Genomic DNA, 72,089 nt, shown 5'->3' with positions numbered 1-72,089 from the left:
ACAAGTCTTGCCTTATGTCTCTCAATGTTGCCTTGTGAGTCTTTCTTGGTTTTAAAGACCCATCTACATCCAATGGATTTTACACCATCAGGCAACTGAACGAGATCCCAGACTTTGTTGGATGCCATAGAATCCATCTCGTCTTTCATGGCATCATACCATAGGTTTGATTCTTTAGAACTCATGGCTTGTGAAAACGTTTCAGGATCATTTTCGGCTCCAATGTTGTAATCTGATTCTTGTAAATACACTTCATAATCACTAGAAACTGCTGGTCTTCTGATTCTAGTAGATCTTCTTAATGTTGTGTCAACATCTTGATGAGAAACTTGTTGTTCAACATTTACTTGTTGCTCCTCGTTAACAACTTGATCTATATTATCATTTTCACCAATTTGTGGAACATCAATTATTGGTTGTTCAATACGCTTTTGAACTGAAGGAGCGTGAATGACTACCAATCTTTCATTTGATTGAGAGGTTTGAGCTTCATAGTGATCTTTTCCAAGATCAACGTCTTGATTTAAATCACTCCCACTAATCAAGTCATTTTCAAGAAACTTTGCATTTCTTGATTCCACAATCCTAGTGTTATGGTTTGGACAATAGAATCTATACCCTTTGGACTTTTCAGCATATCCAATGAAATACCCACTAATAGTCCTTGGGTCTAGTTTCTTCTCTTGTGGATTATAAATTCTTACTTCAGACGGACATCCCCAAACGCGTACATGTCGCAAACTAGGTTTCCAACCTTTGAATAACTCAAAAGGTGTTTTTAAAACAGCCTTAGTTGGGACCCGATTTACTATATACACAGCCGTCTTAAGTGCTTCAGTCCACAAGAACTGAGGAAGTTTTGAATTACTTCTCATACTTCTCACCATATCCATCAAGGTTCGATTTCTTCTTTCTGCTACACCATTCTGATCTGGAGAGCCAGGCATGGTATATTGGGCAACAATCCCATGTTCTTGAAGAAATCTAGCAAACGGACCAGGTGCTTGTCCATTCTCCGTGTATCTACCGTAGTACTCTCCACCTCTATCTGATCTCACAATCTTAATTTTCTTTCCGCATTGCAATTCTACTTCAACCTTAAAAACTTTAAAGGCATCTAAGGCTTCATCCTTAGAACGAAGTAAATACAGATACATGTATCGTGAGTAATCATCTATAAAGGTGATAAAGTATTTCGGACTACTTGCATCCATATCCGGACAACAAATATCTGTATGAATAATTTCTAGTAAATTTGAACTCCTCTTAGCACCTCTTTTGGACTTGTTAGTTTGCTTACCCTTAATGCAATCCACGCAAGTCTCAAAATCAGTAAAATCCAAAGTACTAAGTACTCCTTCATTTACTAATCGCTTAATTCTCTCAATGGAGATATGTCCCAATCTTCGGTGCCATAAAACAGAAGAATCCTCATTCATAACACATCTTTTTAACCCAGCGGAAACATGCATAGAACTATAGGCAGCGTTGTTTTGCAATTTAATAAAGTAAAGACCATCGCATAATTCCCCAAAGCCAATAACCTTGGATTTATTCAATAAAGTAAAACCAGAATCCATAAAATTAAATGAAAAACCCAAAGGTGCAAGTTGTGAAATAGAAATCAAGTTCTTGCTAAAACTAGGAACATAAAAGGTCTTTTCTAAACATAAAACAAAACCACTGCTTAAAACTAAATTGCACGTCCCAATGGCTTCAACATGTGAACTCATCTTGCTTCCTGAATAGATGTGTTGCTCACTTCCCATCGGTTTCCTTAGGTTTTCCATACCCTGCAAGGTATTAGAAACATGGATTGTAGAACCAGAATCAATCCACCATGTGTTATGATTAAAACTAGTCAAATTAGATTCATAACAGACAAAAGCAAACAAGTTACCTTTCTTTTCAAGCCAATCCTTAAACTTTTGACATTCCTTCTTCATGTGTCCCTTCTTTTTACAAAAGAAACATCTGGACTCCTTCTTAATAACTGGCTGAGCAGGAATCTTTCCCTTCTTATTAACTTGGTTCTTCTTATTCTTAAATGAAGTGGTCAAGTTCACCTTCTCCCCTTCTTCCATCAATAGCCTTTCTTCTTCTTGAACACACATAGTCAATAATTCATTAATAGACCATTTGTCCTTATGTGTGTTGTAAGAGATTTTAAAGGGAGCGTAATGGTGAGGTAAAGTGCACAAAATATAGTGCACTAGGAAAGAATCAGACATGGTAACTTCCAAAGCTTTCAGTTGAGCCACAATGTCCCTTATGCGCATGATATGATCACGCACTCCTCTAATTCCAGTGAGCTTTAAGGATGAAAACTGCATTATAAGAGTACTGGCAAGAGATTTGTCAGATGTCGTAAACTGCTCATCAATAGCCTTCAGTAAATCCTTGACATTCTCATACTGATCAACCGAACCCCGGATTCCAGCGGAAATATTGGTTTTTATGAACGTTACGGAGAGACGATTTGACCTCTCCCATTTTTCATAAAGTTCAATGGCATCTGAATTGCTAGTCTCAGTAATACCCGGTGGTTCAGGTTTTCTAATAGCATAATCTATGTCCATCCAGCCTAAATGAAGAAGAACTCTCTCCTTCCAAATCTTATAATTATCTCCTTTCAATTCGGGAATACCACACTTGATATCAGAAATATTCACAGATTGAGAAACTGCAAATTCAAAATTTTCATGTTCATTATCAAAATTTGAGACTAAAATAAATATCATGTTTTACCAATGTAAAACATGTCTTTACCAATAAGTCTATTAACATAAAACTTGCCTGTGGGCTAAAGTCTTACTCAATTAGACTCATTTAACCTTATGATAAAACTATTAAATTATATCACATTCCTAATTCCTGTGGGAAATTTAAGAATTATAATAAATATTTTATCCTAATTAATTATACAAATGTAAGGAAAATCCTGTGGGTATATTTCATCACATTATATATAATTAATTACAATTAATGTTTCAATAACGTGATCTTTATAATATAATTTAATTAATTAAAGATGCTGTGGCTACTCTCTAATTATTAAAAATTATATCTATCACTAAACATTAAATTATCTTTAGGTCTTATATTTAATCTAAATATAAGAATTATATTATAAATATAATTAATATTCAAAATTTATTATACTAATATAAAATATTAGTAAATATTCCACGCGCACTTTAATCCTAATAAAGTGTATAACATGCCCATAAAAGTGCCTAACATATATACAAATATATTAAGCATGTAACAGTAACATGAAAAGCAGCGAAATTCACTTTCAATCTAAATGTTCAACGCGCATAATTAAATGCCTATCAAACGTGCATATATCTAGTAACCGTAAAAGACATCCAATAAAACGTAATAATATATATTAAAATATATGTATGGAAAGTAATCAGTGTGCAGAGTGAAAAGACAATTCTGGATTAAAATCTGAATTAAAACCAGAAGCAGGAGCGTAACTTTCACTTCCAAACCTCCAGTGCACGTACGTATCCAACAGGTAAAGAAGAAAAATAAAAAATTGAAATATAGGTTTATGAAAGATACCCAAAATGAAACGCAATGCCAAATGCCGTTTCAATCATCTTCAACCTTTCAGCATCAAAATTTTCACGAAAAATTTTACAGAAAATTTCACCAAAAATTTCTTCTTTCTCCAGTTTCAAAACAATTAATAAAATTGAAAACACAATACCCAAAGGAGTGAACCAAACAAGGCAGAGGATAAACAAGCTCTGATACCAAATGTAAAAATGTGTAACAGATTCATACTGAAGATTCAATAAATCTAAATATATCAAACAAGCACATTTAATCATATTCAGATTTACAAGAATAAAAGCGGAAGCAGAAAGACCAACCTCCAGCCATTGTTGTACGCTTGCCTAATTTCTGGTTTCTGAACCCAAGCTCAGTGACCTGATATGAAATTTTCTGAAAGAGTCTGTATTACTCCAAAAACCATCACAGAGTATATAACGTTAAAAGAGATTATTGTGGGAATAATGGCACACCCACACGTTTGAAAACGGTTTTAAAATGGACCACTTCCAGAATATTAACTGCTTTATAATATTAACTAAAAGAAATAAAATAAATGGGAAAGATATAATATTATATAATATAATATTAAAAATGTAACCTCTTTTCTGTATAAGGCTAACACCTTATACTTTACCACCAACTCTTACTCTATCCCAATCAAACCAATGACTTGAATATTCTTTCTACTTAAAGAATCTATTAATACTTTCTCACTTCAAGGTTGACACCACAACTTGAAATCGTAGCTCAATTCATCTCCTTAGTCTCATGTCCAACTCCTCTGTGCAACTCCCCACTTCAAGCTCTTGACGATCACTAAACACCTTTATCTAAACATCATAAAGATGACATGTTTTCTACTTAAATAACTCCCTAATGCATCAACCACCAAGTCATGAGTAAGATAGTTCTTCTCATGTACCTCCCATTAACGAAAAACATAACTTACCACCATTCCATTGCGCAACTTTGATCTAGATACATTCATACTCTTTTTTTTACTGAAAAAAGATAACCCTTTTGTGTCCACCATGACAAGGAAACGATCACCCTTGAGAAACCTCCTTCAAAACTTCTATAAACCAGCAAAACCTTTAGAACTCCCATTTCCAACGATATCTTTAGTGTTCCTTTTCCTCAACATTGTCTCAACTCATTATAACTATATGTCTTAATAGTTACTCCTCCTTGAGCCAAGACTTACACTTGAAAGGTTTGACATACAATCTTGTTCTCTTTCAAGATCCACCAAACTTATAGTTGTTCCAATTATTACTGAGTCTAAATGACTATTTCTCTAAAAGCTCATCCACATGCTTTTTTACTTCACACTCTCAGTAGGAACTATCTAATTAGGAACTATTGACACTGGTTCATCTTAAGACATCAATGCAAGAGTGAATCCCACGCTCCTAGGTGGTAATTTTAGTACCTGCTTCGAAACATGTATAGAAACTCTTCCACAACTAAGATCTTGTGTGTCTAATCTTTACTTGCCTTTGTCAAACTACTTTGAACCTCATGACACTTTGCCCCCACTATTTTGTTTGATCCACACTTGATGCACAACAATTTGACCTAAGGAATATCTCTTTGAGACCAAATCCACAAGAATGGAATTGGAAAACAACCAAACCACCTTTGAGATTGTGCCCCAAACTTGCAAAGAAAACCATTCATATAGAATTTGAATTTCAATCCTTTGATCACCATGAGACATGTCACACATTCGAGCAATCTTCACTCGACCACAATTGTAGCAAAACCACCAACTCAACTCTACCTCCCTCTTGTAGGAAACCATGACAATTTACAATACTAGTAACACTAAAAGATATATACAAAACAAAAAATCATTAGTCCAAGCACAACCTTTGTAACCCGTATTTTTGAATTAGATCATCTATGGTAATCACTTCAACTCCAACTATCGTAGGCATCCTTTAAGCTACTCAATTATTTTCTTCTCCTTTTCTCATTCATCGTTCTCTAATATCACTAGCATTGCCTTTCCTTATAAATCAAACTAAAAGAGGTGTTTTTTCTTCTGATATTTGAAATCATCCACCTCAACCTAAGATCGAACCTTCCTCTTGTGTAAAACATTTTTCTTTAAACATACCTTTTAATCTCAACTTAAATGCTACCACCTATTGAGAATATCCGACCATATTATTTTGATTGTTGAATTGAGCATAAAACCTCTATGATACTTCATTCTCAATAAAGATTGTGTATCCCTCACTTTAAAAACACCACCCTGCCTGACTTCTCCTCAAGCTCTAATTCATCTTAGTCTCCTTTTCCAAATTTGTTCACTTCAGGGTTCATAAACCCTTCTTAGCTTTAACCTCAAACCTTCCACCACTTTCCTTCTTTTGTTCTTAGACATTGCCGAGATGTAGAATCATGTTGACTTCTCAAACCTTGTGACACCAACACGCATTCATATCTCCCCTTATTTTGACATAGTATTACAAATAGATATGTTGCACTGGGTGCACAATTCACCCACTAGAGAACATTTAGGAGATTGTGCTACTTTGAAAAGGATCAAAGTTATGATTTATCGAAGAGAATTATGAAATGATATTAAGAATTTTGTCCACGAATGCGCTAAATTCCATCAATGTAAGTACGATCATTCGGGATCTCTAAGATTATTACAACCCTTACCCATTCCTAATTACATATGGGAGCATATTACTTGGATTTCATTGAAGGATTACCCAATTTAAGAGGAAACAAGTAATTTTTATGGTGGTAGATAGCTTAAGTAAATTTTCCAATTTCATGGATTTAATTCACCCGTATACAACTACAAATGTAGCTTAAACATACCTTGATAATTTTTTTAAACTCCATAGAAATCCACGTGCCATCACTAATTCATGAAGCCATCTTTATTAGCCAATTTTGGCAGGAATTTATGTCTTTACAGGGAGTGCGGATTTCTGTTTTCCTTTAGTTAACATCCTCAAACAGATGACCAAAATGAAATCGTAAATAGGTGTTTGGAAACATACCTAAGATGCATGTGCTCAGATTCCCCCCACATGTGGTCGAAGTGGTTATCACTGGCTGAGTTGTGGTACAACACCTCCTATCATACAACCATCAAAGCTATCCCTTTAAGATAGTGTATGGACAACCAACAGTTATGCACCTCTCATACCTTCCAAGAGCATCAAAATTGGAGTTGGTGATCGAAGTTTAGGAGAAAAGGAGGACATGTTAAGGTGAATAAGTTTAATATAAAACATGCCCAAGAAAGGATGAAACATTTGGTTGATCATAAAAGAAGTGATAGGCAGTATAAGAAAGGTGATTAGGTCGATGTGAAGTTGCATCCCTATAGGCATATATTTATAGCCTTTTAGAGCAATGCTAAGTAGCCTAAAATTCTTTGGTCCCTTTAAAGTTATGGAGTGTATTGGAGTTGTGTCTTATAAATTAAATCTCCATGTTACGAGAAAAACTCACAATGTATTCACATATTCCAACTTAAAAAGTGTTTGGGAAGTGCAACGATATAGATAAAACTTCCTTATTAGTCAAAAGATGTATTCTCAGCAAAAGATCTAGAAGCCATAAACAAGATGATAGTTTGTCAAAGAGGTTTATCGGTCAAAGAAGTGTTGGTCTGATGGAAGCATTGTTTACCGGAGTAGGCAACATACGGGTATTATTATTTCGAAGAAACAATTCTCATCCTTTAATCCTTAAGGACAAGGATTTAGTTATGAGGGAGGGATTGTTATAATTGTTTCATGTTTCAGGGGTTTTGGGTAGTTAATTAGTTTGTTATAAATGATAGATAGTCTACTTTATATTGTAATAAGCACAAGAGGTGTTGAAGGTATTACGTTAATGTATGTTGTATTTGTACATTGTCTTTCTATAAGTTAATATCTAGAATAAAAAATTGGTTGTGATCTTTGTTGTGAGCACACTATCTCTCGTGATAATATTGATCTTCAATCCAATGTTCCTTCATGATTCAATTGATACTTCAACTCTTGGCTAAATCAATCTTTGAATCAATAATTTCACATGCATTATGTCACACAGAAGAGATTTTTCAACTTTATTGGATAAGCATCACTAGTGTAAAAATTGGAACTTATAACGACTTATAATGAGATGTGTAGTTCACCTATCATAGTAAGTTTATCGATGAAATTTTCGTAATAAAAGTAATAGTTATTATGACCAATAAAAGGGGATTTGTCATAATAAGTTTATTGATAACATTTTCGTAATAAAAGTAACACTTATTAAGACTAGTAGAGGGATGCTTCTCCAAACAGTGTACTGCTTCTCCAAACAGCTGATACTCGAAGTATGCCAACCTAGTTTCTGATGAACAGTTTTTCGCTTAAAAAATCTTTTCCATATTTCTTATCTATAGATCAGCGTCGTCCGGACTTGTCCTCCCATTAAAAGTAGGTGGACGGTGTTGTAGAAAGTTTTCTAAGGTCCATTCCTAAATCCTATGAGGTTGAGCAGACGTGTCATTCTCAGATAGTTGCCTTAAGGCTTCCACATGTTCTCTTTGACTAGCTTCAGAATTCAGCCTAGCCGCTTCTAATTGTTGCATAGCCGTTTCGTGTTGTTGCACTAAAGCAGCGCCATGTTGTTGAAGAGCAGATGCGATAGCCTCCAAAGCCCTTGACAAGCTAGGCATATTAGAGGTTTCATCGTTGGCTTGTGTGCGTGTCATTTCTCTGTTCACACAGAGAATTATTGTCATTATGATTCATAATATGAGTTCGTAGGATAAATCCACAACTCTTAGGTCGTCATAAGGACGAGCCACTCTGATACCATTAATGTAACATCCCATAATCTCACACTTGATAATTCATAATTGATATATTGTAGCATTACATTTAAGGTAACATCCCATAATCTCACACTGATAATTCATAGTTGATATATATATATATATATATATATGTGTGTGTGTGTGTGTGTGTGTGTGTGTGTGTGTTTTAAACTCAGATTTCAACTACAAATTCATAAATATAACTCGAATTCTTCTACTTTATTCTTCTATCTCTCTCTTCATTGGCACTAAATCAGACGACATTCCTTCATCTGCTCCCGTATAACAAATTATACGATCATCGCACATACACAAACACAAACAAGTAGGGTGAGCTAACATGCAACAAATCATTTATAAAACATGCATAATTACTTTGATACACTCAACAAACATCATATAATAATTATGTCAGACACCCTCATACCATCATACAACAATCGCACCATAGATACTCATCCCATCATACCACAGTTCCTAATAGACACTCATCCCACAATACCCCATAAACATTCATCTCACAATACTCAATAGACACACATTCGGGTGATACGTTGATGAGCAGTCACGGGAGGTTATGCACTTGTGATGACTTCTACTTCTTCTTACAAATACACTTCCAAAATACTCCATACCATCCACAAGGTTAGTCCTCAACACTATGTCCAAAATCGACACATAGACCAGGACCTCCTGCCCCTCTCACTACATAATTCATCCTTCTCTACTTGAGACTGGATGATTATTAGAGTATCAGGATAACCTCCAACAATAGGACCCTCAACATCAACATATACACAAATACCATATCATTACAGGATCTCTCCACGAGACTTATACCATGCTCATATTCCTCAACTCATATTATACCATTACGAAATCTCCTCATAATACTCATATCATGTTCAGATGCATAAATTCAAATCCAATATAATAAATTACAATTATCACAGAAATCATACAAAATGAATATATCACAAAATAAATTAACAATACTAAAATATCACCATAAATGGTCACCGGAGAAGAATCAAATGTTTGACGAATCAAACTCACCATAAACGCCAGTACATATGACTAGTCACAACTTACTGGATTTGATCAGGGCTGCTCTATCTACCACAATAACCTGAATTCATCAAAAATTTTCATTCCAACAAGATATATTACACAATAATTGAATTGTATGTTACATTTACAAGGTCCACCAAAGAAATACTTTCTCTTTTAAATCCAACTTCCTAATCCTCTTCCACAAACTCAAATCTCATTTCATTTTCGCCAACAATAGTTTATTTCAGAAGACCTCTCAAAAGAGAAACCATCGTGGAAAGCCCATGTGGTTACGATCTCACATTCAACTCAAACATCCCTACCACTCTGTCAATCCGACACAATTGCACGTTTAATGTACTTTTATGAAAAATAACCCAAATAAATACATTGTGAAGACCCTGAAATTAATTACCATCATCGAATAAGGGTAATTAAAAACTACCTTGTACATGATATGTTTGAAATCAAATTTTATAATAATGTTACACAAATGATAAATTACTAGAAAAAACATCAAAGTGTAGATTCATTCATATTACGTTCATACACAACAGCATTAAATTATTCATCCAAATAAGAAATATATGTCACCAACCCTTGTCAAATAATACGATAACATGAAATGTTGGAGCTATATAGACAAAAACGGATCTATAAGATATAGATAAATATTATAATTTATCTATTTATTTTCATTTTTAATTATTTTAAGTTAGTTGTGTCTATTTTCTTTCAAAGATTTTCTATTCATTTCTATTTCGATTTTAAATATATTTTTAACTCGTAAAATTCTTTCTTCAAATTCTAATTCATTCCACTATAAGTTATTTTAACCATATAAATATACGTTTGTCAACATAGTTCCATTCAATTCTCTTAAATCTATCTCATTTGTCATTCTTATTTTACTACACATTTATTAGCATTTTTTTTATTATACAACAACTTTTCACTCAATTATTTTTTCCTTTATTTTTAAACTATAATTTTAATAACCTTTTGATTGAATTTACTTTTTCTAAGTTTAACTACAATGCATTAGTTATCGGTTCCCACTTTTTAAATATTCAACAAAATAGTAATTAACTTAAACTATTTAACCATATACTTATACATTTTCCAAATTATTATCTAAAAAATTACAAAAATAAAAAAATATTGCTAAATTACCTTATTTTACATTTCTTACACTAGTGCAGAAAGGACTTTAGACGTCAGTTATTTTGGGCTTTTAACGGTCTGATCTATGTCCGATATCTATATGGGTGACGTTAATGAGACGTCGGACCCTTTAGGTTAGACGTCTCTAAAGAAGTCGAACCTATATAGGTCAGATGTCTATATAGACGTCCAATCCATACAGGTTAGACGTCTCTAAGGTTGCTCCTGACTCATGGTGATTCGAGTTTACAACTTTATATTTTAGTTGAAGACAATGTATTGTACATTTTTTTTATTAAATGGTTTTAAAAACGTAGTGGAGGGAATTGGAGAGTACAAAACGCAAGAAATCGCCGCCAAAGAACGTCGCCCAAGGACACGAGAATAACTACACCAAAACCCAACGAAAACGCATTTTAATCGGCTCAAATGAAAGATAATGCATCAAAGAGTGATGTAATCGGAGTAAAATTAATTTAAAACGGTGCAAAAGTGAGAAAACGAACCTGAAAAGCATAATTCGTAGAGAAAAAGCGCGACGAAGATGATGAACAATGAGTGCGCGTAACGGTTGTCTCGCGTTCACGGTGTTTTAATGCTGAAATCTAGACGTCGGTTCCCCTAATTAACAGACGTCTAAAGTGCTTTAGAAGTCGGAGTGGCGGGATCAGACGTCCAAATGGAGTCAAAAATTGACTTTTTAAATTTCTGGGTTTAGGGTTTAGACGTCGGTTCCCCCAATTAACAGACGTCTAAAGTGTTTTAGAAGTCGGAGTGGCGGGATCGGACGTCTAAATGGAGTAAAAAATTGACTTTTTAAATTTCTGGGTTTAGGGTTTAAACCTCGTTTCCCCCAATTAACAGACGTCTAAAGTGCTTTAGAAGTCGGAGTGGCGGGATCGGACGTCTAAATGGAGTCAAAAATTAACTTTTTAAATTTCTGGGGTTAGGGTTTAGACGTCGGTTCCCCCAATTAACAGACATCTAAAGTGCTTTAGAAGTCGGAGTGGCGGAATCGAACGCCTAAATGGAGTCAAAAAGTGACTTTTTAAATTTATGGGTTTAGGGTTTAGACGTCGGTTTCCCCAGTAATAAACGTCTAAATAGAATAAAAATTATTTTTTATTAACTTTTTGGTTTAGTTTTGGCGTCTATTTGGGGGAGCTGACGTATGAGTATTTAGACGTCGGGCTCCTCCATGGTCGACGTCTAAATAGTTGTTTTATTTACGAAAAATACCATCGATCATTTTTTACGTTGGATATTGGAAGATCAGACGTCTAAAGGGTGACGTTAAAGGTCCTTTATGCACTAGTGTTAATTTATTTATTTTTCGACCTTCTACTTTTAATAATTCAACTATCTGAATACCAAATTCTATCCTATAAATCAAAATCGTACTAGTTGTGTAAATATAGTGCACACTATGCTATATAAGTAAAAAAAAAAAAGAATTTGTATTATGTTAAAAAATAAGTACAAAAAAGTTATTGAAAACAACTTATGTATGTCATCCAGTAACGATAGTTAATAATCATTTTGTGCATGATAAAAAATTCAATGCCTAGATTCATACGTGGTATGTCCTCACACTTGGTGTGACATTCAACTATTCATCGCAACAAAAAGATATAACAACCACCAACCCTTATAAAAAAGTATGGTGAGCTCAAATCTTAGACCTATATTGATGAAAAAGACTTTAAAAGATATAAACAAATATTATAATCTATCGCTGTAATTCCATTTTTAATTATGTCAAGTCCTTCTTTTTTCTCTTTCTAATAATTTCGTTTGAAATAATTTCACCTACAATCTATCATTATTTTATTTTATTTTTCTAACTTATTACACAATTTTTTATTAGATAAATTATTTTAACCAAATAAATATACATCTCTCAAATTTAATTTTACAAAAAACAACCATAATTAAATATATGATTATCATAATTTCTCTATTACCATAATTACCATATATATTCAAATTATCTTATTTATTATTTTATTTTTCGAATTTTTTACTCCTAACTTATTTAAAAATATTATATTAAATACAATTTTTAATTTAAAATTTACATAACACTATCAAAATTTTAAATTTATAATAAATTAACTTTAATAAATCAATATACAATTCATAAATTTTAATAAAGAAACCTTTTTTAATTATTTAATTTCTTTAAATTAAAAAGAAAAGAAAAAGAAAAAAAGCTGCATAGAATTCGTCTCCCACGGAGCCAGATTCTAGCAGCCAAATGCACACCACAAAATAAAATTCTTCATCAGAATTCGTTTCGCAACAAAAGGAATTCCCCAGATGAGTAGTAAGTGGTTTATTGTGGGAAATAGTCTCTTAAGGCTCAATTAGGTTAATAAATTTAACAATTGGTCCACAACAGGAAAAACAAATCCAATGTAGGACGTGATATAGAGACCCCACGCTCTCTTCTTCAATATAGCTATTTACTTCCATCTCGTTTTCCAAAATAATAACGCTCTGACTGATAAAGTTGGCAAGACTCTTCCAATTATATAAAACCTGCATAGTCACATGCAATGTAAACTTGAAACTACTCCTTGTTATCAGCAATTAAACTAAGTTTTGATATTTGTGTATTTTAAATTATGATAAGAAGGCTCATTACTTCTACTTATTCCGTGCCCCATCATTTTGACAATTCTAAATTATGAAAATGTTTCTGTGACGGGAAACAACATTATTCTATATTCAGTGCATCCTCATTTTGGCCCTTCGGATCGGTGCTAATGGGGATCCAATGATATTCTAAGTGGATAAATTTTAAAGTTACTGATAGAAAATGGATAGTTTATGAAAGAAAGAGAAAAGGGAATAAAGCGGGAAGAAGCGTTAGATAGTTATAACAATATTAGTATTTGGGCGGGAAATAAAGTTCCTATAAAAGAGCTATTGTATTATGATATTAGACATTTTTTGATTGTTTTAATGTAAAGACAGGATCACGTTTATCCTGTGGAGGGAAGAGTATTTGGGTATGTTGGAGGTTGTTGAAAGGGTAATTACTATACTGAATATAGAAATATACAGTTTATATTTTCTTTTCTGGTTGTTTAGTGTGAGTGAGTGCACATTAGATAGGTTTTCATTCCAGAAACCTATCAATTTCGTTCAACCTACCGGATCAGTGAGAGACAGGAGTGAGATGGAGAGAAAATTAAACGCACTAGAAAGAAGAATGGAGGGAAGGATGAATGTGTTGGAGGGTCGAATGGAGGCTTTGGAGACGACCGTGGATGGGTTGAAGGCGGAGACGTTGGGCTTACAGCAAGAACTTAGAGAATTAAAGCAAATGTTTGGAGAGAGAGGACGAAATGCAGAGAACCATCAAGAGGGAAGTCAAGATTCGGTGAACGGAAGCAGAGGAGGACGAAGAGAAGGCGATGACAAAGAAGATTCGAGTGGCGCGCAACCAAACTGGGTGAAGAGGATTGAGTTATCAACCTTTGAAGGAATCGATCCGCTATGGTGGATTTCTCGTGCGAAGAAATTTTTTTGAGATTCAGAAGGTGACGAAAAGGGAAAAACTTCGATTGGCGTACATTTGCATGGAAAGGAGCAAGAGTTATTGGTTCCGTTTTTGGAAAGAGAAAACTCAAGCGCCAACATGGGAAGGCTTGCGGGAAGCTCTAATAAGGAGGTTTGGAGGTCATGATAGAGGAACAGTGTTTGAGAGACTAACGGCGATAAAACTGAAGAGCATGGTCACTTAGGACATCCAGGAATTTTAAAATGTTAGTGGCACAAACGAAGGACGTGACGGAGGATCAGCTCCTTGGATATTTCTTCGTGGGTCTACAAGGGGAAGTTCGAAGTCAGATTCGTTCGCATAATCCTCGGGATTTATTAACAACGATGGAGATTGCACGAGACGTGGAGGAGGCGAGTCGAGGAGCGCAGACGGTGGAAGGAACCGGAATCAAGGGTAGCCAATTGTGGGGGTGTCTCAAGGTGGGACCAGCACCGTAGTGAGATCGGAACCGTTTAACTCGGGTCTGGGACGATCGAGAGTAGCAGAGAATACTACGATGGCACGAAGGGAAGTTCCTCAGGGAACGACAGTGTCCCAAGATGGAAGTAGCACCGTCAACGACGGTCATGGAAAAGGAATGAGGAATTTGCCTTACCCTGAGTACGTCAGGAGGAGGGAAAAGGGGTTGTGCTTCCGTTGTGGGGGCCCTTGTAGTCCTGAACATTGTTGCACAGAAAGAAGCTTGCGGGTGGTGATCATGGGGGAAGACGAAACCAACGGAGACGAAGATGAAGAAGTTGGGGGAGAGGCTGAGCAAAAATGCATTGAGTTGTCGTCGTTTTCCGCTGGCGGTCTTACTCAACAGAAAACCATGAAGCTACAAGGGTGGGTCCGAGTAAGAGGGTGCTCGTCCTCATTGACAGTGGCGCTAGCCACGATTTTATTGCAACAGGACTGATGAAGGAGTTGGGTTTACTAGTGGAAGATACCCCACCGTATAGAGTAAGTCTAGAAATGGGAGGAAAAAACAAACTACAGGATGTTGCAGGAAGGTTCCAGTAAATATAGGTGAAATGGAGGTGATGAAACAATTTTATTTATTTGAATTAGGAAGAGTAGACTTAATTTTGGGATGGAATGGTTGGCCATTGGGAGAAGTAACTATTAATTGAGGCGAATTAAAAATGGTTTATAAGCAGGGAGAGAAGGAGGTAATGATCAAAGGGGACCCCACTTTGGCACAAAAAATAGTGGAACCGAAAGGTTTAATGAAAATGAAAGCGGTGGAAGCGATGACTTTGGTATGGACTTCGGGAAAGGCAGAGATAAAATCTGAGATAGCAGAGACCAATCCAGACTTAACAGGGATCCAGACGGAAGAATTGCAGCGAGTCTTGCAAGATTTCAAAGAGGTTTTTAATGAGCCTAGGAGCCTTCCACCAGTTCGAAATGTAGTCCACCGAATCCTGCTCAAAGAAGGGACTGATCAAGTTAACGTCCGCCCTTATAGATTTCCTCATGTGATATAGGAGGAGATCGAAAATCGGGTAGTTGAGATGTTGAAAGCGGGGATCACGCGACCAAGCACTAGCCCTTATTCAAGTCCCGTGATTTTGGTCAAGGAAAAAGCAGTTGGCGCTTCTGTATTGATTACAGGGTGATGGAACCTTGCCAAGCTTGGAACTTGCAGGTTGCAACTCCAAACAGCAAGCCAGGAAAGTGCAGCGAAATGGAAGTAGATAAATGGTGTTTTGGTGTGTATTTAATGGAAGGAGTGTATGTAGAGACCTCTCAACTCAGAAGGCCTTCCTACTATAGAAGAAAGCTAGAGGAAAGGGTAGAGAAAGTGAAGAGAAGGAGTGACTCAAGAGCAATAGGGATGGAAAACAATTTCTACAGCATTTCACTAAGCTCAAAAGTGAGAAAATACAAAGGGGAGACCCTCTTACTTATAGGTGAAGAAGGGCCTCAATTCTGAGCTAAATACCCTCCAAAATTCAAAATAAAAGACGAGCTTGGAGGCCAAGTCACCTGGGTCACGGGAAGCATGCTGGGTCACATGGACAGTGCTGCCGAAACGTGCTTCAGGCTGCTTCGCTGGCGCTGGAGCGCACGTGAGCCAGAAAGTCCATTTGGTGCATCTAAGCTGGAGCCCTCCCTGTCTGAGGGCGCTGGAGCGACCCTGGCGCTGATCCCTTGAAGAATGTTTTTCCCAAATCTAATTGGTTGACCATGGCTCTTACTTTTATTGTATCCTACAAAACATTATTTACAAATATTAGTTTTTAGACAAGAGAAGAAGGATTTTCATAAGTAACCTTCCATAGAAGTAAAGTGTTAGGTGATCCTTCTTCTTCTTGAATCTTCCTTGTCATGGCTCTAGTAAGAGGTCAAATGTGATTCCTTGATGGTCTTCCATCACAGGGCCTTGAACCGTGCCACCATTTCAGACAAATTCCCGATACCGGTCATAGAGGAATTATTGGATGAATTGAGCGGGGTGAAATACTTCTCCAAAGTGGATTTGAAGGCTAGGTATCACTAGATTCGGATGGGGAAAGAGGATATCTAGAAAACGGCCTTTAAGGCACATCAATGACATTATGAGTTCCTTGTTATGCCTTTCGGCCTCATCAATGCACCAGCTACATTCCAAAGTATGATGAATGATCTACTGAGAACATGCTTAAGGTGGTTTGTGCTTGTATTTTTTGATGATATCCTGATATACAGTCAGGAGTGGGAGGAGCATTTAAAACATCTTGGGCAAGTATTGAATACGCCAAGACAACACCAATGGGTGGCAAATTGAAGGAAGTGTGAATTTGGGAGGAAGAAGATCAGATACATAGGCATTTAATTTCAGAAAAAAGGGTGGAGATGGATAAAGAGAAAGTGGGGGCAGTGGAGGAATGACCAGAGCCCAGGACCCTTAAAGCTTTAAGGGGGGTTTTGGGTCTCACAAGCTATTACAGGAGGTTTGTGAGGGATTATGGGAAGATTGTCAAACCCTTGACAACACTGTTGAAGAAGGGGCAGTTTACCTGGTTTGCACAGGCTACAGAAGCTATGGCAAGATTGAAGGATGCCATTACTACTACATCGGTTTTAGTGTTACCAGATTTCAAGCAGTAGTTTCACATTGAGTGTGATGCATCAGGGGGTGGAGTGGGTGTTGTTCTAACTCAAAATAACAAGCTTATTGCTTTCTTTAACAAGGCATTGTCAGAGGGATCCCTAAATAAACCCATTTATGTAAAGGAGCTCATGGCTTTGGTGATGGCCATCCAGTACTGGAGACCCTACTTGTTGGGTCAAAATTTTGTGGTGCATACAAACCAGAGGAGCCTTTGGTATTTGCTTGAACAGCGGATAACTACCCAAAATCAACAAAATTGGTTGACAAAACTGTTGGGGTATGATTTTGACATAGTTTATAGATCTTGGGTGACTAATAGGGTGGCTGATGCATTGTTAAGGAGAGGAGAATACAAAGAGCGGGAAGAGGAGGTTGAATTAAGAATTATAGCCAGACCATATTGTAGGATTTTCAGGAGGTGTTAAGGGAGGTTGAGGAGGATGAAGTGCTCAAGAAGATAATAAAGGAAGTAAGAGCATATTCTAATTTATATCCTTCTTTTACAATGGAGAACGACCGACTACACTACAAAGGAAGGTTGGTTTTATCTGCAAGCTCGGCATGGATTCCTAAACTCCTAGTTGAGTTCCATACTACAAATACTGGAGGACACTCGGGGGTATATAAGACTTATCGTAGGGTGGCCCAATCATTGTATTGGATAAGGATGAAAAAGGATGTCACTAATTTCGTAGCCAGCTGCTTGGTATGCCAGCAGCACAAATACCTGACATCTTCTCCTCAAGAATTGTTACAGCCTTTGCCAATACCACAAGCTATTTGGGAAGAAGTCAGCATGGACTTCATAGTTAAACTACCAAAATCACAAGGTCATGATGCGATTCTGGTAGTGGTAGATCGTCTAAGCAAGTATGGTCATTTTGCTCCCTTAAAGCATCCCTACACTGTTAAAACCATAGCAGAGATTTTTGTTAAAGAAGTAGTCAGATTACACGGGGTGCCAGTATCGGTGGTCAATGATAGAGACCCTTTATTTTTTAGCTTATTCTGGAAAGAATTGTTCAAATTGCATGGCACACAACTACAAATGAGTACTGCATACCACACAGAGTCTGATGGACAAATTAAGGTTTTGAACAAAATATTGAAAGGGTATTTGAGGTGTTTCTGTTCAGAACAACCCAAGAGTTGGAATACAGTTCTTCCTTGGGCTGAATATTGGTACAATACTAGCTTTCAAGGTGCAGCTAAATATAGCCCATTTGAAACCATTTATGGACGAACCCCTCCTGCTCTTACTTGTTTCATTCTTGGGAAACTGTCGTCAAGGCTATGGCTTAGGAGCTTCAAACACGGGATGAAGCACTCAAACAACTCAATTTCACTTGCAAAAGACCACATGAATTGATGGCTAAGTATGCTAACAAGAAGAGGAAACCATCAGAAGTTAAGGTCAATGACTGGGTGTACCTAAATATTAGGCATCATAGACAAGCTTCCATGACAACTTGGCTGCATCCCAAGTTATCAGCAAGATACTTTGGGCCTTTTAAAGTAATACAACAGATTGGAAAAGTTGCTTTTAAACTGTTGTTACCCGAGACAAAAAGAATTCATCCTGTCTTCCATGTGTCACAATTGAAGCTAGCAGTGGGCACAAGACAAGTTGAGAAGGATCTATTAGAGGAACTACAAGTTGATGGCCCAATGTTCTGGCCACTCAAGATCCTTGACAAGAGGAAGAAACAACATGATGAGGAGGTCATACCGTAGATATTGGTTGAATGGCAGGAAGGGGAAAGGGAAGGAGCAACAAGGGAGGATGTGCTAACTATCTAGGAACAATTCCCAGACTTCAACCTTGAGGACAAATGATACGTTGTCGTTGAAGCTATCAAATTAATACTACTTTTCAAGGCAACTTTAGTATTGCCAAGTTAGTATTCCAGAAAGTAGATAGTGTTAAAGTAACCCTGATTCGTCATCCAACGAATACGGAATTGCTTTTCATTATTTGAATCTTATGAATGCTATGCAATGCTCAAGAATGAAAGTGAGAAACTATGCTAATGGATTTAATGTTTGAAGAATGATTGAAGAAAAAAGAGGAAACTTAGAAACAATTATGATGAAATAAGCTAATTCCACTACTTTTCAAAGATATATTCATCATCGGTTATCCACAGATAATTGTTCAATTGATTATTGTTCAAGTTTCAAATTTATTAAAGTACATTCTTAATTAATTTGAGGGCGATCATGCAGTTAACCAAAGTAGATTCTCAATCAAATGCAAGACCTTTCTAGATTATTCACAATGAATTCAACCAAAGTAAATTCTCAATCAAATTCTAGTGTGTTTAATCTTGTTTATTCCTAAATCTCCTAGTCAAATTAAAAGATAATTAATCAAAGTAAATTCTCAATTAATTTTAGTTGAAATTATTACCACCAACCAAAGTACATTCTCAATTGATAGCAAAAACCTGTTTAATCATATGAAAGTTCCTAAATTTAATCAAAGTAGATTCTCAATCAAACCTATAAACCCTTGAACTCATATGATTAATATGCATGTAGATTCAAACACCTTATGATGCAAAAATCATTACTTTTAATGATTGAGAGATGAAAGACATAGAAAGAGAGCAACTCAAATCAATAATCAAAAGAAACAATTGCACTAATTCAACTTAATCTCAGAATCCATAATAAAATTATAGTGGAATAGCACTAGAAGTTTAGCCCTCCATGAATGGAGTAAAAGACATGATGAAATAAAATGAGAGCAGTAGGCAATAAATGCTTCCAAGTGGAGGAGCCTAAGAATCAATGAGTTGTGTCTCCCTTAGTTCTCTTTATATAGGCTTGATTAGGCTTAGACTCTGAATCTTCTGTTGATAAGATCTTTTATCTTATATTTAATATCTTTCAAATATTCAACATATTTAATCAGTTTTTGAGAATATTTTATAATATCTTTTTTAGAATAAAAAAGATTTGGAAAATATTATCTTATATTTTTATTGGTATAGATGAATAAGGTAATTATTTAACAATATCAAATAAAATATCTTAAGATATAGTTTCTCCAAATTATCTATTAAAATAACCTTGCCCAAAATTACATTTCAACCCGTTTTATTTTATTCAAAACTGCACAGAAGTCCAGAAATTTCCTCTAATTGCACTTAGCCTTTTTTTTCTTTTTAGAATTGCAATTCAAACTTTAATTTCAGCTGTATCAATAAACATTAGACTATCCAAAATAATTTATGCAACTAAAATCACATTTTAAGTCTCTTTAATTCCCAAACCTGATAAACTCAATCGTCATAAATTCACTTTAAATCAATCATTTAAGCACAAGAATCTCATAAAAAAATTGAATTTTAAAACATAAATATGCACTCATCACACCCACCACACTTATCCTTTTGCACTCCTAGGCAAAATTGACTAATTTCAAGACTTTGTTCTGGGTCATTTTATTCCATATTTGCATTTGGATCAAAAGAATGAACAGAACCGGACATAGATCAATCATCTAGAGATCACTTTGTCATGGACATGCAAATGAAATGACTCTATCCTTCACACATGAGTTGACCTTTTTGAATTCCCAAAAAAATCAAATATGAAAGATAACAATCAAGTCAAAATGTATCTATTTATCTCCAACTCTCTCAAGTGTCTTTAGCTTGTGTTTACGCTCAAAATACCCATGTAAGTAGACACCCTTGATAATTAGCAAAATTCTAACATTCACATACTTCAGAAAACATGCAATTATTGATCATGAGGGTTTTTTAAAGGTTATATTGAGGCCAAGACAAAGGTAGGAAATTTTTTTTGGGAATTGCTGAGTTTTTGAAATTGATATAGAAAGAGTAATGACACTTGATTTCAAAAACAACTTTATTATTTTTTTTCCTTTCTCTCTTTTTCTTTTCTTTTTCCCTTTGTTTTCAAAACTCTAACTTTTCATCTTCCTTTTTACTTATTCACCACTTACTTCTAACACAATCCATTACTCCTTCTTTCATACGATTTTTCTTCTTTTCTCATTTGACAATGACTGAAAACAAGGAAACTAGCTTTAAGGCTCAAAGGGTTTTCCAATAGATTAATGTTAGGACAAGTTTATTTGGCCAAGTAGCTAAAACAAGAAATGCCTCAATCATATCACATCATGCATATTCACCTCGGTTGCACAACACAGAATTAAGCTAAATATTAAAGTATCAACAAAACATGGGCAAATCACTGCAGAAATATAGGTATGGCACATGGTGGTCCATCCTTAACATTAAGCCCAAAACTCACATGGTTCAAATTTCTTTCATAAAAGATTTAATCAAGAAATTCTCGAGTCAACTCAATCAACAAATCATAGAAGCAATCCACTCATATCAACATAACTCATTCTTTTCTCTTGAATTCAATATCATCCCAGTTATTGATTCAAACTCTCAAATCCATTGCAAATATTTATTTAAAAAAAATAGGGAACAAAGTTAATTGTTTCCCTACACCCCTACACTTAAACTATGCATTGTTATGAATTGGTGCCTTATATATAGAATGCAAAGAAAAGTATGAGGGTACTTACCTCCTTCATGGTGGAAGGAATGCTAGGACGACTTCATCGGAAAAGTCATCCTACATCGGAATGTTATTTTTTCCCTTTTCAATCCTACTAAGATGGTCAACTACTAAATTATGTGTCCCACTTCTTTCCTGAATAGGATTCAACTTGTCTTTCTCGTTCTTGACCATTGTGATTCCATATTTCTTGGGAACCACATGTACAGGGCTCATCCAAGTGTTGTTAGAATTGGGTATATAATACCTGTTTATAGCAACTTGGTGTCCTCTTTCTTTACAACCTCCATTAGTTGAGGATTCAGTCTTCTTTAAGGTTGTTTCACTGGTTTATTATCCTCCTCCAAAAGTATTCTATGCATGAAAAATAAGGGTTAATACAAGGAATATCTGCTAAAGTCTAGCCTATTGCTTTCTTGTGATCTCTGATAACCTGTAATAGTTGTTTTTCCTGCTCATCAGTAAGCAATGCAAATATAATAACAGGGAGTTTCTCAAGATAAGCATATTTCAAATGAGATGGTAAGGGTTTCAACTCCAAAATGGGTGGTTGTACCACAGATGGCAACATTTTACTGCCTAAGGTAATATCAGGCACCTCAACATCACACTTGAATGCCACAAAGGTATCATCTATTGACACCACGTCCTCAATATCACCTACTTTACATATTTCTTCGTCGTCTAAAGTTGGGCACGACATATTTGAAAAAGAATAATCCAAAGTTGGAGAAAAAGTGCTTACAACACCACTTAATAAGTCAATACAAAAAAAAGAATGATTTTTAATCGGGTGCTTCCCAACTTCCAACACGTTGAAGTGCACTTTCACATCTCCTATCTCCATTGTCAATGATCTTGCATGCATATCTATCTTGGTTCGTGTTGTCATCATGAAGGGTCTTCCTAAAATAATAGTTGTTGGACTGATTCCTTCATCATCCTTCATATCCAAGATATAAAAATCTACAGGAAAAATTGAATTGTCTACTCGGACAAGCACGTCCTCAAGCACACCTACAGGGACGTCCTCAAGCACACCTACAAGGTTAATTGTGCTACAGTTGGCCAATTGAATGACTACACCAGTAGTTTTAAGAGGTCCCAAAGATAGAGAAGTAAAAACTGATAAAGGCATGACATTTATGGAAGCCCCTAAATCTAGCATGGCATTGTCAAACTTTGAATTTCCAATAACACAAGGAACAGAAAACACACCTGGATCCTTTCATTTTCATGGTATTTCAATATGCTTCTTAATAAAGCTGGACACATTTCTTCCCAAATTCACAACCTCATCATCCATAAAACGCCTTCTATTTGTGCAAAGTTATTTTAAAAACTTGGCGTATTTAGGGATTTTCTTAACAACATCTAGCAAGGGAATGTTGATCTCCACCTTTTTGAAAGTATTTAAGATCTCTTTGTCTATTTCCTCCATTTTTTTATTTCTCGACTTCAACCGATTTGGATATGGAGGAGGTGGAGAATAAGATGAAGAACAATTTTTAGAAGAAGAGTTAGAGGATACTAACCTGGATTCATCAGTTGTAGTCTAAGGTGATGGTTCACTTGGTCCTCCATTGTCATCAATATGTGTGTCTTCTTTTTCCTTATCTTCATCCTTTTAGGCTCCCTTAGAGCCTTGTACTTGCTTCCCCGTTCTTAAAGTAATAACACTTACATTTCGCGGGTTGATCACTGTTTGTGCAAGCAATTTATTTGATTCCTTGGCCTCTAACTTATCCACCCTCTAAGTCAACTCTACAATTGATTTCTTGATTTATGAATTTTGCTCAAGTATTGTCTTCATGAAATCTTGCAATGACATTTCAGGTTGAGGTTGTAGCCTTTGTTGAGGTGGAACATAAGGTTGCATGTTCTGCTGATACCTATTGGAGGAGGAATTATGATAACTCTGGTATGACCTATTTCCTCCAAACATGTTTGCAGCAAAAACTTGAGATGGGTTTTCCATAGTAGCTTCCACCAAGCTAGGACATTCATCAGTGTAGTGATCAGTTGAAACTAGATTTCTTAGCAATTTGTGGAATTGAGGTTTTAAACAAGCTTGAAATCTCATCGAGTTTGCTCTCTAACTTATTTAATCTTTCATCTATCTTCTTTCCATCAACTGCATCATTTTCAATTTCATGCACTCCCTTCAACAAAGTCACTGAATTTTCTCTTGTTTCATACTTTTGATTGTCTATTGCATTCCGTTCTATTATATCTATACCATCCTCTGGTGACCTGTCTAAGAAAGATCCTCCGCTTGCAGCATCTGCCCATGACCTATCTATTGGACTTAATCCTTCATAAAAGCTTAAAATGAAATCTTGCATTTGGAGTTGAAGGCATGAAGCACATAGTTTCTTGAATCTTTCCCAATATTCACTAAGATTCTCCCTATCTCTCTGTCTTGTATCTTGGATTTCTCTACGGATGGCTGATACTTTTCAAGAAAGAGTCTTTCTATAGTTTCCCAATTTGTAATCCGTGCAGAGAGATAATACCACCAATCTTGAGATTCTCCTTGAAGAGTAAAAGGAAAAGCTCTCATTTTAAGGCTCTCTATTGTGATCTTGGGAGATCTAAAATTTTCACACAACATGTGGAATTGTCTCAAGTGGTTGTGTGGATTCTCCCTTGATAACCCATTGAACTTTGGTAAGGCATTTAACTGGTCAGGTCTCAACTCTAACTCATCATTATGGTATTCAATGTTACTTCGGATAACTATATTGTGGGAGATGGCTAGCTTTCTGATAGTTCTTTGTGCCATTCTGTTCGGGTTAGGATCAAGTAAGGGGTTAAATGGTATATTTGTGATTGGAGATAATGAAGGTGGTATGGATTTAGATGTAGAAAGTGTTCCCTCAGTAGAACACCTAAATGTCAAACTTCTCGGTAGCTTACGCAAATTCCTTTCAACTTTCGGGATAATTTGATAAAATTCTCCCGGGTTAGCTTTGGTCATGCACTACGCAATTTGCTTGAAGTTTTTTCTCTATTCTTGACTTCTTCTTTTTTTCTTTTGTTCTTGCTTTAGAGAAAGATTTCAAATAAGAGATAAGAGATACTTTGTTTGGGTCCACTCCCAGGAAAGAGAGGTGCGTCACAATGGACAACTTAAGTACCAAGTCTTTCATAGCCAGAATATATTCAAACTAGCCTCAAATACTTCTCAAAATAAATTCTTAATTAAAACAAGAACAAAGATTTTGCTAAAAATAATAACTAAAGGCTATAAAACAACTCAAACTAAATTAAATATATTTGCGTTAAAAAAACAAATAAAGATAAACATAAAAATTAAAATAAGAATCAAAATATTCAAAATACTAACTGTAGTCCCCGACAACGGCGCCAAATTTGATATGTTGTCCTTGAAGCTTTCAAATTAATAATACTTTTCAAGGCAACTTCAGTATTGCCAAGTTAGTAGTCAAGAAAGTAGATAGGGTTAAAGTAATCTTGAGTCGTCTCCCAACGAATACGGAATTGCTTTTCAATATTTGAATCTTATGAATGTTATGCAATGCTCAAGAATGAAAGTGAGAAATTATACTAATGGAATTAATGTTTGAAGAATGATTGAAGAACAAAGAGGAAACTTAGAAACAATTATGATGAAATAAGCTAATTCCACTGCTTTTCCAAGATAGATTCAGCATCGGTTATCCACAGATAATTGTTCAATTGATTATTGTTCAAGTTTCAAATTAATTAAAATACACTCTTAATTAATTTGAGGGCGATCATGCAGTTAACCTAAGTAGATTCTCAATCAAGTGCAAGACCTTTCTAGATTATTCACAATGAATTCAACCAAAGTACATTCTCAATCAAATTCTATTATGTTTAATCATGTCTATTCTTAAATCTCCTAATCAAATTAAAGCTAATTAATCAAAGTAAATTCTCAATTAATTATAGTTGAAATTATTACCACCAATCAAAGTACATTCTCAATTGATAGCAAAAACTCGTTTAATCATATGAAAGTTCCTAAATTTAATCAAAGTAGATTCTCAATCAAACCTATAAACCCTTGAACTCATATGATTAATATGCATGTAGATTCAAACACCTTATGATGCAAAAATCATTACTTTTAATATGATTGAGAGATGAAAGACATAAAAGGAGAGCAACTCAAATCAATAATCAAAAGAAACAATTGCATTAATTCAACTTAATCTCAAAATCCATAATGAAATTATAGTGGAATAGCACTAGAAGCTTAGCCCTCCATGAATGGAGTAAAAGACATGATGAAATAAAATGAGAGGAGTGGTGGATGAATGCTTCCAAGTGGAGGAGCCTGAATGAATGAGTTGTGTCTCCCCGATTCTCTTTATATAGGCTTGATTGGGCTTGGACTCTGAATCTTCTATTGATAAGATCTTTTATCTTATATCTAATATCTTTCAAATATTCAACATATTTAATCAGTTTTGGAGAATATTTGATAATATTTTTTCTAGATTCAAAAAGATTTGGCAAATACTATCTTTTGATTTTTATTGATATAGTTAAATAAGGTAATTATTTAACAGTAAGATAATTATTTAACAATATCAAATAAAATATTTTAAGATATAGTTTCTCCAAATTATCTTTTAAAATAAATTTGCTCAAAATTACATTTTAATCATTTTTATTTTATTCAAAATTGCACAGAAGTCCAGAAATTTCTTCTAATTGCACTTTAGTCTTTTCTTTCTTTTCAGAATTGCAATTCAAACTTTAATTTCAGCTGCATCAACAAGCATTAGACTATCCAAAATAATTTATGCAACTAAAATCACATTGTAAGTCTCTTTAATTCCCAAACCCGATAAACTCAATCATTTAAGCACAAGAATCTCATCAAAAATTTGAATTTTAAAACATAAATGTGGACATAAATATGCACTCATCAACCAGGTTGCACATCAGGCGATGGATAATGATAGGAAATGGATAATTTATGAAGAAAGAGAAAAGGGAATAAAGGGAGAGGAGCATTATGTAGTTATAACCGTATTAGTATTTGGGCGGGAAATAAAGCTCCTACAAAGAGCTATTGTATTATGATATTGGACACTTTTTTATTGTTTTACCGTAAAGACACGATCACGTTTATCCTGTGGAGGGGAGAATATTTGGCTCTTTTGGAGAGTTTATACTTTATTTTCTGGTTGTTTAGTGTGAGTGAATACACATTAGATAGGTTTCCAATCCAGAAACCTATTAGTTACAGTCAAAGTTTAAAACTTATTTAGCATAAATATGAAAATTACAAGGCAGTAACTGAAATTGCCAGGATTGTAACACATAAGACAGTATAACAAGACATACAGACACACTGATACAATCGCACAAGTAACATGCCCTGCCTTCCGAAGGTAGAATGAATGCTAAACAACGGTAGAAAAGAAGAGGAAATTTACTTCCTATAGTGTTGTCACGAGGAATATACAAGACAAAGAATAACACATTGGGTTCTGGTTTCAGAAACAGCTCTTTATTCGTTTTTTGTTTTAGAAAAACAAGTGTGTCAAATTTCCGACCACTGTCGTCATGACAATCTAGAAAGTAATCGAAGAGCATTGAAAATTGGTCTCTCTTTCTGTTTTAAGTTACTTTAGAAAAATAAAAAATTGTTTGGAGAAGTTATCCATTAGTTTTAATATGTATTACAGTAAGAGATTACAACACGAGCTACAATGTGGCCCCAAAATCCTTCTGCTACTTTAAAGATGACAGTGCAGATGCAACATTTCGAGAAATTCGGTCGTGTATAGGCTCCTGCAGGAAGAAAAGTGTATTAGTGTCGATTGCATTAAATAATATAGTTTAAAAAATACATATTTATGAATTACCTCGGCCAATGGCATCTCAAACTTTGAGTTTGTTATAGTCTCGTACAAGAAAATGTATCTGTCAGCAGAATAGTATGATGATCATTTAAATGAATGAAACATAAATAATGTATCGAAATCAAACACAAGTTGATTTACAGCAATACACACACACATATGTATGAATAGGATATACATGTCATGAAAATGGGACACTGAAAACTGATGATCACTGTATTCATTTTAATGCATACTAGCAAGGAACAGTTAGAAAATTTCTTAAAGAATGTAATGTTTTCCTTTTAGAATGAAAAAAAACCTTTCATATAACTGAAATAAATAACATAAAAGCATCAGCTTAAAGCAAGTATCCATAGGAGCAACTACTAGAGTTTTTGGCATGGAAGAGCTTTGGCAGCTTTTAAATGAAGGAAATGAAGAACTTTTTTCCGTTGTGGTTTTATTCATTTCTTCATTATTGAGCGTCCCTTATCCACCAAATTGAATTTCTTTAATTTAAGGGAAAAAAAAAAAGAAAAGAAGAGGACAATACAAGTACAATTCTTCCATTTAAATTTGTACATTATAAATCTGACACTAGAATTTCTGTCACCGTCTTACAAAGAAAAATCAGAGCATAACTGCTTCAGGTTCATTTCTAGAAGTAAGCTCAATGCAAAGTATATCAAGTGTAAAAGGAATTAGCGCCAGAAGACATACCGCCAGGATAACTCACAAACAAGATCTTCGGGAGCATCGGGAAGGACCTAAATAAAATTCACCAGTGTGGTGTGATGCAATCTTTACAACTTACAAGTTAAACCATTAGCACTATAAAATGTAAATACCTCATCTTCATACGGGTTGCAGTGACTTTTAAACCACAGCCTCAAGAACTCCTAAAAATCAGATTGTTAAATATTAGGGAATTGCTGACTATCAATATTTCATAAAAAAAAGCAAAAGGTAATACATCCACTTAGCACATGTTTGGTTCAGCTTATTTTTATTTGAGTGAGCTTGAAATTAAGCAAATATTTTCCTAAGAATAATCTAAACCAAACATGCATTAAATCTATATACTCTAGAAAGAAAAACAACTCACTTCATGAGGAAAAACTAAAGTTTGATACACATAAAATACCTTGTCAATATTTTCAGGCTCAAGACCATTTTGAAAGCGCTCCAGGTAAGAACTGGCAATCCAATATCTACTTGAATCAGGAGTATGGACCTGGGATTTGGAAAAAGAATTTTATCACATTTGTATACTTAATATATGAGTGCATGTACGAGTTCAATAAGCATTATCCATCCGGATATCGTTGTACCTCATCGATCAACATAATTGAGCCATCATTTGCCTTCCCAAACTCATACTTAGTATCTACCAATATGAGGCCATGCTCTGAAGCCACTTGCTGCAAAGTCAATAATCAAATGGAAAAGTGATACGAAGCAAAGGGAAAAATAATTTAACAGCGGTAAAAATATAGATTGTGCACACAGGATCAAGCAACCAATCAATGGATCAATCACCAATATTCCTAGGGGGAGAACACTGGGCCCTTTTGATGAATAGATCTTATAATCAAAATTAGGTCACTAGTCAGTGATGATTTACACATAAATCTCCATCAATTACTGTGGAAAAATGAAATTTGTATGGAAGAGATGAGATTGGAGAAATGCAAGTAAGTTGTTTGAGTGGGCTACAGTTCTTGAAGTTGCAACAAACTGATCACTAAAGCGGCATTTCTTAGATATTTTGCTGATGAAAATGACTGAATTGATATTAGCATTGATGGATTTGTGATCACGACTTCAGTGATTGAGTAATGTATTTACAAGTGGTTTGACATCATGATAACATAAAGTTTGGAGCAAGTTGCTCTTACTTATGCAAATTTTGAATTGATAACTTGCCTTCAGCAAAGATCCTACATAAGATGATGAATACAAGTTGAGTAATGTCTTTTTAATAAACGTTTACAGAGACACATTTCCCTTCTTATACAAAGTTTGAGGACCTAGCCATCTATTTTATAATTAAGGAATGATGATCTGTTCCTAACTTCAATTTCTTCTCTACTATGCATGGCAAAGACAAAAATGAGAGAACTTCAGACCAAGCTAATTATTCAACATACTGCTGACTAGTGTATACAATGTATTCTATAATTTCAAGAATGGTGCATCCCATGCCCTGTGTGCTTCCTAAAGATCTAAAAAGGCTTAAGAAAGCACTAGGATAATGGGACTCTCCTTTTACCTTTTTACTTCTAAAACGCAAAAATAAAAATAAAAAAAAACATTTCAAAATTAAGGTTCTCTCATGTAAAATATATAACATTAATACAGTATGGATCAGAATTATAGAAAGCAAGGTTGCTATTAATAGAAAAGAGTATAATGATTCTGGCCACGGACTTTTGAGAGGGCTGGACTCTTCCTTTACAATGCACAGAATGTCTCTGCCTCTCAACCTTTTTCTTTATTTATGGGCAACATGCCATCTTTTCTAATTACTTCAGCTCCCAACTCCCTTACTAACTAACTATTCCACTAAATATGGGTTAACTGAAAGAACCAAATATATGAAAAACAATATAGAAATAAATGTCTACAGAATAAGCAAAGACATCTTGGTATTTGAACCACCTAATATCATAATCAAAGGTGTAACTAACTTGAAAGAAAGAGATGAGTATATGTACATCATTAAGTATCATGGAACTCTCTTCCAGAGAAGAACAATTTTTATGATAGGATATTGGGTGATAGGATAGAAGGCAAGGGAGCCAAACGATAGGAGGCAGGAGAGCCGAACGGTAGGAGGCAAAGGGAAGCAAGCCAAACGGTAGAAGACGGTGAAGAGCTGGAGCGGTAGGAGACAGGGGAAAGCAAGCCGAACGGAAGGCAGTGAAGAGCTGGAGCCAATCGATTGAAGAGTGACTATCCTAACTGGGACAACAGTTAGGTTGAGCTGGGAAATAATTATAGTAAATAAGGTCATATCCTAGGAAAATATTCAGTATAAGTTAATTATAGTAAATAGAGCTATATCCTAGGAAATATCCAGTATAAGTTAACTATAGTAAATGGAATTATATCCTAGGGAAATATTCAATATAAATTAATTATAGTAAATAGAATTATATTCTAGGGAAATATTTAATATAAGTTAATTATAGTAAATAGAATTATATTCTAGGGAAATATTTAATATAAGTTAATTATAGTAAATAGAATTATATTCTAGGGAAATATTTAATATAAATAAAGCTAGATGATATTGTTTAGGGCATGCTTTTGATTATTGAGTTTATTGATAGGCGGCTATGCTCCTGTGAGGGAGGTTATACTCCCAAGTGACTGAAGGAGGTTATGCTCCCAATTATTGTTTGCTTTTGTTTATTCAGATATTACCATCAATAAAAGAGATTCATTCGTCCATTATCATTCATTCATTGTTCTATTTCGTGTTGTGAGTGTGTGAGAGGTTGTTCTGGTTAGGTTTCGTACTCAGGTACGTAACATTTTACATTACACACTGATTCCTAAAAGTATGCCCTAACTATAGAACAAACATCGTAAAAAATTTAAACCATAATACTTTTGTCTTTTTTCTCCCTTTTTCAGTTTCAAAATGAGTTGCTGACACATCATCTATCCAATGTAACCCAAATAAAATATAATGTTAGTTATATCTATTACCACATTATTTAGAGTTATTCCTTCTGTTGTGCAAAAGAAAAAATACGTCATAGTTTACAAGTGTGATTTTAGAGGCTACAGTGAAAAGGCACTTCATTGTGTCCTGTATTTCCCAAATTCAAAAATGACTTAGCAACGTAGGTTATTTACCTGTCCATATTCAAACAAGGATAATGCTTTTTCACTCACTTCTTCATAATCAGATTGAGTCATCAGTCCCCTTTCTATAATCTGCAAGGGAAATGCATCATAAAAGAAAGTAAAAATTTGAGATAAAAGCACTGTTATCAAAGATAATCATTTTGGTGGAACTCCGTCATCACACCTTAGTAACTCCAAGAACAAGAATATTCTATTAATAATCATGAGGATACCCTAGGCTTTTATTCATGCTTCCTTTTACCAACGTACCAAGTTAGTCCACTACTCCACCTTTAACAAGAAAATCTACAATCATAATTTTGCTCATTTCGTCACTGATCTTGGATGATATTTTCACAGAAATAATAACATAAAAGCTGCAATGTAAAGCAAACTGAAAAGAAACACCATTGATGATTTAACACAAGCATCCTCTTTTATAAGGGGAGTAGGAACTAATTGATAATGCAAGTCAATATTATAACATGATCATCATTCGCTGTAACTTCAACCATACTGAAGAAGCTGGTTGCAAGAAATAAAACTAGGCATCATACCTCCTCTGGAGTGACAGGAACATCATGATCTGCAGCTTTGGTTGTTGGAGTGAGTATATTTTCAGACAACTTCTGATTTTTTACCATTCCTGTCGTGTGTTAATGTCCTATTAAATATACGGACAAACATATTTTAAGAATGAGACACAAATGAGATATCCCACCATCTGGGAGGACATTTCCACAATAGTTCCGAGCACCCTTATTGTAGACTGTCCATAGAGATGTATCAGTACTTCCAGTTACAAATCCTCTTGCTACAAGCCAGTAACATGTGTCAACAGATGGTTGTTAGAATCCAAACCTTCCATTTTTAAAAGATTTAAATAGTTTACAACACATCACAAACACAATAAAATTAAATTTCAAAGGCACAAGACAATATGTGGATCTTCAGAAAAAACCCAAAATAAATTTAGATACTCATGAACCGGGAACAGCAATCATTGTATCCCAATTACTCAAGTAAACTTTATGGATTCTCTTCCAAATTTCAAAATAATTAAACAAAATGCTGCCAAGGATATATCCACAGTATCTATTATTTTCCCAAGTTACCTTTTATAGCAAAAGAACTCCTCTGCTACATCCTACATTAAAAAATATCTCCCTAGCAGAAAAAACATCTGTTTAAGTTACTCCAGTGTAAAATGCCAATTAATCAACAATCAGTACCTATCAAAGCATTTAATAAGATGTGAAGTAATAATTAACCTGAAAAGCCCAACCATCTTTGTTATTTTCACCACTTCTCAGAATAGTCTTTGCATTTCCAATAAGAAATTCTACTATGTGAGAATTCAGTATTTAAGTTCAGACATATCATAAGATAGCTCTGATCCCCCACTTGCTCCAATAAAAACCTCTCTCATTTACTCTTACATAAGAAATCACATTATATGGTATGACAAAATAAAATGGAAAAAGAAAAACTTCAATTACATCATAACACTCTTTCATGTTATAGAGTCACAAGCTAAAGGTGATTAACGAAATCGTTCAATAAGCCAACAAAAATTGTTTGGATTAGCAAGTTACTCACCAACAAACTCAACAGGGAAAACTGAGCATTTCTTAGCTATTGTAACATTTTTATCCGGAGCCGATACAACTGCATTAGGAACTATCTGCTTAGTTCTTTCGAACCACCACAAACTTGTCTCATTCAAAACCTGCAATTGGGAGGGAAAATGATAAGGTTATTAAATGCTAAGTGTTCAGTAACCACCACTCCACCAACTAAATTCCAGACATCCTCTTATTCATCTACAACTTCTACATCAAAACAATTAGTTTAAGGATCCAGATCATCTCCTTTCCCTTAAGTCCACAAAGTGTTATGTTAAGAGCAAAAACAAAAAAGAAACACAAATACAAATACCCTGCTCAGATAATGGTTATTCCCCTCAAAATGAAAACTGTGCTTTCTTCTACATTACCTGCTAAAAATCATGGATACAACACAATATGACACTGGACATGAATACTTTATACAGTTAGTTATATGTGACACATACATGGCAGCAATATGGCAAACTTAAAAATTCAAAACATGGCATGCCTATAACACAACACACGATACACATTTCTAAAATTGAGAGAGAGAAATACAGTTTGTCTGATTCCCTTTTCATCCAAAATCTATAAGTTTTAAGAAAACTATTTCAGAAACAGGTGTTCTAGAAATTAACAAACAGAATTAGGTAAATGTTTTCTCATCCCCTTATATTGTTTTCTTCAAAAAAGATAAAATTTTAGAAAACAGCAATATGTTCAAAAGAACAAACAATTTAAAATGAGCTTATGGTGCTGACAAGTTTGCGAAAAAGTAAACTCAAAAGGTCTAATGTTTTCAAATTTACCACGAGTGATTGCAGACATAATAAAATTCAATAGCGTTTATCTAATCATTGCAGTATCCTAATACCTACCAGAAAGAATTCTTCACTATTCAAAACCCGAATTAACCACACACCTGGCCTTTGAAAGGAATGGAAGCAAGAATCCTATCAAACGCACTCTGCCGATCAGTGGTCACCAAAACGAGGTAATCCCCGGCGTCGTAAATATCTCGAACCTTCAAACACATATCAAACGATTTCTCAATCCAAACCACACATAACAGAGAATAAATAAATAACGGTTTCAAAGATGGCACACTTTGCCGCGGGTTTTGGACAGGAGACCAGGAACGGTGTTGTGAAGATTAGTTTCGGAGAGGCAGTTAGAGATTGCGCTCCTTCTGATAACATCAACGACGTCGTTTCTGTGCGGACTGTTCACGAGAGAGTCTCCCAGAGACGAGTGTTGCTGGCCTTCACTCGGCATCACTGAGGCGCGGATTGCTCGAAATCCGTGCGGTTTGAAAGAGATTTTGGTTACGCGTCCACGCGCCGCCGCGGAAGTGCGATTGATGGGTGGTAGAATCTCGGGGCCGAAGGTTTTGGGAGGGTTTAACGCAACCGTAAAATCGCCCATTGTTTACTGAAACTGAAGCTGCTTCTCTTACTGTGTTGACTACCGTTGCGTTGCGTTGCGTTGCGTTGCGTTTTGCGAAGGGCCAAAAAACAACTTGAGACTTCTGATGGAATTGAACGGTGAAATAAATATGCAATATAGTAATATAATATATCTAAAGGCAACTAAAATGGACGGCAAAAATTATGACAGAAATTAAAAATTAAAACATGCAAATCAAAGTAACATGAGAATAATAGAACAATATTAAAAAACAATAAAAGGATATGTCATATACGTGTTTTCTTTTCCTAGGAAACAAGGCAAAATAAAATATTGAGTCATAATATTAGTATGGGTGATTCGGTAAATAGAAAGTTTGTATTGGGATTGATGTAATAAGATAATTTTTTTTATATTTTTAAAAATTAGTTTATAAATATATTTGTTTCAAAATAGTGTGATATGTAAATAATTTTAAAATATAAATTAAACTAAACATAAATTTTAAATTAAATTGAAAAATTATCATTAATCCTATTAAATAAAAGGCTATATATTAAAATAATAATATATTAAAATAAATTTCTTTATATAAAATATTTAATTTATTTAATTTATATTATTAATTATTTGAATATTTTTATTTTAATTATTCATTTATTATAACATAATATATTAATAAATAAGTATTAAAATAATTAAAATTATATTATAATTAACATATAAACAAAATATAATTAAGTAAAGGAATATTTTATAATCAATTATCCCACTTTGTAAATTTTCGTATAACATCAAAGAAAGTTTAGCAGTAATTTTTTTTTTCATGTTTTTGCAGGTTTTCATTTTCCAACTTTCTACATGTTACATACGTTTGAATAGTATTTCAATAAGGAATGGTTTTGTTTCATCTTTATAATGAAAATTTTTAGTCTCTTACCTTCATTTAATTATATATGTTTTTGCAATATAAAAAAATGGTTGTCAGCAATACGTAATTACAATAACAATATGTTGCATAAAGGACAAGATGAAATCATTTACATTAGATTCAAATTATGCATAGAAAAGTAATTAGTTTTCTTAATTAGAAAAGCCATATTCTATTAATACAAGTGTTGTTTAAATATTATTTTTATCTTACTATTTTCTTGTTTTTTGAAATTAATTGCATGTCTATTCTTTAAAAAGTTTTTTCAAGCACAAATATTTTTTTCGGGTCTAAGTCACAGTAGGTTTACAAACAAGGATGCGTTTACGAAAGATTAATGTTGTTTTTTCTCAACCTAAACTTAGAGTTTGCATTGAAATGACAAATTAGCTCTACAAGGAGAAGTTTACACAAGTTTTCACAAAAGATAATATTACAGTGTCAAAACTTTGCACAAAAGCTTTGGAAAATAAACAACTTTTACTAGATAGTTTAAAAGTGTGATAGGGGCTAATCAAATTAACACTTTAATAAAACATTTTCATAAAGAGATTAAACTGATTAACACTTTAATAAAACATTTTCATAAAGAGATTAAACTGATTAACACTTTAATAAAACATTTTCATAAAGAGTTTAAACTGGAATAAAACAATCTATGCATATAATAAAAATGCAGACAAAAGTTTAGTTATACTCATTTACTTCGTTACATTTAGTTCTTCAACTATGGAATGTTTTCACCATAATATATTTGCCACAAATATTTTTGTTATTACTTTTTATTTACATGATTAAACTAAGTCACTTTTGGATAAAAATATCAAAATTATTATAAAAAAACTTTTGACGTATGTTATTTTTGAAATTTAATGTCAGAAGAAATTTTGACTTTTTAGTCGAAGATATCAAATTGGTGTTGATATTAAAAATAGACGTCCAAACATGTGAGTCATAAGGAAGTTCAACATCCCTTAACAATGGATATCACAATAAATTGATATCCAATTTGTGTCACTTCTAACAAAAAATGAACAACATTTGACGTCTGTTCGTGCACTAACAGACATCAAATGTTGTCTTCTTTTAGAATAATTTTTTATATTTATAATTTACCCAAACCTGAGAAATAGAAAACACTTTAGAACAGTTAAAAAATTTTCCTACAGATTATATTTCAAAACTAAAATTGTTAAAAAAAATGTAACTAATAACACTAAATCTACCAAAACTAAAACTATTAAAACAAAACTAAAATAAAATAATAAAAAACTTGTTCTAGATAGTTTTCAAGCAAAATACAATTGCTATTGTGGGTCCTAACTCCATTGTTCCAATAGATACATTGTTCACTCCTGTCTTATCTTCTTCATTGTGTCATCTGTTATAGGTAATGGATTCTTGGAGCGCTGCAAAAATAACACAACATCATTATGTGTGCATACTAATGTTTAAAGTTTGATGTGATTTGTAATATATGAAAGGTATATATTATTACATCAATCCAATCATCTCTAATTCTTGCTCCAATGATGGTTTTTATCCAAGACATGACATAATAGTCATATGCATATGCATTTGGCTACTTGTTATACTAAATATGACAAAGAAAATAATCACATATCAAGGTCATAAATTGACATGTGAAAATTAATAACTTTAAGATAAATGAGTTCCAACCTTTGGATATAGTATTTGAATTTGTTGTGTTTTAGGCTTACCACAATTCTAAATTAAATTTGAAACATTTGAAACATAGATTAGTATTAATATAACTAAGTAGGTTATATGAAAAACTGTAACGCATACGTTTGTAACATCGATTTCAACTCAAGTTTCATCTTCCTGAGCAGGAAACAAAACCATACAATTGTTCATTATCTTAGTTGTCAATGGGTCCTACTATGAATTACAAATAGGTCGTCGATTAATTAAGTAAACCTTCACAAAATATTACATTCAGTAGCACATACCCATCAATGTATGACGCAAGATACATCTCTCTTTTTGACTTAGACATCCATGTTTGCAAATAAGTTTGTTTGTGCTCAAGTGTGTTTCCAAGAGGTTAAATGGTTTGAGGTTCAATAAATCCACACATGGAAGTTCAACCTTGGTCACAATGACTATGTCCATATACCTATAATTAACAAGAAAGTAAAAAAATATATTTAAAAGTAACAATTCCTAGATTTAAATATGAAAGACAATGAAAAATATTACATGCATCATAGTTGTATGATTGAAATATTCAACATTATGTCTCTCCCAATTACTTCTAGTGCACATTGAGAGTAATGTACAACAGCACATGACACTAGAGGCCAAATATTCTTAACTCTGACTCTAGCTCTATCAATTCTCTATTCATCCTATTTAATTTCGTCATGAGCTTTCCTAGAGGATCATCATCTACTTCTACCATGTCATCATCTTCATAGATAATAGGTTGACACGTGGCCTACCTCTAAGGACGAAAGAACTGGAATAAATATTTTCAAAGGTATATATCATTTATTTATAAAATGTTACATAAAAATACTAAGAATAACAATATAGTACCTTTGGTGGGCCAAAGTATGACATAATCAATGTTTTAAGCCAAACAATAAATGTGCCTAAGGCCTCCCTCACGAATTGGATTTCTGAAGTTGGCACAAGCACTTGAGCATGGAGATCTCGAATGATGGAGAACCATCTAGAGATCATATAGAAGCTCTAACTAGAGCCATGCCAAGGAGAATTCAAGAGGAAAAAGGATTACAAAGCACATTTCTTTTATGGAAGATTAATTACTAATCCTTCCTTCTCTTCTTTAAATATTTGTATATTCTTGTTTCTCTTCTTTTCAGGGGAAAATAACATCATAGACTCAAAGTGGGTCTTTAAAACTAAATACAAGGCTGATGGATCAATTTAGAGAAGAAAAGAAAGATCAGTTACCAAATATTTTCAACAAACTACAAGTTTGGACTATGATGAGACCTTCAGTCTAGTGATCAAATCCAACACTATAAGAATTTTTCTATCCATTGCAATACATTTAAATTGGGAAGTTAAGCAACTAAACATAAATAATGCATTCTTGAATGGTAGTCTTAAAGAAATTGTGTTTATACATCAACTTAAAGGGTATATAGATTCAACTAAGCTTGATCACATGCAAGTTAAATAAGGAAATCTACAGTCTAAAGCAAGCTCCAAGGGCTTCGTATGGCAGGTTGAAGGACACTATTAAAATGGGGTTTTCAAAGCACCAAAAGTGATTCATCATTGTTTGTCCTTAATGGAACTGACCATATCATACTTCTTCTCATATATGTTGATGACATAATAGTAATAGGGAACAACAACAAGTCCTTGGATACTTTCATTACTCAACTAAACATTGTTTTCTCTCTTAAAGATTTAAGTCCTCTACACTACTTATTGGAAATTTAAGTTTGTTTAACCAAACCTCTCACACATACAAGATTCAACATTTTGAGAGACAAACTTGAGATGACTATGTCACCATTAGTTTGAGAAAAGGAGTTAAAAAAGTTAGATTAGACTTTTCCTTAAATTATCACATGTTTTATGCCATGTCTTAGTGTTTGTCTTATGCCATGTCTTATATTTGTATATTGTAATAATTGTTAGTTTAATTATATGTATATAAGCATAATATGTAATAACAATCCTAAATAAATTACTACTACAATTTTTTTTTTACTTTGCTCCAAATTTGTAAATGGTTTACAGAATTTCTAACTATGTTTTTTCTTCATTAGAGTGCGCTCAGTTAGCCTACATTGGGTCAAGCATTTTCGCAAAATTTACCCAATATAACAAATTGACGTCGAATTACAATTCTAAACGACGTCTAATAATTACATTTATTTACAGAAATGTCATCGGTCATTTTTAACGTTGGTTATTCAATGGTTGGACGTTGAACGTGTGACGTTATACACTATTTTTGCACTAGTGTAACATATTCCTAAGCGTTTAGAAATTTTAATTATAGAAAATGTGCATGACCTTTCATCTTTGCTAAACTGAATGGTTATTTATATATGCCTAGACAATTATGAGTATGAATATGAATGAATGAGATCATTATAATGTTTGCATGATAAACTTGAGAAGGAATGAGTTTCAATTGATGTTGGAAACATTGAATATGAGTGTGTTTGATTGATGAACAACTGAATGATTAAATAATTACATGTGAGAGTTATAGATTTTGTGTTTTCATGTGATGGATATATCTATATGATGAGTATGTGTACTGATTGAGTTCTGAATTATTGATAAGTTGGATGATTTAGGTTGATGCAGATGATTTTTGTATGTTATGGATGTATTGTTGTATCTATAAGCCACAATTGTTTATGGGTTTCCCTAGTAAGGCTCTCGGCTTAAATAGAGTGACTCTAGGAGAAAGCAAAGTAACGATATGATATGGGAAATGAAAGACATAACAACGAAATTAAATTGATGGCAACTATATGGTAACGTATATGAAATTTGATGATGTATGTTGAAATGAATGATTTTAAGTTGTGTGGGTGAATTTGTTTTGGTATTTTCTCTTTTGTTTTTTGGTTAACTCATCCTTGCTTTTTTGTGTTTGTACGATGATCGTATAACTCGTGTTGTTATATGAAAGCAAATGATATTTAAGAGGAATCTAGACATGCGTAGAGATGAGAAATATTCTGGGAAAAATATTTGGGAATTTTCTTAAGGATTACTCGATTTTCAATATTTATAATGTAATAAAAATAGTTTTTATCGAAGAAATTGAAATTTCAAAGTTTGAAAAAGTAAATGAATGTTCTACGAATAAATAAGGACACCTAAATCGAGGTGTTACAAAGGCCATTGTTGTGAATTTTGGTAAGAAGGTTGTGAAACAAGCAAGAACTCAAGTTTGTGTTGAGAAAAAAAAATGAAAAAGAACAGGTGTTATCTCATCTCTTTGTAATAAAATCTTAAAGTGGGGATAAAGATTTATTGCATAATTTCTTTCTATTTAACGAATCTTTCTAAAGGTTCATCACATTTATTAGAAACAAAAGGGAGAGAGAAGATAATGTTCACAGTAGAAAGTGTTGAATCTCTTGTTGAGAGTGACCAAACCATTTGGGTGAGAAACTACTATGTGAATTTCACTCCAAGATTATAGTATAGTTTTGTAACATGTCTCACTAGCTTCCTGCATATCATTTCTTCATAAAAAATAAGCATTTCAGGAAAAGTAAGTAAAATAAATATATGACAAAAGTATCAAATAATGGTGAATTACTCGATAATCCCTTGTGATAATAGAATAATAACCATTTTGTAACGTGATGTTATCAAAGGATTGTGCTGATGAGGACAAAGCACCAATGGCCAGGTGGGGAAATTTTAGCCTAAACCATGAGGCAAACATTACATAAAACAAACTTATTTCCACATCAATAAATCATTTATAAAATCATTTTTATTATTATCTAATTAGATTCTGTTATGTACATTAAGTTTACTGATTTTTATGATGATAACATCTTAAGCGTTATATCAGTACTAATATAACATATAATTCATACAATACTCGAACTAGACCAAATCAGGCTAACACATTTTGCATAATGAGATTGAATTATAAATTATACAATACATATAAAATCAGAATACAAAAATAATTGATATTATCGACAGCTAAAATTTGTCAGTAATACATAAAATTCATTCGTAAATTAAAGTTACTGACAACTTACCGACAATCAAATATCTGTCGATAAAAGTGTTGTTGGTAAATTTTACTAACAAATTTTTTTTAACCATCGGTAATTACTGACGAAAATCTGTAGGTAATATTTTATTTATCGACGGATTTTTTTATCTGTTACCCATCTATAAAAAGAGAATAATTTTGTCCCCTATATTTTTACTTATCGACGAATCTTGTCGTTGGTAAAATTCGTCAGTAATGCATATTTCATTTATCGACAAATTTTTTCGTTGATAACTCATGAGTAAAAAGAGCGGGAATTTTACCACGTATTTTGTTACTTATCAATGAAAAATCTGTCGATAAATGAAATATACATTATGACAAAAAATATGTCGGTAAATCCATCGGTAAAACGTTTTTCTCTCTGTTTACGAGACAGGGTTATTTATTCTCTCTCACACGTCTTCTTCATTATGCGCAAGGTAGCAACTTCCTTCTTCTCCTATAAATTAATAACCAACAGAAATATGCAATGCACTTCATCCCGAAATGCGATGCACCACTACGAGCACCGTCCCCGGTAACCCATTGCAATGCGTCATTGTTTCGCCAGTCATTGTGACACTTCGCACTCATGCGCTGCTAGATTTGAACCTGCATCCAGCATCACATGTTGCTTCGAAGGAGAAGACTTTGCAATCCCCATCACTACAAGGACGCCCACGAACTTAACATGTCTTCCTTGTGAACCACCCATAACAAAGGGAAGAAGGAGTGACACCTTCCCTCTTCGCATTGAGAGCCAGAAAAGACAAGAGAATGAGAGAAGAGGAGGGTCTCGTACTAAATCGAACCTTCAATTGAGAAGAGGAAGACTGCCCCTTGCATGAGTAGGACTCAAAATGTTGGGGTTTTTGGTTCGAGAAAAAAGAACAAGCATCTCCACCTTGATAAAAAAAAAGAAAGAAAAAGAATGAGAACGGGGAAGAAGATGAATCAAGTCATGTTATTTACAGACAAATTTTTCGTCAGCAATTAATGATGGATTATTAATGGATTTTTTCGTCGATAATTACATGATCGACGAGTTTATCCGTCAGTAAAATTCATCAATAAATAAAATATGTATTATTAACAAAAAAATTTTTATTAAAAATTTTGTTGGTCAAGAAAAATTTCAAATCCCTCAATAAATTCTAATAGTAATTCAATTTCACCAACAAATATATTTTTACGATAAAATTTTATCGATAATTTGAAGAATTTTTGTAGTAATCAATTAATTTCAAAACTTTGATAATTAATTTCAAAACTTTGATAATAACCGCTTGCATTGTTTTTTTTCATAAGTTATTTTTTAGAAAGAAAATGATTATCTGACAATAGAAAAGAAAAATGAAGTCAGCTTTACAACTATTACAAGTAAATTATTATTAAAATAATGTAACTGGTGGTTACAAAAATGCATCTAAAATGTAAGACACTAGCTATACTATACCCCGTGAAACACACATAACTAAAATAACGCGTTTATTTGGTGAGATAATTAACTAAAAAGTAAGATATGGTGATTCTAATGCCTCCCACCTCTCCTCTTTAACATCGACATCAGAAATAGCATGCAAACTCTTTATGACATGTGGTTTATTTTGAATTTTATTACATGTGATGGCATCTAACTTATTATAACAGTTTTTTAGACTAATCATAATATGTTTTTTTAAATATAATTTTAATTTTGCTGCTATATTAACCTATTACAATAAGTTTTTCAAAATATGTCATAATATACAAAAGTGTCACTTATTATGGTTCGTGGATTTCATCTATTATAATAATAAAAAAAAATTTCATTAATTGATATTATAAACTTAACTTCTTAATAAATTTTTTTTATAAAAACTAAAATCCAAAACAAGTTATTAAGAGACTAAAAAAATAAACAAATTTTAGAGATAAAAAATATAGTTATATCTTAATAGTTATCTTTACGTATATATTGATTGGTAACTTAACTTATTTGCAGTTATTTACATTAACTAATCACTAACTGATACTAAGGGTTATAAATTAAATTATGACTTATCGTTTTATTCTGGCAGCAAATAGTAAATGTTCATCTTTAATTTCATTTTTGGTTTTTATATTAGAGAGAAAGTTAATTTATTAGCATTAAAAACTAGTATTTTATTTTACGATATGATAATTAGGAAACGGGGCATTAAATTATCTCCATTATGAGATTAATATCTGATTAAGGACTTATTGTTACTTTTAAGGTCTTTGTCGCTTCCTAATGCAGTGAATCAATGCCTTATCAATTAAGTCACACTTATTAAGTTTTCTTATAGACTTTGAATAATCTAATAAAATATTTTATGTATTAACTTTTTTCTGTTTAAAGTGGAAGAAAAACCATATTGATATCTCCACTTTTAATTATTCCATGTAAATAGAAATGCATCAATAATTAAGGTGCGAGTTCTAAGGTAAACAAAATATTAAATCGCAACTCCAATAAAAGAAAAAAAAAAGTACTCAATGGACACAAATAGAGTTTGACTGTGTGAAAAATAAAGTGCATTATCTCTATCTCTAAATAGAAATTAACACACTAACTCAAAGAAAAAAAATAAATTATTAGAAGAATGTTAAAGAAAAAAAAAATTTCTTATTTTCTAAACACTTAAATGGAAGAGATCAGTTTTGGTATTCCTTCAAAATATAAGAAAAAGCTTCCCTATGTAAGAAAGTTGGGAGGCTTATTGTTTCCGTAGATATTTTCGCGTATATCTTAACCGAATCGTAATAAAAACTGAAAAATGCCACATATAAAGATCTTTAAAATATTATTATTTTTCGAATACAATCAGATCAATGTGATAATTGAAGTAATCGTACTCATAATAAAAACAAGATTTTATGCGGAACAAACATTATTTATAAACTAGTACAACTTTTTCTACATTCCAACAAACTTTTATTCATTTTTAAATACTAATTAAAAACTAAATCTAAAAAAATCAATTTGGATTTGAACCATTAAGAAAACGTAACTATAACTTTAATGTAGACGAGGAAACGACTTTTGCCGTTAAGGATGTCATGTGTTAGGAATCAGAATAGGCAAATTCCGACGAACCCAAATTGCATGTCATAGCGACCAATACAACTTCTCATTTCTTAAAACGGGTCTATTGAAGTTGACTGGGCTTGATTTGGGTCATTAAATCAGCAGCAGAGGGCCCAGTTGAACAAGCAGATGGGGCCCATCTGTTAAACCACGTGTCGTCAATCTTTTTCGGTTGGTCTATCAACAAATAAAATAAACTAAAGGGAAACGCCACGTCACGTAACCTCAATCTTGTCCGCATATCCAAGCCCTCACTTGGGCCAACAAAACAATCAACGATCAAAACGAGGCCCTCCTATATTCTTATCGTGGTATGTTTCACGCCAGAATATCCTAGTCTATATATAACCCATCTAAGCAAAATGATAGATCGAGAGTGTCATAGTGAGAAGACTCTTTGACTCGATAACAAACAAGCACCGTCGTGGTTCTCTTTTCTCGCGTGCCGTACGGTAATCCTAACCGAACTCACTCACTGCTTCGCTTCTTCACTCATTTACCCCAATCTCTGATCCCTTAATTTTAGGGTTTCACCCTCGATTTCTGGTTCTCTCACTGCAACTCATCTGATAATCTTTATTTTTCTTCAGATACCAGTGTTTTTTTGACGAGAGACAGGATCGTGTACTATCCGCTAATGCGATCACCGAATGAAATGAAAAAGAAACGAAAAGAAAGCGAGGCCAGTGAGCGGTCGAACTGGCCGGAGGTTTCGAGGTCGCATTACTCGCTGGAGCGTGGTTCGAGGTTTAACAAACGGTGCAGGGAAGACGGCGTGGCCACGGTTCCCACTCGCGGCGCGTCGTCACTTTTGACTGCGGCCCGGGGATTGAAGCGGAAGATAGGGTGCATTGACGATGCCACGCGGATGGGGAGGAGCGTGAGGATCGAGGACGATTACGTGATCGGAGGGAGCACGATCGGGCAGGGGAAGTTTGGGTCGGTGACGATTTGCCGCGCACGTGCGGGGGGCGTGGAGTACGCGTGCAAGACTCTCAGGAAGGGGGAGGAGACGGTGCACCGCGAGGTGGAGATAATGCAGCACGTGTCGGGGCACCCTGGGGTCGTAACTCTTAAAGCGGTGTATGAGGATGCGGAGTGTTGGCACCTTGTGATGGAGCTGTGCTCCGGGGGAAGGTTGGTTGATAAGATGAGGGAGGGGCCGTGTTCGGAACACGTTGCCGCTTGGATACTGAAGGAGGTAATGATGGTGGTTAAGTATTGTCATGATATGGGCGTGGTCCATAGGGATATTAAGCCTGAGAATGTTCTCATTACTGGAACTGGGATGATAAAGCTCGCTGATTTTGGCCTCGCCATCCGAATTTGTGAGGGTAAGTTGATACTTGATATAGATGTTTGGGTGATCGGTTTGGTCATATTAGGTTCATCAAGGCCTTAGGATGGGGCTTTAGTCAATAGGTTGTGATTATGGGTTTGTGATAGTTGACATCGCAGGATAAATGTCGCCGCAACCGTAATTGCGGCTAACGATTGCGAATTTATCGTGATCTTGAAATTATGGGAAATTGCGCAGAGTTGAGGCTGAGACTCTGGTTTTGGTTGCAGATTGGAGTTTTGTGACAAATGTGGTTGTTGCAGATTGCAATTTCTTTCAATTCTTAACTTTTTTGGAAATTGCTAGCATCGACCGCGGCAATTATTGTTGCATTCTTAGTTAGGGGTTTCGTGGTGATTCTTGACATTGTAGTAATTGAATCTTGTGGTCACCTATAATTGAGATGAGGATTGTCTTCTTTATTTACATATTTTGATCATTTCACTATTTCATGTGAGATCTCTGTTTCAAGATTTTTACAAAGTCCTTTGCAACGGCAATCGCAGTAGCATGAGCTGAAATTTTCATCTATTTTCTGCTATATAGGATTGTGATAAAAACCGTAGCTGTGACTGTGACCAAAATTTAAAGTCTTGTGTTTAATTGACTGTCCTTGTTGAAGTAAATTGAAAATAATTAATGTTGTCTTAAACTTGTTTGATAGTGGAAAATTCTACCCTGGTTAGTCTGTTAGTAAAATTTCTAGGCGGGTATGCAAGTATTTTTGACTATGTGATGAAAGTGTGAAGAAATTCTAACTACATTTTTACTGAAACAGTTGCTGATGGTGTTCATTTGACTGGTATTGTTGTTAGTTACAAGAGTAATTGAATTTTGGAATGGATCCTCTCATGTTAAAAAGATGATATTCTTAAGTGTGATGATGTCACCATTGACTGTATAAAATTTTCACTTTATGTTTTAATATTTTATTTACAAAATTTATACATCGCTGGAGAGAAATCATCCCCACAAAGTGTTGCTTCTGTTGCGACACTAAAATCAAATGCAAGAAGTTGTAGAGTCAAACACTAATGATAAATCACATATTTAGTTTGACATTTGGAGTCTCAAATCCACGGACGTGAAAAATTTAAGTTATTTATAGTAATTTTAGTTTGGGTGGGGAAATATAACATGAATTGTAATTTATACAGCGTTTATTGGATTTGTGTTCAAACACACAACGTCATTGATACCTTGCCTAATTGTTTGAAAATTTGTATTGCAGGTCAGAATTTGAAAGGTGTGGCTGGGAGCCCTGCATATGTTGCACCAGAAGTGTTGTTGGGTAGATATTCTGAGAAGGTGGATATATGGAGTTCTGGGGTGCTCCTGCATGCTTTGTTGGTTGGTTTTCTTCCATTTAAAGGCGACTCACAGGATGCAGTTTTTGAGGAAATAAAAAATTTCAAACTAGATTTCCAAACAGGGGTGTGGGAATCGATATCTAAACCTGCTCGAGATCTTGTTGGGAGAATGTTGACTAGGGATGTTTCAGCAAGGATAACAGCCGATGAAGTACTGAGTAAGTTTATGATAGATATATTATTGAGAGCTTGCCTGCTTTATCTTTTTCCCACGACTATGAACATACCAAAGATTTTAGTCAATTTGATCTTTTGTTGTTGTTAATTTAGTCTTGTAATAATTAACATAGATAGTATTTCCTGGTTTTATTGAAACTATGTTTGGCTCTCTGGTAGATTCTTATTAATGAGAGTGGTTTACCTTGTTTTGACAAACTGAGCTGATCCCTTGACATATACATTTTGTAAATGCTTGAGTGGGTCAGTTTTTTTTCTTGTTGGGGATAACAGTGAAAACCTACTACTAGTTTTACATGATTCTGTCGTTTTTATTACATACTTCCCTTGTATGTGGATAAAGTCTCTTTTCCCCAATTGCTTTTACTTTTAATAACAAAAAATTAAAGCTATACTTTTATGGACTCTGATGTATTGGTTCAGTCTTTCGCACTCGTTGTGTGCATGTTAAATTAACACTCGGTGGTTCATTTCCAGGTCATCCATGGATATTGTTCTATACGGCGCAAACATTGAACACGCTGCCCGTTAAATCAAAATTGAAACCCCAAAATGCTGCTACTTGCCACAAGTTTGTTACTGCACCTGAATCTGGGTTTGGAGGAAACAGGATGGATGATTGTTCCCTAAATGGTTCAAGCTCGTTTTCATCCTCTGAAAGTGGCAATTCAGAATATGATGATGACTGTGAGTGGATTGATGCCCTTACCACTGCGGTTTCACATGTGACGATATCCGAAGCTAAGAGGACCAAGCTGTGGGGTCCCACTGGTCCATTTGATTCACAAGGTTCATCTAACTTGAAGACTAACCTCTGTAAAGCATTCTGACCTACTGACAGAATGACACCGACCGCATACACCACAATATCGACTGCTTTAGCTGCGGTTTATAATAAACTTAGCCCAACAAATTCTACAGTTGGCAAAAGTGGATTTCATGCTAACATCCCATATAAGGTTGACCGCTGGGTACCAGTATCTGCCTTATTTTTTAGTGAAAAATCTAGTTACATTAATCTTCTTTTGTTCCTTTGTCCATATAACCTACTTTTGTAACCCCAGTTGTACAGAACTAGTACATATAATGTTAATGTGTGGCTGCATGATTTTACTCTTGCAAGAGAAGGGGTTTTAATCGGATGCAATATGTTATTAATTCTTACTTAGTGAAAACTTCAAAATTGTTTTCTTCAGGAAGATTTAAATCAGAACCTATTATTGAACTGTTTGTATTCCAATAAATTTTACTTAGTACTTTAAATTTTAAGGTGTAGCCTTCATTTTAAAGAATTAAAATTCTAACAGGATAGAATTTCATTGAAGTAATTTAGTGAATACCCTCAAAAAAAAAAAGAATCTGTGGCATGACTTGATAAAGGGACCATTAAAAGTGGTAACATATTCGGACAGTTAGGACCTTGTGCGGAGGTGGAGTTATTACTCCATATTTGGCTGGTTTCTATTTTTCTCTCCATTTCGTTTGACGGGATGCATTAAAGAGGCCCCATAAGCAATACTGAGAAAGATGGAAAGGACTAGGGGAAAACAGGAAAAGCAGTGATATCTTGTTCTCCTCGATGTCAAAAGAAAAAGACAAATTTAACTCAAAGACAATAATTTAGGATTGTGTTTTCTTGACTTAAATAAGTTTCATGTTTTTTATGATTATTTTTATTGAGTATTTAATATACTTTAATTGTTTACTTAATAAATTAAATATATTGATTTAAGCAACTTATGTAAGAATTTAGAAAATAGAACTGAACTGTTGAGTATCTGGAGTGATGCTAATACTCAGAGATGAGGAATAATGCTAATACACAATTCTCTTACAAAAACCTGCAATTGTGCTTACCTTTAAACACAAGAATCTTCCAAGTTAAAACGTTCATTTTTCATAAAGGAAATTCTTACAAAACATTATAGAATATATTCTAAATAACATGTCAAAAGCCATTATTGTTTATTCATATTTATCAAGTTAAGCGTTTAAATTTTTAAAAGAAAATTTTAGTGCTCGATAATGTGCTATATCGAAAGGGTTGCGAAAAGATTTTATTAACACTATTTAACCTCTCCTTCTAGAGTTTTTCAGGTACTTCACCCTACACATAACGATATCATCAATTGAGAACAAAGTGACTTGGGTAATGTACACGACAACATGCTCATCTGAATTGGTGCTACCATCATTTTGATACAAAGTAAGAACCTTCCACTCTTTAGGGAGTGAAATATCCATGATGTTGTCAACAAAGGGGTATCAACGACTTCCTCTTATTGCTAAAAAAATGTTTGTTGTTCCTCCAATTTTGGGGATAGTAGTGTAACCATTTCCCCCTTCAGCTTCATTGACAATGTGAAGACGAAATGCAATCTTTTGCACTGAATCCATGTTATCGAGGATTTCCTTGTCCTTCACCTTGCTGGTTTCCTCTTCAATCTCTACCCTCCTCCTTCACAAAATATATGTTGGCCTACAGTGGGCGCCTATTATTCTTACAGAGCCAAATATACTTTGCAAAGACTTCAACTCCAAGCACTACTAGCTCTAACTTCACACTTTGAGACCGGGATGCCTAGGTACTCATCCTCCTCAAGTCAAATTGGGGTTATGCATACACAAGACACTCCAATGTTCAATTCAACCAAATGTGTTATATAGTAGGAAATGTGGTAATTAATGTACCTCTATAATATGTTATTTATAATATTATTTATGGACTTTTATATGGATGGGCCTAGACTACGTGATCTAATTACATGTAAATCTCGCTTTGACTCTTTCTTCTTAACTTAATAATGATTTATTAATGTTAAAAGTATGGTTGGTATGTCAAATACGTTTGGACCGACTACGTACCAACTCAAGTGACCAAGATATATTTAGATAAATATAATAAATCTCCAATGATTATGCTGTTTTAAAGTAAGATTTAATTCCCAAATATCTTACACGAGATTTAAAAGAGTATATATTTTTAGACTTCATAAGAATTTAAATATAATCATTTTTCAGTTAACATTGCGTGTGCCAATTGTTTCACATATTAACATCTTTCTCTTCTCATAATATAAAAATCATTTGTACCTTCTCACCTTTTACTCTTGTCGTTCTTCTTCCTCCTTCAAATGGTAGGTTTTCAAATGAAAGGCATCAACATCTTTTCCTCGGTTCCATAATGTAATCAAGTACAGTAGCTTGGTTTTAAGTGAAAAAACACGTTAATAAGAACTAGAAGTATTCATTTAACTCACTTCCTTGAGTAAGGATTCGCGAATATTTATTTTCTTGATTTAACTTATTTAATCAAAATATATGAAAGATGGTAGGTTAGAAGAAAAAATTGGTATAGAAGCAAAACGTAGTTTTTTTGAGAGAAACAGTCCAAATGATTTTATTTGAGAAGTATCACAAGACCATAAATACTAATATTTGTTTATAAAAGTAATAAAATAAAAACAAATATAATAAAATTAGATAGAAAAACAACTTGAAAGAATGGAAAAGTTAATTGATGATATATGTTCAAGGTAAACATTCTTTTAAATAGTAATATATTCGGCATCTTGTTACAAGAAATTGATTGAATAGATTCCTACAAAATAGATATTAAAATTGCTGGATATAAAATTTTAATCAACAATTTTATAATTATAAAGATTAAAATTAATTAATGAAGTAAGAGTAACAACAATTTACCGTCTCATTCCATAAAAACTGGTTCTACTGTCGCTTCTCACGGATTTTAATTTCATTAACAAACCAGTAATTTGGGACTTTGGAACTATGATTCCATCAAACATAAATCATGGTTGCAACCTCCATAGGTTCTTAATTTATCACAGCATTCATAGAGAAAAATAACAACGCAAACTATTAATAACTTAAATCATTCATCATTTTTTAAATACAATTACTGCTTTAACTACGTCATATATCCCAGAAACTCATCTCAATGTCAACATTTCAATAGAAAACTCCAAAGGGTTATGGAGCCGTTTCTCTGCACCAAAATACGTAATAATGTGTTTTGATGGATTAAGCCCTTTTAGCTGGATTTTTTAACATGGAAGCTGGTCCGTAACTCACTTTCTGAACATTTTGGACCAAAGGTACACAACAAAGAAACAGACTAACGCGAAAAGAATGACATGAATGATATGGTTTGAACCACTTTGGATGATGCTCTTGTTCAATCTTCTTAAGTTGTTCTTCACTCCCGCTTGAGCCTTTATCATTGTCATTTGCTGCATTGGAAAAGATAAAGCTAAAATATTAACAAGACAGTCGGACATTTTCCTGTTAAAGAGGAGATAAAACACTAATTACTATGAATCAACAAGCAACAAAAGCCAGAAGATTTTCCAGTGAACCCTGTTAAAAACAGTACATGTTCAAAAAACTATGGATGGAAGCATGATGACACAGTTTCCTTTCCTTTAACTTCTAAAGTTCTTCCCATTACAACAAGCTGACCATAGTTTCCTGATTGAAGAACGTTTTCTTTCAGTTAGCATTAAGATTTTAAAATCTAAAGACAAAATTTTAATAAATAATTCATTTTTCCTGCCGGCACCATTAATTTGGTGAATTGTATTAATTTTTCTCTTGCTGCGAACTTAAATTCAGGGGACATAGATTAGTGCCTCAGCATGTGCCACAATCTGGAAGGAGATCCCAACTAATTAAGCAAGTATTATCAACGTAGAATGATAGAACTGGTATTAGTAATATGCTATTAGACATATTAGTAGTATATATATGGCCCTTCCAAACTGCTATCAGAAGGATTCTATATGCTAAAAATTTAGATGCAGATGTTAGGCCTTGTCATGTCATTTAATTTTGTATCACTATTTATTTCATACTTTAGAATTCTGATTTTAAATTGCAATGAATTACCTTATTTTCTTTAACATTGATGGCTTTATTTTTTATTTTTTTTCCACATTTATTTCGTATGGAATGAAGAATATGGAAAGATTAACTTTTAAATTATAAATATAATCAAATAATAAAATTAGCATTGATTTAATGAAATTAACCAGTAAAATTGGGTATATATAGTTCCAAGTGTCACCTCAGAACCAAAACATGCCCTTTGCAACTCACACGTCAGACACTAGTAGAAACAAACTAAGAAAATTATCCAAGAAATTGTGTACCAATTCTTCAAGAAAATTTTTCTGATACTTCACTTCCGTTCCTATCTCCTCAGCAACCTGCACCAGAAATATTGTAGGGTAAGTACAAAGGAAGAAGAAACGGAAAAGAAAAAAATATAGAAGACAGAGTTTTGAAATATGATATAGTTTCATCCAACTAGATCCATAAAAGGAATAATTAGCAGGATATGGTTGAAGTATTCAACGAGTCAATCTGCAATGATAGAACACCGTTAACTTGTAGTTGGAAACTGAACTTAATGTTTTATCATTAGAAACAGCATACATGCATCAATTATAAAATATTCTAGTAAATATTGTTATGTGAATGGGGAGAAAAAGCCAGGAAGAATACACACCACAAGCATATTTACATGGCTCTCTTCATTGACAATTCCTATTGGGGGCCAAGAAGATGCACATTCCTTATCAAGAATTAAGTACCTAAAAAATGCAGATACTATTCCCTATTCCACGATTCATGTCATAAGGTGTAATCTAAAGCCATCACTTGTATAAGTGATAATGACTGCAGAAAATAGTCGAAAACCAATATGTTATTTTAAAGGGCAGCTCTTAATAGGGACTGGGTAGTTTCAGGTCCCCCAACTCTGCCGCACAACTTCCAACACTTCTTCCTTCAAGAGCAAAGACTTGGGTCAATATTGTTAGTGATTAAGAAGGGCATTTTTTCATTTCTTTTACTCACGTGCAAGGTGAGAGTGGTGCATTATGCTTGTGGGAGGCAAAAGAAGCCTGGCCATGCTACCTACCTTGCAATGTGTGGAGAATGACTCTAGTGGCTTTGCACGGACATTACACATTAAACCTACACTTAGTTTGAAAATATTATTTTGGTCCCTCCAAAATTATTAGTGAAGATCCACCATTGGTTATATTATTTAGTGGATAGCATTATGGACAACTAGCACAAGTTGCATTATGGGTCAAAATATATGATATAATTATACATGTATAAAAATTTATGTTGTATGTAAATAAAATAAAATGCATAAAATTGACACAATATTAACCAAAATGTTCAATTAGCCATAGACTTGCTGAAGATGACAAGAGGATACAGGATGCATGCCACAACCACAACACCTACAAAGGCTGCAATAGGCAAACAGAATGGCAATCGTATATCAAGGAAAACTGCAACACAAACGCACCATATAGTGGCTATCTAACAACACCAGGTTGTTTCCACAACTAAGGCTTTAAAAGATGGTCTACGACCGCAATTACATCATAATTTTTTAGGTTTCCCCCACATCAGCTGCATTTATTAGTAATTTTTTGATATTTCAAAGACTGAGGCAAGATTGTGATCGCGACCACAGTTGCATATCAAAACTTAGTTCACAACCTATTATCATTATCATAAAATTCAGAAAAATTAATGTAGCACAGAGAATGATTTTTTTTTTTAAAAAAGGTAATTTTCTCATTTAGAGAATAAAAAAAAAATCCAAGGTATGGAGCTGATGCACGACCAAAGAGCAAGGAAAACTAGTGAAATGGTGACCCCCATGATACAAGAACCACATTTTAGCCAATAGGGGATTACCTACAACTTTACAAAAAACAAAGAATCATAGAATAAGAGAAATCACTATTAGCTGTAGCTCATCGTCCGGTTAATTTATGCTGAAAAAAGGTTGTCCCCTACCCAAAATTTTGCTATTCTTATTTAATCTCAAATCTTGACTTTTAAATATGACCAATCCAGGTGCTCTCTACCAAGTTTTAAACTGCAGTGGTTGTCAAATATTCAATTTTATCAGGACCTGCGATGCTGCAGGAAAATACTGAAAAATGTGACCGATGCAGCTGCAATTGTGACCACCCCAAATACCTCAAACCTTGACATTAAAATTAAAATTGCAGCAACGGACCATTTTTCAAAACCTTGCTCTCTGCTAAGTTTTCATTAGCAAGTAACACCTTCAAGTCTTCAATCAACATCTACTTGTTTAAATAGAAAAGAGTTCAATTTCCCTAAAAAACAATGAATCATATCAAATTCCATTTCTTCAAATGCGTCCAGTCCAGTCCAGTTCAATCCACTCCCTGATTCTGATCGATCAGGTCTAAACGAATTTCTAAATTGTTCAATTGATAGAAAATAAAATGTAACATCTTTTCGAAATTTCACACATGCCCAACAAAATCAAAGAAATAACAGGCACAAAATGAATAAATAAAATAAGAAATTAAAAAATGGTGGGAGATACATACATGTTTCAACCTTCTAACTTGGCGATGAAGACCGGTGATTTCCTCGTCCAAGTCCATGGGATCAATTCGTAATTGGATCTCCTCAGAGGCACCAACCGGTCGAGTGCTAAGCCCATCTCTGCAATATCCATCACATTCAATTAACTACACAGATATGATGAATTCGAAGACACACAAAAGAATATACACATACCTTGATCTGTAAGAGGCGGCGCCGCCGTAGGAAGAACCCACTCTGTGGGAATTGGCGGCCATTGTCGGAAATCAAAAGAAACCCAATTGGGTTGGTGGGTTTTGATTGTTTGAATGTTTAAAGGGGAATGAGTTGCACAGACTGAAAAATTATGTCGAGGAGTTAAGCTGTTGAAGAATTATATAGGGATAAATCTTAGTGGAGAAGAAAATGGAAGGAAGAAGGAAAGAAATAGGATTGTGCCAGGCAACTGGGTTCATCTCTCCTTCCAGAGTAACCCATTCCCACCCATGTTTTTATTTTAAGGTCTTCAGAAAAAAAAATATGATGGTAATTTTGTTTTAAGGTAATTTTCGAAAGTAAAGTTTTTAAAAAATTGATTGAAATCAGAAGATCTTCATCTTTGGTATGCTTTGTTTATTTGAGTAGAATGATTTGAAGGAAAATAAACATATGAATTCAAAAAGAATTGAAAATAAAGTATTATTACTTTTTAAAGAGATTTTGAAAATAATTGAAAGAAAATTTAAAAATAAAATTGATGAAAGTTTTTAATGAATTTGATTGACACGATAAATTAAAAGAAATATTTTAATAGATAGAAAATAAAAAGGTTATAAAATTTTATTAATAATAATAGTAATATAAAATGATATTTATGAATAATATATTTTTGACAAAAAATATTTGAAATAATAAATCGAGAAATTGGTTATTCTATTTCCTATAATGGGATAAATTTTAGTAAAATTTCATCACCATATACTTTAATCATAGAATCAGTTATTCTTAAAGAAAATGTTTAAAAGTCAATTTTGTTTTCAGTTTCGTTGACAAATCTCAATTTAGTCTCTCTTTATAAAAGTGTTTGAAATGAGTCCTCACTTTTAAAATTTAGAGTTAAATTAGTCCCTTCTGTTAAATATAATCAAACGGAGTTAATGGAGTGATGATCTGGCTGATTACGTGTCAAAATATACCGATGTATTGTCTAATTAGAGAAAATATAGGGTTTTATTAAGAACACCCCAAGATGTCTGCAGGGACCTAAACACTTCCAACCTATATTTCAGTCCCTTCTGCTAAACACGATTACGACACAGAGAAGGACAAGAACAAAAAGGGCCACATTCAAAAATCAAAGGCTTCCCTTTCACAAGATGTCCCTACAGAGTGTAAGGAAAATCACCCCCATTTTTCGTAGCACAAAAGCATCCATCACCACAACCATTCACACAGTCACAACCAATAACATTCCCACTCTAATGAAACACAAACTGTGGAAAACTTGTCCTGGCAAGATACTCATAGTTTAGGGGATCTCGATCATTATCTATGTTGTTAAAAAGGCGAACAGGAACATTCTCCTTCTAGCTGGACATATCAGCAGAAAGAAAACGAACAATATTTGATTCCATTTCACCCTTCCTAATATTCCTAGCTTCCTTCAAAGTAGCACTTCCCATCTCAGCCTGCCCCTCAATCCTGGAAAGCCTAAACTTGTAAACCCCAAAACCAGATTTCCCCTTTTGAAACCAGCACTCAGTAATCTTATACACTCCATCATACACATACACCTTACCAAAAGCAGAAACACTCCCCTCATACCTCATCCCACGAATAACCCTCACCCCCACTAGAGCTCATACTTGCAGGAAGATAATCAATGCCAGCCTGCATCTGACCGTGTAACCCAAGCACACACAACTCCATTATGGAAAGGAACAAATCCCCCACCAAAATCACAGGGATCGCCCCAACGATTCGCTTCTCCCGGTTCAGCCACAGTCCACGCCACCGTGAAGCATCTTCACAGGAGCACCACCTTGCGCAAGCCGCGACGCAGAAGCACCCCAATGCCTCCATTCAGCCAAGGACAACACAGAATCCAAACCAACATCACCCTCACCAAGTTCAGAACTTTCTTCACCCTTTGAAGGATTTTCAACAATGTTATCAGAATTCGACTCAGGTGACTTCAATTCAGTGAACTCACCACCCCTTTCAGCTTCCACGTACAACATAAGCACCTTTTTTTGCATCAATTTAAGCATGTTCAAAAATCGGTTGTTCCTCGAGGGGGTCAAGTTCTATGGCAACCCAACTGTGTGACGAAATCCGGTGTGACCCGAATGATTTCACTAACTTGTCAACCCGAGAGGCCCTGAATGAGCAATGCGGCAAGGCCTTTGGTGAGGACAGAGTCACAGTCGGCTTCGTAGATGACATTGCGGTTGGGGTCTAGGTAGGCTCAGACCCAGACCTAGGAGACGCAACCTTGGACCTTGTTGTCGTTGGTTTTGAAGTGGGGCTCAAGGGGTTTGAGGTTTTTGCCATAGAAGAGGAGTTGTTCGTATTTGGACCTTGGGTTCACAAACGGATTGGAAAAGGTGGACGATTTCTTGGAGCTTTGAAGGAAGGTCTTCGATGGGTTGAAGGGAATTGGATGATGATGACGATGATGATGGCGGCAGCGACAACGGTGATGATGATGGAAGTCTCTGGAAGGTGATGGATTTAGAGAAGAGAGTTTTTCTTATAGAAGAAGGGAAAGTTGGGGTTTTGGGGAAGAGGGAGAGAGGGATTGTCTTCTCTGAATCGAGATTCACGCAAAGGCAAGTAAATTTCTGTAATTAAGGAACAAGTCAGGACTCACATATAACACATAACTACTAACAGCTGCCACATCATCACCCCATTAACTTCGTTTGGTTATATTTAACGGAAGGGACTAATTTGACTCAAAATTTTAAAAATGAGGATCCATTTCAAACACTTTTAAAATGAGGGATTAAATTGAAATTTGTCAACGAAACTGGGGACAAAATTGGCTATTAAACCTAAAGAAAATCATTTTCTCTTTCGTTTTCATTCTCATGTTTATGCTTACGACTATGGCAAGCCTACCTGCAAGTTGTATCAACCCAATCAAGACAAAAAAAACATTTCAACCTAAATTCCTTCAAACCTCAAAAATTCAAAAAATAATCAAATTTGTAAATCATCGTTTTCCATAGCTTTCAAATACTTGAAAGCTAACATTTAATTGCGAGTTCGTCACCACGAATTCTCCCATCGCGAATTCTCCTAAAGAGTAAATTGTCACGAAACGAACACAACATTATTATGTTCTTCTGCTTGAGTAAATAAATTAATTCGATCGTGTACAAAGATATAAAACAAATTCAGTACCTCCTTTATTTTTTTAGCCCATTTCGGGTACTTTTTCCATGACTTTCGAAAGCTCACACTTCAGTACCTCCTTTATTGTTACTTTTACCATTGTTTCGTTGATTCCATGTGAAAAGCTGACTAGGATGACCAACTATAGCTCATGGGTTGCTGTTGTCCAGCTATGATTTTAGGGTAAAGTTCATGTCGACCACTTGACCAAATAAGCGAAAGACATTTCATGCCATGATCAAGCATAATTGATGCAGATTGATGCCTCCTTGTGTAGTATTCTCTAGTTCTCTATTGATGTCAAATTGTAGCCTCAATACCATGCTTTTACTACTTGTTATGATGAGTGGAACAAAATCAAGAGAGTATACTTCAATGATCTTCATTGCCTTTATAATGTTATTTCTAATCTTATCATGGTAAAATTGGAGAGTCATGATACACAGATATATCTCGATAAGCTCGATTGCTTATTTGTTGATTTTAAGTCATTTACGTCTTTCATTAATGATGTAGACAAACATGTTGAACAACGGGGCAAGTTTTTTTATGGTCCTTGCACTTATTAGACTTCCTCCTGAGTTTGAATCTATTCGCAATCAAATCTTATATGGCACAATTGTTCCATCTTATAACATTATCACTAAACAATTACTTTCCCTCTCTACTCCTCATAGGTTTCGTCAATCACATGCACCTCCCATTGATTCATTTGCCTTTTACACCCAATCTTCCTATTAAGGTGGATGAAGTGGGAATCATGGTGGATATCACTGTCAACGCCCTTGTTGTAATTTTTGTCAACGGTATAGAATATTGAGGCAAAATGTCATCAAAAAAAATGACAATAGCATAAGACAACTCATATTTCTCAAGTTATTTCTCCAAAACCATCATATGAGATTTCAATTTCTGTTGATGCCTATAATGAGTTCCTCGTGTTAGATATATTACCTTTATCTTGTCTTTATATGTTATCTTTAGTTAGTTTGTTATTATTCCTTATTTATATTTTAGGCATAGCCCATATTTCTACTATTATAAATAATGTACCCTATGTGTGTATTCAACATAAGGGAGATTAATCTCATACATAATTTTTACTATATTCAACATGGTATCTAGAGCCTAAGGTTTTTATGAGAAAATAAAATTTTATCACCTTTGCCACTACACTAGCCGCTGTCGGTGACAATGTCGTCTACCGTTGTTGTCGGCACCGCTACTTCCATTGGAGTTCCAATTTTGTCCGACGACAACATGGTTTTAATCGTCTCGACTAGGCGACCACCATGCAGTCAATGGTTGCGCTAAGAATTTTGTAGTTCTCTATAGTGTCGTTTTCACTATTGTCTACTATCTTCTACCGTTGTCCACTACCATTCCCCGTGACTGGGAGTCTGTTTCTAGGTGCTTTGATGAATAAAGGAGATAATTCTTTTGAAGAGTCAAATCTTCCACCTTCATTGTCTGTCATCGGCGTGCCGTCATTTTCGCCATTCACTGTGAGGGGGAGTTTATTTTTATAAGGTTCAATCTAGTCCCTACAGTCTATCATTGTCTACCACTACATGTCTCATCCATTACTAATGGCAATCTAGTCCTTGTAGTCTATCGTTGTATGTCACTACAAGCCACCATCTATTATTGATGGCAACCTAGTTTGTCTTAGTTTGTCGTTTTAAATCACTATTAGTTGTTGCCCACTACTGATGGTAATCTCCTTTGTCAAAGTCATATTAATTGAAGTTTCGTGGTTGTCCACTGTTGTCCAATATTATTCTCCATAGTTTTTAGGATTTCTCTCTCTTATTCATCCAAGGCTTCTTCTGCTATTATCTCTTCTCACCTCACTTATGTCACTAGTGCATTTGACCCATCATATATGTTTTTTTTCTATAGTGATAAAGATGCCTTTTGTTAGTTTATTTATAGTCATGGTGGCTCTTTAACAATGGCCTATTTATCCATTGAATGTCAACAATGCATTCTTCAACGACAACTTGCAAGAAGAGATTTATATGGAACAACTCCTCAAATTTGTTGCTCATGAGGAGTCTTTCGGGTTCGTATTTCATCTTTTGTGTCATCTTCGTAAATCATTAACAATTTGGGGTCACTCGAATGCAGAAACATATATTTCACTAAGTCTTTATCGATTATATTAGTAACAAACTTGGTACATACAATTTATATGCATCAGCTTAAGGAGGAGTGTTAGATATATTATCTTTATCTTTAGTTAGTTTGTGATTATTCCTTATTTGTATTTTGGGCTTAGCCCATATTTCTTCTATTATAAATACAATACTCGATGTGTGTGTTCAACACAAGGCATATCAATTTCATACATAGTTTTCACTATATTTAACACCTACAACACAAGGCATCCATCCAACCTACACAACTTGTTGTTGCCATTACTCAGTCTGGTAATCATGTAGCCTGTATTTCTCAGTCTTTGGCCATATGTTTGGTAACAAGTCCCTTTTCTCTCAACTGACTCATTTGGATTCTTCACCCTTTGTTACCATGGCAAATGGCTTTCAAATAAAAGTTCATGGCATTGGTCAAACACAGCCTTCTTTTAATCTTACCCTATATTCTATACTTTATATTCTCAGGTCATCTTTTAATTTAATTTACATAATTAAGCTCATTCAATACACAAATCACTCGGTCCTTTTTGCTAATAATTTTGTTCTTGTTCAGGATCGGCATATACCGAACAGACGATTGGAGTAGGACATGAGTCTCAAGGATTATACTATAGGGTTAAATAGGGTTAAATATGTTTTTGGCCAGTCTCCCAACTTTAGAATGTGTAGATTTAGTCCTTTTTACTAAATTTTGTTTGGTTTATTTAAGTTTTCAAAGCGTTTCATGATAAGATTTGAGTTGTTTGAACCGTTTGACACATTTTCACTTCAATGTTAATTAAGAAACGCATTTAAAACATCAAATAAACTTAAAAAAATGGTTAAAAGGACTAAATTCATAAGTTATAAAGATGGGGGACTAAATTGGTCCAAAATTTTTAAAAAGGGACTAAATCCAAAAAAATATTTACCCTATATTATATGTCATAATCGATTGTTTGTATCCCCACGACATCTCAAGCTCTTGAACATCAATGCTTAGGTCATCCTAGTCCTACCAAAATGTGTCTTATGCTTCCTAATATGTCTCAGTTTATCTTTTCAATGCCAGTCTTAACAGTTAGGAAAAGGCATTCATCATACATATGGTACTCGAGTTAATAAAAGTGCTTTATCACATTTTGCCTTAGCTTACTCTAATATTTGAGGTCCTAGTCGTGTCTATTCTATTTTAGGTTTTTATTTCTTCATTACTTTCCTTGACTATTTCTCCGCATGTATTTGGTTATTCTTAATGACAAATTGTTTTGATATTTTTTCGATTCCCAAGAGACTCGTGTTACTAAACAATCATGTAATACCTTAACTAATTAAGACTAAAGAACAATTTCAATGATTAAAAGTAAAATGCAATAAAAGTAAACATAAAAACTTGAATGTAAAATTGATCAATTGATGCTAAAACAAGAATGAATGAATGATTTAAGATGATATGAGATGATGATGTTGTTGGGGTTAGATTTCACCTACATCACTTTCATGCATATTAGAACTCATCTTCTTTATTGAAATATTAATGTCACTTACGAAATTACTTAGAACCTGATCCCTCGGCATAAAAAGCCTAGCCTTAATTATTAGACCTTAATCCCTTGAATCCTTAATAACCAATTTCGCATTAAGAAATGAAGCTTAAGACAACCAAACGTGTTATCCCTATCCTTAGGCAATATTCCTTTTGGGTGAAATCCTCCAGATCATGATTCATAAAATATTTCCCAATACTCAAACAAATCAAACATCAAGTCATGAATGGCCAAAACAAGACAAGCATTACGAATAGGAGAAATCACTAACATTCAATGAAAGAAGCATAAAATATTTAAAACATGTTCAAATACATGAAAGTTTAGAGGTTACATCATCCCCAACAACAAATGAGTTTAGTTCTCCATTGTCATGGAGAACCTTGGTGTACAATGGAAGAATGAATGAATGGAAACCCTAGAAAGTGAGAAGAAAAGCTTCCACATGCCCAATCTTCCTTCAAAGGGTCAAAAATAGCGTTTCTCTGCTTCAGCCACCAAAAGATACCAACCCTAATATGAAAAAGCCTTTAAATAGATGAAACATGGATCATGGGTCAATGTCGCCAACGCTCAGCACCCTAACACTACTGGAAAAGCGCGATTTATAGACGGCCTTTTACCGAAGGCTTTGAAGCCTTCGGTATTGAGATGATTACCGAAGGCTTTTAAGCCATCGGTAACTCCCTGATTAATTTAAGTCCCAATTGGGTTCTTCGTGCCCCCAATTTCATTTTACTTCAGCTTCGTCATTTTTGTCTGTATCATCCTTCTCTGCAAACACTTCCCTCCCTTGCTTCAAGCTCCGTCAGTTTGTCGGTCAGTCACCGGTGGTGGTCCGTGACGGTGGTGAGTGGTTCGGTTATCGCTCTTCGTTCACGGTGCGTGGTTGTTTGGGGAGTGTTGGGCTAGGGTTCGTCGTGGGTTGGTTGGTTCGTTGACGGCTGGTGGTGTGGAGGTTGAGGGACTTTGTCGGAGGGGCCGTTGTGGGCTGTTGTCGCTGTCGTGCTCGGTGAAGCGGTATCTTGGTAGAGGTAAGTTCCACACAACTTCATTCACACTATGATGTTCATATTGGTGAAGCGTAGACAGTGTTGCTGCCTTCATCTACTTTTCATTCACTTGTTAGTATTACTCTGTGTAGGAACTTGGTTGAGGGACTTCGTTGGAGTGGTCGTTGTGGGGCGTCGCCGTCGTGGTGTGCAAAGGTTGCATCGTCAAGGGTTATTTCGGTTGAGGTAAGTTGTGCTTTTACAGATTCATTATGAGTTATGATGTGATCTTGAATTGTTTGATGTTGTTGTGGCTTGATTGTATGATGTTGTTTGATTGAGAAAGATTGGTTTTTAATTGGAATGAGGGGCAAGGAATTGGCATGCCAGTGAGAAGGTTTAAATAACCTTAACCGTAGTTTAGGGAAAATAAAAGCAAACGAGGTGGTGAAGCTTGAGCAATAGTGCCAATTGTTGTAACTGTTGCTTTTTCTTCTAATGCCTTCAACTATGAACCTTTGAACCTCTAACCTCCCCTTGATTTGCTTCCAATCAACGTATATAATGTTATATATTGTAAATGGTTGATACTATAACAGTAGGTAGCAGTCCAAACTAAAACTCCCAGCAACAAGTCAACTCATGCATCATCCAATAGTTTTTGGTGCCTTTGCCTTCTCCACCTTGTGAGTACAGTAGTTTGTCTATGCCGGTTGCTTTGCAGAACCCAGACCCAGTCACTCTATCAGGCCTGATGCTATTCCTATACTTCCTTCCTTTTCTGCAGAAAAAGTACTCCTTCTGTCCTGCACTCCCGTGGTCCCTTCATTGTCATGCTTTTCACTTTTTAAGAATAATATTCTCTTAGTGGCAGCCCATATTTTTGTCATATGCATGCTTTTCAATTTGGATTTGGACCGTGCACATTGTGCCAAGCAAACTAAATGCTCTGAACCAAAACCGTGGGTGGTGGCCCCTCTTTTCTATTTGATTTATTTCTTGAAAGATTCCAAGCAATGGCCGTGGCATTTACTTAGAAAATGTGGCAGCTGCACTTCATTTTTCACCCATAAAGGGGGGAACGAGTTGTATGCGAGGGAGTTTTTGGAGTGTTGTTGATTGTGCAAGAACTGTTGGAGTCCTTTGGGGAGAGGTTAAGCTCTCTGAGTACCTTGTATTCACCTTTTTCTTGATTCTTTTGCAATAAAAGGAGGCTGTATAATTCAGAGGATCTGTTATGTGTCATGTTTCTAGTGCTATTCACAGGTTCTTGATTAAAAGAACCTATGAAAAGGTAGCTCAAATGTAAGGATTTTCATTACGCTTAGTGTCCTGTGTGAGACCAACTATGGTAAGACTTGAAAATCAAAACATCAACTCCTCTCCCAGGCCGTCACCCCCTCTCTCCTGGAACACCCCTCTTTCACGGCCTCTACTTTTTAAATACCATCCACTCCTTTTCCACTTGAAGCCAAATCATGGTAGTGCGATTTGCCCATACAGCTGCTGCTGTCTGTGTGTGGGACGTGCTGCTCCCCTTCTTTTCCCCACACCATGCTTCAATATTTTAAAAGCAAGAAACTGGTGCTGCCCAAGTTTTGTCTCCTAGCACTTTTACTCCAATGCACCTCCTGGACGTACCAAAACTAAGCAAGGGACTCTCCATTTTCATCCTTCCCTCTGCACACGCCTCTCCGCTGATCACGTGAACACCAACTCTGGATGTGTATCTTGAATGTTGCTGCTTGACGCTTGAAGTGTAGCAGGGAGCAGCTGCTGGATCCATCATCAAACGCCGTGCTTCCTTCTCCATTCCAGCCAGCTACTGAATCAGTTACAACAGTATCTTGGAGCTCTCTCTTCACGGCCTTGCTGCAGGTGGCTGCCTCCATCCGTTTGTGTTTTTCTTCATCACCGTGCAGCTTTCCTGCTGGACCGAGGCTGCAATTGGGTGTTGCTGCCAATTCTGGACGGTGTGCAGCCTCTCAAGCATGCCGTAATACCTCTTCTCATTTGCGAACGTGGAAGTGCAGCCCCTTCACAAGTGCACCACCAAAATTAATTCCTTTGTGGGTCATATAATATTTGGACTTGTATAAGTACCGTGAGCTCTTCCCTTCACGTGACCCCTCATCTTTATGAGAATATTATTCCCTTTTCTAGTTGAGATCCCCACTTTTATTCCATTTGTTTGCTGCAATTTAATGGCCAATTGGAAATCACGTTCCAAGCCAACAAGGGTGCGGCTCCCACTTCCAAAGAGAAAGAAGATTCCTCATTTTTGTGTACTGGTTGCCGTGCTTGGTTCATTCACGTGGTCCCCTCCATTATGCTTCACGACCACATTCATTTCTCATAAGCCAAATAAACATTCTTCAATCCTAGGTGGCACTCCCATTTTTGTTCCATGCTGGATACTTGCCAAAATGAATTGTAATTGGATGTGCGTGACTTTTTAGCAAATATTGGACCTTACTTCAATTCAAATGTGTCGTGAGTTGTCTCCCCCATTATAAAATTCACACTTCATTCTTCAATAAATTCTCTAAAACCTGAGCTTCAATTGCTTTGCCAAAATGAATTTTCCAATGGGTAATAGCTATTATGGGCGTGAGGTGTAATGATGGCAAGCCAATATTACTTCTTAAAATTTAAGAAATGAAGGACTTGCTTAAGAGTGTTGGGAGGTCTTAGCACCGTCCAATGATCAATTCCAGCCACCACAAGTACCAAAGAACAAGCAAACAATGCAAACAGATTAGAAGTCACTCAAACAGTAATCACTGGACTGACATAGGGGAGTAAAAAAAATACTGGGAACAGCACAGAACGAATTTGAACAAAGTAAAAATTATACGTTAAAATAGACATCCAGACGAAACTATGAAAAAAAATTGCATGGAAAACGGATAAGAATTGAACTCGAACGAAAACACACAAGTTGACACAACATTCACGCAGCACTGTGCGAAAATTGAAGGCTTTTGAGTTTATACTTTTTTTTCAGCTATTCGGTAATTACCGAAGGCTTTTGGCCCTCGGTAATTACCGAAGGGCAAAAGCCCTCGGTAAATGTTAGCGACAAGGGATTTACCGAGGGCTCTTTGGCCGTCGATAAGCCTTCGGTAATTACCTTTTACCAACGGTTTTGGGCTGTTTCCGAGGGCTTCTGGCCTTCGGTAATGCCCTTCTTTTTTGTAGTGTAAGTGGGGAAACCAGGCGAGCTGCGAGACATGTAGCTGGTACTCAACGCCCTGGATAGGGGCAAGTAGGCGACAATGCAAGAAGAGTGGTGCTCAACACCCCAAATGAGGGTAAATATGCGTGATACAATGTAGCTGACTAGCGCTCAGTGCTCCTAGAAGGGCGCTCAAGCGTGATTACGAGATCCTTGGCCCTCAATGCCCCTGAAGATGGCGCCCAAGCATCCATGCGAGCCTACCTGCGCTGAGGGCCCCAAAAAAGGGCAACTAGGCACCCTGTGCCTTCTTCAGCCTTCTTCTTTGGTGCTTTTGTTGTCCCTCTTGAGTTCCACTTCCTTGATACTTTTGCTCTTCTTCCAAAACATACCAATATCCTACAAAATAAAGGGGATTAATGATAAAAATCATTAAGTATAACCTCAATTCTCTTATTCACACAATTTAACTAAAAACAATATTTTAAGCAAGCTTCAAAGTCAAAAAGGGTTAATTTACTATCAAAATTGCATCACAGATAACGGTGAAATCAACCGTTATCAGTACGTCTATTAAAATTTTATGCATCGTGTTTCCAATTTTAGTCTTTTGTAATTCATAGGGTATACTCCATCAAACATCTTACTCTCACACACCTCAACAAAATGGTGTCACTAAAAGAAAGAATCAACACTTGGTTGAAATTGCCTGTACCTTTCTTCTTCACCATAATATTCTTTTTCGCTTTTAGGGAGATATCATTCTAACAACATGTTAATTAATCAACTACATGCCTTCCTCTGACCTTAATAATCAGGTTCCTCACTCTCTCTTATATCTAGCACAAGATCTTTACTTCATTCCTCTTCGTGTCTTCGATTGCATATGCTTTATCCATGACCTTACTTCAGGTAAAGATAAACTTTCTGTCAAATCACTAAAATGTACTTTCCTTGGTTACTCACGCCTTCAGAGGGGTTGTCGTTGTTTTTGTTCTCAACTTTGATGTTATATAGTTTTTGTTGATGTAACCTTTTTTTAGACTACCCCCTTTTACACTTTCACTATATTGAATGTCAATCTTACAATCAAACCTTTAAAAGTCTCGCCTGTTTTGGCTTAGGTGATTGCTTCTCCTCAACATCATTTACTTTGAGACCATAAACGAGTTCAAACTCCAATTGTGACTCACTCGTTCAATCCTCAAGCATCATCTGTTTCTCTAATCGTCCCTCCGCCCATGCCTCATGCACCTCAACTTCCTATTGGAATACGCAAAGGTATTTGTTCCTCTCATAATCACCAATGCAAAAAAGGATTTTAACATCCGTTATTTTGGGCTTTTTACGTCAGACCTCACCCCAACGTCATATTGGGAGACGTTAATTTGACGTTAGAGATTAGGTCGGACACAAATAGATGTCGGATTACACGTGGTCAGACGTTTCTTCACAAAATGGGACATGAAAAATGACCTTTAACACTGTAAACACTCAAGTTTCCATATGTAGGAAATCATTTATAGTGTAAAACAACATTGCATGCAAACGAAAAGTTTCTTGAACATCAGAATCGACCACGTCAACACCTTCTTCTCACAACATTTTCAAATCATCGATTAAAGGTTTCAAAATACACATCAATGTCATTTCCAAGTTGTCTAGGACCTGATATTATCATGGAAAACATCACCTATTTTCTCTTCATGCACAATAAAGGAGAAAGATTGTATATCATCAACATAAGTAACCATGAACTGTGTTTGCTACTTAAGTTCCCATAAGGATTCATACCATCAGTTGTAAGTGTGAGTCTTAAGTTTCTTGGATTTGCACCAATTTCTAGAAATGTTTCTTCTATTGTGGTGAATCCGCTAGGTGTCAAAGAATACTATCGCACTTTCTTCCGCTAACGTGCCATTGGTCTAAATAGTTCTTTCATTTACAAAACTGCCACCAGTCATTTTTAATGTTGGATTTTTATTGGTTAAACGTTAAACGCGTGACGTTATACGCTATTTATGTACCAGTGAATCCTAACTGTCTTTATGCTTTTGGCATTACTTATGATTGTTTTTCTTCATCTTATTTCTCCTTTGGCTTTTGTGTCTATTCCTAAGACTACAACTGAAGCCACGACTGATCTCAGCTGGCATCAAGCAATGGTAAAGGAGATGGCAACCTTACATTCCAATGACACTTAGGACCTTGTTCCTTTACTTCCTGGCAAGCAAATTGTTGACATTATGGTCATATTCATCAGTTAAAAGCTCGCTTGGTCGTTAAAGAATATACACATTTTTTGGTTCGATTATGATGACACCTTTCCCCTATGGCCAAAATAACTTATTCTCGTACCTTTCTAGCCATGGCTACCATTCATCATTGGCCTCTTCATCAACTAAATATTAAAAATGCATTCTTATATAGTGAATTGCAAAAAGTTTATATGGATCAACCTCCTGGTTTTCTTGCTTCCATTGATTTTTGTCTTGTTTGTAAGCTTCAACAGTCTGTCTATGGTTTGAAGCAATCTCCTCAAGCTTGATTTGGTCATTTCAATTTTGTCTTGATCCAGTTTGGAAAAACTAGGTGTGTGGCTATTAATTTTGTCTTCTCTTTTCACTCCTCTTTTAGCAAGTGCATTTACATGTTTGTTTATGTTGATGACATTGTCATCATCGGTGACAACAAGATTTGGAATCGACAACTCATAGAGCATTTTTCAAAGCAATTTAATACTAAAGATCTTGGCCCTCTAAAATATTTCTCAGGCATTGAAGTTGCTCAATATGCTTTTGAAATTGTTAGTAATCAATGTAAGTATGGATCCAATATACTAGGCATATACTAGGCTTGATTATCATCCTTTTGATACTTCTATGGATCCCAATATCAAGCTTCTTTTGGGTCAGGGGGAGCCATTGAATGACCCGAAAAGATATCTTATCACCAGACCCAACATCACTTTTGCACTTAGTGTGATAAGCTAATTTCTAAATGCTCCTTGTGATAGTCATTGGGATGTTGTGACACGAATCCTTTAATACATAAGATTATTGTATGAAGATCCACTTTTGGGTATTGTGTTCTTATGAGAAGAAACCTTATCTCTTAGATAAGCAAGAAGCAAAATATAGTTGCTAGAGTAAGTGAAAAAGTAGAACATCGTGTTATGGCAACAACCACTTGTGAGCTTACGTGGCTAAGGCAACTACTTCTATAGCTAAAAGTAGGAGACATCCATGAAACAATGCTTATTTATAACAATCAAGCTACACTTCAAATTATATTAAATCTGGTTTTCCATTAAAGAACTAAACACATTGAAATTGATTATCATTTTATTATAACAAAAGGGTTCTTTTGAAAAATCACTATTGATTTTGTCAACTCTAGCAATTAGTTGGCTGACATGTTCACAAAGTCCCTTATAGGTCCTTATTTTGAGTACATTTGTAACAAGCTTGGTACATGTGACATATATACTCCAGTTTGAGGGAGAGTGTTAAAATATAATCAGATGTTATAGATTTCTAAAAATTAAGAGTTACACAATCTAAAAAATTAGGATCATTGATTCTTAATTATTAAGTATTTTTATTATAATTGATTTTGTTTTATGCTATAAATACATTCTATATGATTTGCATTAGACACACAATATAATATTATCGAAATATATGTTCTAAAATACAATGTAATAACTCAAACAATTTAATAAAATTTATTTTAAAAAATTAAATTAATGTTAAACATAATTGTTACTTATAGTATTATCCAAATATATATTTTAAAACTCAATGTAGCTCAAACAAGTTAATAAAATTTATAATAGTTTAGGTTGATAGTTGACTCAAATTATAATATTGTTTAGTTTAACTCCTCTAAATAATCATACAACTAAGATATATGAAATTATTTTAGATTTGAGTTTACTTTTATAATAATTTAATTATGTATATTTTATTCATTTATAATAATGAATAAACAACTTTATTTTCTCTATAATATTTCTAGACTAATATTTATAAGCTTTCATTAGTTTTATCATTGAATGAATTAATTAGTGAATTAAGAGTTAAATTAGTTGGTTAGTTATTTAGTTATATATATATATATTTATATAATTAAATATGTTTTTAATCTTTTAATTATATATAAAATTGAATTTTTGTTTTGAGTTATTTTTATCTTTAAACTTCGTTAATGAATGAATTTGGTTTTCATCAATCAACAACAATAACATTTTGTTGATGTGACAAATAGAGTTGACACGTGTATGTTCACATGTTGACACATGTGTGTTCATTTCAACACGTGATGACAAGTGACAATGTCGTTTGCCACATTAGAAAATCTTTAATTTTTTTAGTTGTGATGACTAAATTCATTTATTAATAAAGTTTGGGATGAAAATGGTTAAAAGTTTAGTACAAAGATGAAATTAAATCTCATAAAATTTAAAGGACTAAAAGCAAAAGTATTTTATACATTATATATTCCTACATACAAAATATAAAAATATAAATTGAAAAAAAGTTGTAACCAATAATTTAATGTTTATAAGGACATAAAAAGTGAGGATCTAGAAAATGGTATTTTAGAATTGATAGTGTCTATAAAATACTGAGACTCTATTATTTTAATATTAAAAAACTTAAGTACAAATAAAATTTTTATAATTGAGTTTCATTACTATAAAAACGCATTATCTCTTTAGAAACTACTTTTCTAAAACCCTCTGACTTCTCTTTGTGTTCTCATCCTATATTCATCTTTTTGACTATCCGAGACCATTGGAGTAATTCTCGTGGGGAGTTTTTCAAGTCCATTTAATCAGTTTCTACGTTAGAGTAAGTTGCTTTTATGCTTTTTTCCTCAACTTGTTTGTTTCTTTCTCTTTGTGTGTGAGTTTTTACCTATGTGTATGTGCTATTTAAGTCATCTATATGATTTTATGTTGATCAATGATCATTATGATATAATACGATTGTTCTTGTGATGTTTCTATGTATAGATTGAGCATTTTGTGTTGTTGAAGGTAGCTTGCAGCTTTAGAGATGTTTGAGCAATCTTACATGTGAGGGAAGTTAATTATACTTGTTTTAAGTTGAACTACTTTGTTAATTATAGGTATCAATGTTGAACTATGATTTAAAATGATATGAATTTTGTATGTACTAGAAATGGGCAATAAGTAATGTATATTAGTGCATTAACAAATGTCAATTAATGTTGGCTATGGTATTGTCTGACATTAATTGACATTTGTTAGTGTACTAATAAACATCAATTGTAGCCTGTTTTAATAATTTTTTTCTTTATAAAATTTTCCCATACCTGAAAAAAACAAAAAAGTCCAACACAATTTTTTATTTTGAATGTTTACAACACATTTTCAAAACTAAAACTATGAACTAATTAAAACTAACACTAAAACTAAAGCTATCAAAACTAAAACTATTAAAACTAACCTAATCAAAGTCTTGAAAAAAAATACAATTGCTTGCTATTATGAGTCCTACCTCCATCGTTGTAGAAGATACGCTAACCACTCCTGTCGTATCTTCTTCATTATGTCATCCGTTATAGGTGATAGATTTTTGTAGCATTGCAAAAATAACACAACTTCATTATGTTTGCATACTAATGTTTAAAATTTAATGTCATTTGCAATATGTGAAAGGTATATATTGTTACCTTAATCCAATCATCTTTAATTCCTACTCGAATAATGGTTTTAATCAACAACATGACATAGTAGCCACATACCCATGAATCTGTCAGCTTGTTACACTAAACATGACAAAGAAAATAACCGCATAGAATGATCATAAATTGACATGCAAGATAGTACTTGAATTTATTATGCTTTGAATTTACCTCAACTCTAATTAAATTTAAAACATTTGAAACATAAATTAATATTAATATAACTATAATTAAATAATACGCAAAAATGTAAAAGTTATGTTTGTAACATGGATTTCAAGTCAGATTTTATTTTCTTATAAGAGAACAAAACCATACAATTATACATATATTTTATTATTATTATTATTATTAGGCTTAATTATTTTGACTAGTTGTATAAACCTTATATTTTTTAGGCTCATTAAAAATCGTCATTTTGTTCTCTACATATATATTTTTAATACCTGTTAGTCGTTATACTATTTTTTATTACTTTTGGTTTATACATTTTAAAAATTGTATAGAATAAAGAGA

At 34.4% G+C, this 72,089-nt stretch overlaps 6 protein-coding genes and 2 pseudogenes across 7 annotated transcripts; 2 read left to right on the top strand and 6 right to left on the bottom strand.

Moving 5' to 3' along the window:
- Positions 1–1,575: 1,575 nt before the first annotated feature.
- LOC148205115 (uncharacterized) lies at positions 1,576–3,897 on the bottom strand. Of its 2 annotated transcripts, XM_088109898.1 has the most exons (3): positions 3,888–3,897; positions 1,901–2,683; positions 1,576–1,793 (listed from the first exon to the last, which is right to left on the bottom strand). In XM_088109898.1, the coding sequence occupies exons 1-3, from the start codon at positions 3,895–3,897 to the stop codon at positions 1,759–1,761; spliced, it is 828 nt and encodes a 275-aa protein (XP_087966024.1). In that variant the 3' UTR covers positions 1,576–1,758. The 2 variants fall into 2 exon arrangements, with proteins under 2 accessions (XP_087966024.1, XP_087966020.1); XM_088109894.1 differs by lacking the exon at positions 3,888–3,897 and having other exon boundaries at positions 1,901–2,810.
- Positions 3,898–18,633: 14,736 nt separating this feature from the next.
- LOC148205114 (uncharacterized) lies at positions 18,634–18,999 on the top strand. The gene has a single exon (XM_088103058.1). The coding sequence runs from the start codon at positions 18,634–18,636 to the stop codon at positions 18,997–18,999; it is 366 nt and encodes a 121-aa protein (XP_087959184.1).
- Positions 19,000–22,231: 3,232 nt separating this feature from the next.
- Positions 22,232–22,999, bottom strand: LOC124841802 (uncharacterized). The gene has a single exon (XM_047318145.1). It carries the CDS (start codon positions 22,997–22,999, stop codon positions 22,232–22,234), a length of 768 nt encoding a protein of 255 aa, XP_047174101.1.
- A 4,322-nt stretch (positions 23,000–27,321) lies between these two features.
- On the bottom strand, positions 27,322–34,680 carry PUR7 (purin 7). Its single transcript, XM_047318148.2, has 12 exons — positions 34,256–34,680; positions 34,071–34,172; positions 33,138–33,267; positions 32,260–32,352; positions 32,096–32,184; positions 31,548–31,628; positions 29,012–29,101; positions 28,825–28,914; positions 28,529–28,579; positions 28,401–28,447; positions 27,702–27,759; positions 27,322–27,627 (listed from the first exon to the last, which is right to left on the bottom strand). The coding sequence occupies exons 1-12, from the start codon at positions 34,571–34,573 to the stop codon at positions 27,568–27,570; spliced, it is 1,209 nt and encodes a 402-aa protein (XP_047174104.1). The 5' UTR covers positions 34,574–34,680; the 3' UTR covers positions 27,322–27,567.
- Positions 34,681–44,680: 10,000 nt separating this feature from the next.
- LOC124841807 (serine/threonine-protein kinase PEPKR2-like) lies at positions 44,681–48,329 on the top strand. Its single transcript, XM_047318156.2, has 4 exons — positions 44,681–44,778; positions 44,917–45,660; positions 46,897–47,193; positions 47,690–48,329. Exons 2-4 carry the CDS (start codon positions 44,964–44,966, stop codon positions 48,040–48,042), a joined length of 1,347 nt encoding a protein of 448 aa, XP_047174112.1. The 5' UTR covers positions 44,681–44,778; positions 44,917–44,963; the 3' UTR covers positions 48,043–48,329.
- Positions 48,330–51,069: 2,740 nt separating this feature from the next.
- On the bottom strand, positions 51,070–55,113 carry LOC124841803 (bet1-like protein At4g14600). The gene is made up of 4 exons (XM_047318147.2): positions 54,821–55,113; positions 54,628–54,745; positions 52,384–52,440; positions 51,070–51,465 (listed from the first exon to the last, which is right to left on the bottom strand). The coding sequence occupies exons 1-4, from the start codon at positions 54,880–54,882 to the stop codon at positions 51,304–51,306; spliced, it is 399 nt and encodes a 132-aa protein (XP_047174103.1). The 5' UTR covers positions 54,883–55,113; the 3' UTR covers positions 51,070–51,303.
- Positions 55,114–55,815: 702 nt separating this feature from the next.
- On the bottom strand, positions 55,816–56,533 carry LOC124841801 (histone-lysine N-methyltransferase family member SUVH9 pseudogene; annotated as a pseudogene).
- A 65-nt stretch (positions 56,534–56,598) lies between these two features.
- On the bottom strand, positions 56,599–57,896 carry LOC148205113 (sufE-like protein 1, chloroplastic/mitochondrial pseudogene; annotated as a pseudogene).
- Positions 57,897–72,089: the final 14,193 nt, after the last annotated feature.

The sequence above is a fragment of the Vigna umbellata genome, chromosome 1 (assembly GCF_029865625.1).
Source record: "Vigna umbellata cultivar VRB3 chromosome 1, Vumbellata_1.0, whole genome shotgun sequence".
In the NCBI taxonomy this organism is placed as follows: Eukaryota; Viridiplantae; Streptophyta; class Magnoliopsida; order Fabales; family Fabaceae; genus Vigna; species Vigna umbellata.
The sequence above is the reverse complement of the archived record's forward strand: the minus strand, read 5'-3'. Positions and strand labels throughout refer to the sequence as shown.

Excerpts from the sequence above, each read along its gene's own strand:
- PUR7 (XM_047318148.2), bottom strand. The coding sequence starts at position 34,573 with ATGGGCGATTTTACGGTTGCGTTAAACCCTCCCAAAACCTTCGGCCCC. Across the intron at positions 29,102-31,547 it reads CCTTGTTTGAATATGGACAG|CAAGTGGCTTCAGAGCATGG; the intron begins GTAAATAACCTA and ends TTGACTTTGCAG. Across the intron at positions 28,915-29,011 it reads CAATTATGTTGATCGATGAG|GTCCATACTCCTGATTCAAG; the intron begins GTACAACGATAT and ends TCCAAATCCCAG.
- LOC124841802 (XM_047318145.1), bottom strand. The coding sequence starts at position 22,999 with ATGCTAGATTTAGGGGCTTCCATAAATGTCATGCCTTTATCAGTTTTT.
- LOC148205115 (XM_088109894.1), bottom strand. The coding sequence starts at position 2,741 with ATGATATTTATTTTAGTCTCAAATTTTGATAATGAACATGAAAATTTT. Across the intron at positions 1,794-1,900 it reads GGATTGGCTTGAAAAGAAAG|GGTATGGAAAACCTAAGGAA; the intron begins GTAACTTGTTTG and ends AATACCTTGCAG.
- LOC124841807 (XM_047318156.2), top strand. The coding sequence starts at position 44,964 with ATGCGATCACCGAATGAAATGAAAAAGAAACGAAAAGAAAGCGAGGCC. Across the intron at positions 45,661-46,896 it reads CGCCATCCGAATTTGTGAGG|GTCAGAATTTGAAAGGTGTG; the intron begins GTAAGTTGATAC and ends TTTGTATTGCAG. Across the intron at positions 47,194-47,689 it reads AACAGCCGATGAAGTACTGA|GTCATCCATGGATATTGTTC; the intron begins GTAAGTTTATGA and ends GTTCATTTCCAG.
- LOC124841803 (XM_047318147.2), bottom strand. The coding sequence starts at position 54,882 with ATGGCCGCCAATTCCCACAGAGTGGGTTCTTCCTACGGCGGCGCCGCC. Across the intron at positions 54,746-54,820 it reads GCCGCCTCTTACAGATCAAG|AGATGGGCTTAGCACTCGAC; the intron begins GTATGTGTATAT and ends TGGATATTGCAG. Across the intron at positions 52,441-54,627 it reads AAGTTAGAAGGTTGAAACAT|GTTGCTGAGGAGATAGGAAC; the intron begins GTATGTATCTCC and ends TTTCTGGTGCAG.
- LOC148205114 (XM_088103058.1), top strand. The coding sequence starts at position 18,634 with ATGGCTAAGTATGCTAACAAGAAGAGGAAACCATCAGAAGTTAAGGTC.